Raw genomic sequence first — 56,798 nt, 5'->3', positions numbered from 1 at the left:
ACAGTTCTGAGACAAAGCTGCTTTTAGAAATATAAATGAATCTGACTGACGTTTTGAAGTTAACTGTTCACACATAGCCGGACCTAACGACCCCCCCACAGCTGACAGGAAATGATGACATGTTATTATTAATATTACGAATACAAATTAATCTTTAGGTAGCCGACTACAATAATATAATCAGGTCATTTTTCAGTTACTAGATTCATTTTACTGCTGCAATAAAATGAAGTCAGACGAACAGACTGAAACTTTATCTTATCAGATAAAACAGATGTTGACAGTTTTTCTTTGGAGACAAAATCTACAGTTGATAGAAAGGTAATAAATCACAATATATTTTTTTTCACAATACTCAGCATATGACCACATATTTAACTATCACAGTAATATTGTGTCATGATAATATCGTATCGTAGATCCCCTGGTGATTCTCACTCCTACAGTGCTGATTAGTGTCGCCTCTTCAGCATCCAGCATTCACACCACAGTTTCCCCAGAACATTAAAATGTCTCCTCCTCTAAACTGAAAGCGCTGTGATAGTGGTGTTAAAGCTCACTGAGTCAAAGCAGCGTCGGACTGAAGGGAAAGCTCTTCTTTTATTTTACCTCATTTTGTGTATTTCTTCTTAAACATTAACCAGTTAGCTGTTAGCAGATGTCAGGCTATAGAGAGCCAATCAACTGAAAGTTACATTCCTGACTGACTCAATAAAGGTTATTGAAAAAACAAAACAAAAAGACTGAGCTCCTGTGGGAAGCACAGAGGAAGACCACAGGAAGCTGTGCGCTATAAACAGGAAATGCAGAGCCACATTTAACTGGAACAACTTCCTGCTACTACACAGGAAGGAGAGACGGCCTCTCTCAGTACAGAGCTCCACTAGAGTACTACAAGAGGAGTACCAGAGTACTGCTGGTGTACTGCCAAAGTACTGCCAGAGTACGGCCAGAGTACGGCCAGAGTACGGCCAGAATACTGCCAGAATACTGCCAGAGTACGGCCAGAGAATTGCCAGAGTACTGCCAGAGTACAGCCAGAGTACAGCCAGAGTACGGCCAGAGTACGGCCAGAGTACGGCCAGAATACTGCCAGAGTACGGCCAGAGAATTGCCAGAGTACTGCCAGAGTACAGCCAGAGTACAGCCAGAGAATTGCCAGAGTACTGCCAGAGTACTGCCAGAGTACTGCCAGAGAATTGCCAGAGTACTGCCAGAGCACTGCCAGAGTACTGCCAGAATACTGCCAGAGAATTGCCAGAGTACTGCCAGAGTACTGCCAGAGAATTGCCAGAGTACTGCCAGAGTACAGCCAGAGTACTGCCAGAGTACAGCCAGAGAATTGCCAGAGTACTGCCAGAGTACTGCCAGAGTACTGCCAGAGCACTGCCAGAGTACTGCCAGAGTACAGCCAGAGTACTGCCAGAGTACAGCCAGAGTACAGCCAGAGAATTGCCAGAGTACTGCCAGAGTACAGCCAGAGTACAGCCAGAGAATTGCCAGAGTACTGCCAGAGTACTGCCAGAGTACTGCCAGAGTACTGCCAGAATACTGCCAGAGAATTGCCAGAGTACTGCCAGAGTACAGCCAGAATACTGCCAGAATACTGCCAGAATACTGCAAGAGAATTGCCAGAGTACTGCCAGAGTACAGCCAGAGTACAGCCAGAGAATTGCCAGAGTACTGCCAGAGTACTGCCAGAGAATTGCCAGAGTACTGCCAGAGCACTGCCAGAGTACTGCCAGAGAATTGCCAGAGTACTGCCAGAGTACAGCCAGAGCACTGCCAGAGTACAGCCAGAGTACTGCCAGAGTACTGCCAGAGTACAGCCAGAGAATTGCCAGAGTACTGCCAGAGTACTGTCAGAGAATTGCCAGAGTACTGCCAGAGCACTGCCAGAGAATTGCCAGAGTACTGCCAGAGTACAGCCAGAGTACAGCCAGAGAATTGCCAGAGTACTGCCAGAGTACAGCCAGAGTACAGCCAGAGAATTGCCAGAGTACTGCCAGAGCACTGCCAGAGAATTGCCAGAGTACTGCCAGAGCACTGCCAGAGAATTGCCAGAGTACTGCCAGAGCACTGCCAGAGAATTGCCAGAGTACTGCCAGAGTACAGCCAGAGTACAGCCAGAGTACTGTCAGAGAATTGCCAGAGTACTGCCAGAGCACTGCCAGAGAATTGCCAGAGTACTGCCAGAGTACAGCCAGAGTACAGCCAGAGAATTGCCAGAGTACAGCCAGAGTACAGCCAGAGTACTGCCAGAGAATTGCCAGAGTACTGCCAGAGTACTGCCAGAGTACCAGACGTTGACACTTGTGTCAATGTCAGTAATGTTTGTTTTATAATAACAATAATGACATTGTTGAACATTTATTTGCTAATTTTGATCTTCATTAATTAATTATAATTTAAAATGTCACAAGTAGAAGGAGTAGGAGGAGGAGGAGGAGCAAAAGGAGGAGCAGGAGGAGGAGGAGGAGGAGGAGGAGCAGGAGGATGAGGTGGTAAAGAAGACTTTCTGTGTGTTCTAGTGCCCACACCATACAGTACGCCAGGAAGAGATTTCCTGTGTCCCAACACAGAGTCTGTCAAAGTCAGTGTGCCATAAACACCAGGATGTTCTACGACATCAGGTCGTATTTTACAGTCTGTAACGCAGCATGATTTCCTGTCTGTTCTGACCCACAATCCTCTGCACAGAGAACGATACATCACATCGACTGAGCTGCAAACAGATGACAGTTTGACATCTGTCTGGAGTCATAATGATGGACGACAGCACATTAAAGTAACCAATGACCAGTCGAACAGTAATAACAGGACTTTTAATTGTTTAGGTCAACAAAATAATCATAAAGATCAACAACAACATCAGGACAGAAGAGCTGCAGACGTGATCTCACTATCACTGATATCATCTGTTTGAATCTACAACTATAAAGTTAAACTACACACGTCACAGAGTAACATCATCAGAGATCTGCAGGTCGACCTCTGTCTGACGAAATCAGTAAATGGCGTTTGATTTATCTCCACGGTAACGGATATAGAAGCAGGAGGGTCAAAGTTCAGGGTGTGATGTTATGAGACAGTATCTGTCCTGATCACGTGCAGACTGCAGGTAACAGTACGTTTGTTTGAGGAGCAGCTGCAGGACGCACTGACAGTAATAAGACACAAGCTGTGTGATTCAGAACACATTAGCCCCTCCCCCGGGTGATGGGCAGGGTCAGAGGTCAACAGGAAGTCTTACCTCTCCAAAAGCTCCTCGTCCAATCACCTTCAGCATCTCAAAGTCATCTCTGTGCAGCCGCATGTCCTTTATTGTGGTGGTGAACGGCTTCACTGTGGACACAGAGGACAGGAGGACACAAGGACAGGAGGACACAGAGGACAGGAGGACACAAGGACAGGAGGACACAGAGGACAGGAGGACACATTATTATCATTAAAATATAACAGAAGTATAATTCTCTTTCTTTGGGAGTAAACAGGTTGGAGTATTGATGAAGCTGCAGACTGACCAACAGGATCAATAATTTTAAATATGATCAACAGTCTCATCAATAACTGATAATGATCACTGATCGCCCATCAGTTATTTGACTATGTGACTCCTTTCATCAAACTGTTCATGACCTCAGTGCTCTGATTATTTCATGTCTCCTGGTCGTCACTGTCAGTCAGAATATTCTGATGAATATTGATCGTGTCCGTCCGTCCCAGTCTGACCAGTTACAGGATCGTCCCAGTCTGACCAGTTACAGGATCTAGACTGGAGTCTGGTTTGATGGTTTCAGATTGTTTATTTATAGCAAACTGCTTTCTGGGTAAATGTAGGTCAGTGAGAGACGGAGCTGAAACGTTCATCAGAAACCAGATTAATCAGACTCACTGCTTTCCCTTCATTCGTCTCTATCTGAGGACGAGACGTTTAAATATTTAAATCAAACAGAGACGTCTGTGGACTTCCTGTTGGACTCTGAGACACTGAGACAGACGTCTGTCACGTTCTATAAACGTTTGATGGATCAATAAACACAGACACAATCATTAGTTAAAGGTCAAAAACAAAAGTCACTAACTCAGTAAATTAACGGTGATCAATACAGCAATCGACCGATTGACTGCATCAGTCAGAGAAACAGGAACATCTACACAGCTCCTGAAACCAGGCCAGACCAAACCAGGCCAGACCACGTTTAACAGGGACAGACTGAACCAGGACACAGTGGACCGAAGTGGGACAACGTCCACTGAGCTCAGACTCACCACAGCCCCCCATCAACTCAGACAGGACCACCCCCCCCCCCATCCTCCTGGAGCCCCTCTCATGTCTCAAGGATCCCTGAATCTCCTCCAGAACTCTTTCTGAAGGTGCCTGGAACTACTCAAGGACCCCTGGACACACCCACCCCCCTGAGTCCCCCACAGGACATGTTAAACCCACTCAGTCTGGACTCTTTTCAAACATCAGCTCTAAACTCCTGAGGTGACACGACAGCTCCCTCGAGGACCCTGAAGTGTCACTGAAGACCCCTTTAGAACCCCTGGAGCCCCCCTGACCCTCCCTGGAGCCCCCCTGACCCTCCCTGGAGCCCACCTGACCCTCCCTGGAGCCCACCTGATGTCCTGGCCTCCAGGGAGCACCTGGCGCTGCCTCTGAAGGGCCCCTTCTTGAAGTTTATTTTTAAAAGCTTTCTAGAATAAAACAAGGAGGACTCGGGTCCCGGGTCCGGGACCGGGACCAGGACCGGGACCAGGACCGGGTCTGGGCTCTTACCCCACTCCAGAAAGTCTGTGACGTGCTTCTCCCTCTTGAGCGGGGAGTGGGACACCTCCGTGTAGAAGCAGAGCAGCAGGTCGAGCAGCGCCTCCACACTCAGACATCCCGCCACCTTCCGCTCCAGCAGCAGCTCCTCCAGCCGCTTCAGACGCTCCTGAGCCGACATCCTGTCCCGGGACACCGACCCGCCGCTCCCGCCCTGTGCCCGTCACCAGCCCCGCCGCTCAGTCCGAGTGTTACCCGCCGCCCAGGCTCCGTTTCCTGCCGAGTCCTGCCGAGCTCAGCCTGCTAGCTGCAGCTAGCTCGTTAGCTCCGGGAAAACATTCCCGACATTTTGAGCCGTCTGCGTGTCGGTGAGTCGGTGTGTCTCCGCCGGTTACCGTCGCTCCGTCGTGTGGAGAACCGTTCAGCCTGCAGGCCCGCGTCTGTCCGTGCTGCACATCGGCTTTAATCCCGGTAAATCTGGACTTTCCTCTCAGAACTCGGGATGTCGGTCAGACCGTCGACTCTCTCAGGTTGGCCGCCGCTGCTCCATGTCCGCGGGTCGGTGTATCAGCTCGGTAACATCCGGGAGCTCCGGTACCGGCTCGGCTTTACCTACGGTCCCCGTTAGCACCGTGCAGGAGCGTGCGGGGGGATTAGGGAGGGTTTTTCGGTAGTTTGGGTCAGGCTGCCGGTGTGGCTGGTCAGTGGGAATATGGCTGAACTCAGATCGGATCCTTCAACAAGTGCGAGACATTCACGCGCACTTCCTGTCTCCCGGAGTTTCACAATAAAACAGCACAGTGCAAAGGAGCAGTCTGACGTCATGATTTATTTATTGTTTAGGGACTGTTGTTTACTAATCAGAGTTTAATCAAAATTTTGGACAAAGTCAGAATCAGAAAACTTTTTCAGTCCCTGTGATTCGTTACAGTTGCTCTGAGGTAACGAATGAGAATAATATGAAATAGGAGTATGTAAATATAAAGCAATAAAATAAAACAGAAAGAAAAATGTGCGCTATGCTAGTGTCTAACACTAGTGCTTAAGATATTACAAATAATATGCATCGTCACTGTGAGACGTGGAACAAAATGATCTTGATGAAATATCACTATTTTAAGTTCTGTTTTTGTTCTGACAGAACTCATGAAGGAACCGCTGACAATTTAAAACTCCAACTATACTTTCTGTTTTTTCAGTTTGTGGCTGATAAACGGTGTTAATTTTAAGAAAACATGACATCCCTCTGACCTCTGACCCTCACATGACATACATCGATTCAACAGAGAAATATATTCATATTTAGGATTAAGCTTCATATCATAAGATGCCTGTAAAATGAAAAAATCAATAAATAAAATAAAAACAGATCAAATCAAAGTGTCTCCAGAACTTTAATGAAAAAAGATTAATTATGAATTCTAAATAATTTGTCTTTATTTGAAATATATTTATAGGCTATATGTATAATATTTGAATGTGTGAGTCATGACTGTTTAATAAAGTTGTGATGTGTTCAAATCCCTCATCATAACATTTAATCATGTTCATAGTTTAACTGATTAAAATAAAATCATGAAGAACATTTTATATTCACCGTTCAAAACTCTCCGTGCTTTTACTTTGAAGGATGATGTCCCGCTCCCGGAAGTGGGTACCTGCGGCTCTGTGCTGACCTGACTCACCTGTCTGTCTCTCCCTAAGGAACACGGTGGCCCCGCCTTCCTGCACCGGAAACGCTCTGGATACAAGACGTCATGCCATGATTGACAGGAGCCGGGAGAGACTGGTACGCCCCCACCCCAAGAGTGGAACACCAGGGTGTGACATCATCTGTGTGACATCATCACAAGATATGTTTATTTTAAAGTTATGTATTTATTAAATCACTTGTTGTTTATTTACTCAGTCACTTGCTGCTGTTGCTGCTGCTGCTGCTGTTGTTGTTGTTGTTGTTTATGCTCCACAGTTCAAATGTTTACATGTTGCATATTTTACACTCAGTGAATAAATGAATTAATACATTAAACATATTAGTGATTTATCTGGATAATTATTATTAATGATCAATAATGTGAAGCAGTGCTGTGATGTTCTGCCACACGGTGGCACTCCAGTGTTCAGAACATGAACACGTCGTCCTTCAGGTCACTCCGAGTGTTTCTGTTCAATTCAACAGTTTTATGAACACGACATTTAACATGTTGCTGAAACACAATTAAAAGGCAGTGAATCAAATTTACAAACAAACAACAGAGAAAAAAAGACAAGCGACCGAGCGTCAGAGGCGACCCTGTGTCCATACTGATGCTGCAGGTGATCAAAGTAACACCAGTGATGTCACAGCGTCACCACTGTCTCCAGCTTGTTCCTGTTTTCAAGTCTCAGGTTTACAAACTGACAGACGGACGGACTCAATAAAAGCAGAACAGAACATTTCCATCGTCCTGTCGACATCCAGACTCCTCCGCTTCCTGAAACAGCTCAGGTGTTGGTTTGTCCTTCAGATGTCATCAGACACAGCTGCCACGACTGTCTGCTGATCACACAGGAGCAGGACGGCAGGACCTCCTCTGAAACCAGTAAACATGTCACTGGTGTTGGACACATTAATGTGGAGGACAGACTGGTCACACTGGTTCACACGCCCATCCAGTCCTGGGCCGTGATCGTGTTCTGATCCATGAAGGTGAACAGTAACAGAGTCATCACGTACCTGAGAACAGATCTACAGGTGTGATCACTGCCACATTCAACAGAACACGACCCTGAGGAGGTCCAGGAGAAGAGAAACAGGTCCTGGACAGAGTCCTGTGAACCTGGACCCTCTGGACCTGTTTGTTAAAAAGCCAACGAGCCAACACACAAAATCCAAAATCCAATTCTGCTCCAAATATCCATCGACTGTCAGGACATCAGGTGAACATACCAGACTCTGAGATATACAGGTACTAACTAGAACCATATAGGGTTCTTCAACTTGTCCCCAGAGGAGAACCCCATGTGATCTCATGTGGAACCTTTCATAAAGGTTTCACATGGACATCTGTCAGAGGGTTTGACCAAGAACCATTTATGAAAGGTTGGACCAGAATCCCTAAAAAAAGAAATATGTTAGGGTGAGGATCTTTCAACAGTCCTTTCTCCTAAAATGGGTTCTTAATGGAACCCTTCATCACAAAAAACCATGAAGATAAACCACGAAGAAGGGTTCTTTGGATGAAATGGGTTTCATTAGTTTTATAAAGATTCTCTGAAGATCACTTTCTTCAAAAACAGGTTCTTCAGAGGTGAATCGTTCTGGGTAGAACCTCAGTCCTTCAGGAGGAACTCTCATTTTTAAGAGTGTGTGGACTGACAGTTTGAACCTCTTCAGTCTGAGTTAACTCTCTGTCACTGTGGTTTAATAATGATGGAGCGTCCCTGAAGACACCCCGATGGACCCAGTGTTGTCCCCTGACAGGAGACACTGTGGGGACGTCCCCTCATCTCATTCTTCTTCTTCTTTACAGATGTCAACAGTCCGTCTGCTGTCTGAATCTGACCTCATCAGAAATCATCAGATGAACCGTGACTGCGGTGGACATCCGTCCTGCTGATGGTCCAGCTGGAGAATGGGGGGTGGGGGGGTGGAGAGTATTACGAGGCTGATTAGCTGTAAGGAGATTAGCGGCGCAGGCTAACAGGAGCCTGAAAACTCTTTTTCTCAGCAGCAATATTTCCTCAGTGCGGTGAAACTGTGTAGAGGTCGGCTGCAGAGGATGATGGGAGGTCAGGGGGACGACAGGCGGCGGCTGGATGTCTCACAGCTCTCTGTCCACAGCAGGTAAACTTGTGTTTTTTTATCTTCCTGTCAGCTGATTGGCTGAGTGGACCTAAGACGGCAGCGAACTCGTTCGTTCCATCTCATTGATGAGTTAAAGTTTTGTGAGTGAATTAATGAGCTGTTATTGACGAACTCATGTTTCCTGATCTGAACTCTGTAACTGCAGTTTAACATGTTTAACATGTTTATCATGAGTCACAGTTTGATCTGTATCAATCTGACCTCACTGATCAGTTTGTGTATCTGCATTTAAGTGTTTAACATCAGCTGATCAATGTAAATCTATCAATATATCTGATTTCACTGAATGAAGCCGCTCCTGTATGAACAGTGTCAGAGGACTCTTGGAGGGTGGTCGGTCTTCTGAGCATGTTCACTGTGTTCAGATTCTGATCAACAGGTGGAACATGTGACTCTGATGGAGGTGTTTACATGATTGTTATTGATTATCTGATCGATAAAATGCTCCATCGATCAGCTTCAGTCTATCAGCAGCAGTTTTGTTAAACTTTGACCTTCTTCCTGCAGCGATCACATCCTGGTCCTGGAGTCGTGGACTGCAGTCAAGAGAACCTAAAATACCTCGCTAAGCTCCTTATGACGCTCCAAGAGCAGCTCTCTCCTCCAGCTCTGCTCTGAAGAGAGGCCCGGCCTGACCCTGAACCCCAAACCCTGAACCATGTAACCTGAAGCCTGAACCCTAAAAACCTGAACCCAGAACCCTAAATACCTGAATTCTAAAAACCTGAGCCAAGAACCGCGAAATCTAGACCGTGACTTCTGAACCCTAAAAACCTGAACCCAGAACCTTGAACTGTGACCTCTAAACTTTGAATCTAGCACCTTGAGTTGTGACCTTTTAATTCAATACCTGAACTCTAAATTGTGATGTCTAAACCCAGAACCCTGAACTTTGACTTCTAAACCCAGAACCAGGAACTCAAAACTCTGAAATGTAACCTCTTCACCCAGAGCCCTGAACCTGGACCTGTGACCTTTAAACCCAGAGCCCTGAACTGTGACTTCTAAACCCTGAACTCTGACCCCAGAACCCTGACCTGTGAGCTCTGAACCCTCAACCCTGACCCCGAGCCTCCCAGACCCCGATGGACTGGATGTGAGGGCTATGATTTGAGAACCTGCTGGTTTATGTGATCTGACCTGGATTTGAAGTTGAGTTTATGCCCAGCACCATATTGTGAGTCAGAGCCTGAACTTCTGAACATGGGCAGCAGAACGGCGGAGAAGAGAGGCAAGTGAAACCGGACCGGACTAAACCACCTATGGAGGACCGACACACTGCCAAACCATCCATCCGTTGACTGTGGAACTTTTTATTGACGTTTAATTTCAGAAGCAAATATGTCAAACAGAGTTTTGGGGAAAAGTGTCTAAAATGACCCACAAGACATTGAGGATGTAAAAAGCATGGAGTGTTGGATTTCAACATGTCACTCAGTGTAAATATTATACTTTCAGTTAGGGGTACTCCAGTTTTCAGCCATGTTTCCGGCTGCTTGGACGTGATAAATAAAAACAGGAACTGACATGGCGGTCGGTAAGGTGACCTTCACAAAGGTGGAGAGAGAGAAGCTAGCTGAGGTCCTCTGGCTTCTCAACTGGATCTCTGTGCTGACGGGAGCGATCCTCTTCGGCCTGGGCTTATTCCTCAAAGTAGAGATTCAGAAATGGCAGGAAGTAATGTCAGACCAGGGGATCCTCTACGTGCCACATATGCTGATCACCACGGGTCTGGCGGCCTGCTGCATCAACTTCCTGGGTGGGAAGATCTGCCTGGACTGTGCCGACACCAACAAGTTCCTGCGCTGGAAGCTGGTGATGATGCCATATGTCATCTGCACTTTCTTCTTCACCTCCTGCGTCCTGGCGGGGGCGCTCATGTGCTACAGCATCCGCGGCCAGCTGGAGGAGTCACTGTTCCTGGGCCTGAGGAATGCCATGCGGTATTACAAGGACACAGATACGCCAGGCCGCTGTTACCTGAAGAAGACTCTGGACTTACTGCAGATCCAGTTCCAGTGCTGTGGAAACACTGGGTACCGGGACTGGTTCCACGTCCAGTGGATCAGCAACCGCTACCTGGACATGACCAGCAGCAGCGTGGTGGAGTAAGTGGAACCAGACTTGCTGGAACTCACTGGAGTGTTTAGAGATCCCAGTTGGATTTGAGGGGATCTTTGATGATCCCAGTAAATCCTGCTGGATTCTGGCAGATTCTCTCTGTGTTTAGACCAGCTGTTCTCACGCACTGTTTGTACATTTTCCTACGAAAAGTAATGCACCAAAATTTGTACATATCCCACATAATTATTAGCCGGTAATTCACGCATAACTCATGTATTTTGGGAGGCTGCGATGATGTGACTGATGTGCTGATGGGAGTAAGGAAGGAAGCGGTCCTGAATGGTCCAGTTAGAGGGCAGGCTGGGGCGGTGGATGGGTCACAACATGAAACATGTGAACTTTGAGTCATTTTAAAGTACGTTCCCACCATGTTCCTCTCCTAAACCCAAACATAGTAACTTTACCTGCCCAGAGCTAACCTCGTAATATCAATCATGGGACGCTAATTTGTAGGATATCACTGTTGTGAGGTGGATTCCAACAGTTTCTAGTTGATCCTGGTGAATACTGGAGGATTGACACTGAACACTTAACTCCAGCAGAACCCAGCTGTTCTTTTGGGTTTTAATAGTTCCCCTTCAAGTACTTTGATTGAAGATAGATTCTGATGGATCTTCAGGACTCTAGATAATAGATCCTGCTGAGTCCAGTTAGATTCTGTGGTGCTACAGTGGTTTCTATCAGAATCTAGTGGATCTGGCTGGACTCCACTTCACTGATGGAGATGTGAGGACATAAGAAATGTTTGTGCCAACCTGTCAGTGGACAGTAAACAGAGTATTTTCAGATTGAGGCCACCAGTCCGCTGCGGATTAAAGCTTGAAGCTACTCATGTCAAATGTCCTGGGATTAATTAGGTTTAACTGACAGGGTTCAACTCAGGTTCAAGGGACTCCGAATGACCCGAGTCTCAACAACTGAGTCTTAAAACACACTGTAGAAGGTTTACAGCACCGTCAACCCCACCCTTTATTTTTATATCAGCATTTTTTATCTGAGAACCAACGAGCAAATCAAAGTCACTGACAGTTCAACACTGACTCAGGATCTACAGCTGCCTAAGGACTAGTAGCAGTACTTGTTGTTGTGTCGCAGCAGTAGTAGGAACAGCAGGAGTAGCTGTTGTAGTAGCTGTTGTTGTAGTAGTTCCTAACTGCCTGCTCCTCCTTGCAGCCGCCTGAGGAGTAATGTGGAGGGGAAGTACCTGATGGACAGCGTTCCCTTCAGCTGCTGCAGCACCTCATCCCCTCGGCCCTGCATCCAGCAGCAGATCAGCAACAGATCGGCACATTTTAACTTCGACCAGCTGAGCCAGCAGCTAAACCTGTGGAGGAGAGGCTGCCGACAGGCTCTGATGGAGCACTACACCGGCATCATGCAGTCTATCGGTCTCACCGTGCTCCTCATCTGGCTCTTTGAGGTGCGCCCACTACAGATACATCACTCTCATTCTGGGTCCAGTTTACTTTGGTATTTGGTACTATCATGTTTTTCTTCTCCCACCAGCTGCTGGTTCTGACAGGGGTCCGTTACCTGCAGACGGCCATGGAGAACGTTCTCCGGCTGGGTGATCCTGACTTAGAGTCTGATGGTTGGATTCTGGAGAACAGCCTGGCAGAAACAGCCCGGTCCAACTTTAACATCATCAAGAACCTGGGGAAGTGCTACCAGGTCGATGACGACCCCAATATCAACATCCCTTCTGCCGCCGCCGAGCAGGAGGTGCCTTCCCGGCAGGTCCAGATCCCTGTGAGCAGCTAGCATCCAGCCTGAGGATCGACGGACGAGCTCCAGTGACGCTCTGTTGATCCAGAATTCAGACTCACTTCCAGCTCCAGGAGGTTCTGAGGAGGAACTGTCCTCTGGGAGAAGTTCAATGAGTTTCTGTCCTGAGGAGCTGAAGAAAAGCCTCATCGATGCCTTCTAGTTATGAAGTATGGAAAAAAGTACAGCTATTGAAGGTCTGGTGCAGTATTACTACTGCTAGTACTACTACTAACCCAGAATTCCTACTGCTACTACCCACTAAGCAAAGACGTTCAAAAGACATACACTGAGGAGCTGAATGAAAGTTTTTGTGACGTCTTTTAGGCGTCTTTTGAACTTGTCTCAGTGACATCTCACAGGGTACTGCCACCTGTTCTATTACTGCTACTACATTCAGCATGTTTCCATCCTGAGGAGCTGAAGAAAAGTTTCATCGATGCCTTCCACATATGAAGTTTGGAAAGATGTCCAGCTGCTGCAGAGCTCTGCAGGTCTGACGCAACGTCTCTGCCTTCACATGGAAGTAAGAAGAACTGTTTGTAAGTGTGACCAGGTTCCACAAGGGTGTTAGGACAAGCTGTTGTTAGCATGTTAGCCATGTTAGCTCCCGCAGTTTATGTTTACGACCACCCCACCGTCTCCTATTTCCTCTCTCGGCTGCAACATGAGAACATTTCAGCAGCCGACATCTGGGCCACACTGCCTGCATGAGCAGCTCATGTGTCTTGTGTTTTTCTTCAGTGCCTGTGATAACAGGTTAGAGGAACAACACTGCCCATGTTGTCAGGCATCGTCTACAGAACAGGAGTCTAGCCTATTTTTTCAGCATGATACATTTTTCAGCTAATATAGAGTGAAAATGGTCTTTTAATGATCATACTGACTTTTTATCAGCCTTTACTACAGTCTCAATGTCTCTATCTGTCACAGACATGAAAAAATATTAATATTTATTTTTAAATCAATCTTTCCTGTTTCAGTTTCAAAATAAAAGCCCTCTGACTAGGGTTGGGACTCGTTAGGATTTTAACGATTCTGATTCCTTACCGATTCCTACATTATATTCATTATACTTGCTATACTTAAACAAGTATATAATAAACACAAATGCAATCATACAAATACAAAAACTTTATTCTAACTGTTGCACAGTACAATTAGATGAAAATACACATTTGTGTGTGGTGTGTATTTCAGATTTAGAGCTTGTATCATCTCCCTGACAATATATAACAACAAAAAGTGATTCTCTGATTTCTACAGTAACACTATTACCTCAAATTAACCACAGCAATGTAATAAAAAATACTTATATGCACTCATGCTTGGGCACTGTTATTTACATGACAACACCTGAACATAACACACACACACATTGACTTAACATCAGTGTGCTAACATGCTCACAATGACAATGCTAATGTCATGCTAGCAGCTCTGTGAGCCTGAATGTTAATGTCAGTGTGCTAACATGCTAACATGAGCTGACTCAGAGCTGCGGCTGATGCAGTTATTGATGATGGTGCTACATGAGCAGTTCCCACAGTTCATCCTCAGAGACGAGTTGAACTGTTGCTTTGTGTTTGTTTCTTTAGTTTAAACTGATGATGACGTCAGAACAGTTTGAGTCATAATAATGTGAGTGAGTCAGAAAACACCCAGCCAATCAGGTTCCACCTCTGTTTTTTTAAAGGGACAGTCCAACATTTGATTCATCAAGTTCATCTGTGTGTGTGTGTGTGTGTGTGTGTGTGTGTGTGGTTAGCTTAACTCAGCATAAAGACTGGAAGTAGAGGGAAAGTGTTAGCCTGACGTCTGCGTGTTTCCATGGAAACTGACTGTATGATGATGATTTTAATAAAGATCAGTCTGATGTGTTTATGTTTACTAACAAAACATGTTTATTTGTTTATATTTGACTCTTTATGATGTTTATGAATAAATGATGTCATAATTATATAAAAAGATTTGGCTGCTGCTTCACTGTGTGTCTGTCTGTGTGTGTCTGTCTGTCTGTGTGTGTCTGTCTGTCTGTCCCTCAGTGTCTCTCATTAATCCTGTTCCTGTGTTTGTCCACTGGAGGGAGACAGAGACACTCTGCTTCTAACACATCATAACATCCATTGTGTGTATAAACACGGGGCTGCTGTTTAAAGACAGACAGTGTCCAGTCGTCTCACAGTCGCCGCCCGTCTCATGTTCAGTAGGTCCAGATAATCCTGCAGCCAAGAGTCTCGATGAAGCGTGCTGCTGTCCGCTCCTTCCTGTTCAGAGGAGTTAGTAGATGATCTGCAGTGCAGTGTCCTCAGGCGCTCAACAGTGACGGCAACATCACTGTCCAGAAACATCTGCAGCTGTGGACATCATGTTATACATGTGTGAGACCCCGCCTCCTGCCAGCGACGCCTGATCCCACTCTGGACACCAGGCAGCCCCCCCACCCCACCCCCCCCCCAACATGGTTTATGTAAAACAGGAGATAACTGAGCGTGTGTTCAGAGGTCAGAGGTCAAACTGATGTTTCACTACTACAGTATCAGCTGTGATTGGTCAGCAGTGGTGTTTGTCTCCCCCTGCTGCTCATCTGTAGTACTACAGCTCCACCGTTAGCCAATCGCAGAGGCAGATGGTTGTCATGGTGATGACCACATGGTCATCAGTGCCCCCCCCCTTAATCCTTTGTTCCCCTTCTTCACCTCCTTCCCTCTGTCTCTCCATCCTTTACTCTCTCCTCATCCTTTTTGCCTTGTTTCTGATGTCCTTTCTCTTTCCTTAAGTCCCTTGTTACAGTCCCAGTTACATAGGTTTATATATGTGTGTGTGTGTGTGTGTGTGTTATCAATCTTCTCTCTCTTCCTCCCTCCTCTGTCCTTAATCCCCCTCTTCTTGTGTCCTTACCCCCCCCCCCCCCCCCCCCCCCCCACTGTTATTAACATGGTTCATCTTCCTGTATCTCTGCTGACGTCACGTGTCTGTCCAACAGGGGGCGCCACAGATGTCTGTCTGCTCTGTGCCCTCCTTCTCTCCACCTCCACCCCCCTCTCCCCCATCACTCCTCCACCCCCCTCTCCCCCATCACTCCTCCACCCCCCTCTCCCCCATCACTCCTCCACCCCCCTCTCCCCCATCACTCCTCCACCCCCCTCTCCCCCAGCTGAGTGTCAGTTGAGCCGTAGATTAATAAGATTCACTGAGTGAACTCAAATAAATAACTCTTTAAAACAACAACAATAAACATGTGTTTTTGTTTGTTTTTGTTTGTGTGTGTGTGTGTGTGTGTGTTAAACACAAGTCTCTATCAGAGGCCTCCTCTTATGTAACACCTCCTACTCTTCATTACTGTCTTTATCTGAACAGCCTATCAGATTTGACCCCTACAAGTGACATCACACAGCAGGGGCGGGGCCTGATCTGATTCAATAAACTCTGTGTGTGTGAGCTCGATGGTCGCCGTGGTGACACGGATTAAACAAGCTCAGATTTACATTTGTTTCTAAACGCTGTCATCAAAGCCCACAATGCAGTCTGCAAATAAACAAATACATAAATAAATATAAATGCTCCTGTTGCCAGTGGGACAACTTTGGTCCTCACCTTCACACCTGGTCCTACAGGACATCTCAGTATAAGAACAGACCATGGACAAAGATGGAGGACCTATTCAAACAAAGATGGAGGACCTATTCAAACAAAGATGGAGGACATATTTAAACAAAGATGGAGGACATATTCAAACAAAGATGGAGGACGTATTCAAACAAAGATGGAGGACCTATTCAAACAAAGATGGAGGACATCTTTAAACAAAGATGGAGGATCTATTCAAACAAAGATGGAGGACGTATTTAAACAAAGATGGAGGACATCTTTAAACAAAGATGGAGGACATATTCAAACAAAGATGGAGGACATCTTTAAACAAAGATGGAGGACATATTCAAACAAAGATGGAGGACGTATTCAAACAAAGATGGAGGACCTATTCAAACAAAGATGGAGGATCTATTCAAACAAAGATGGAGGACGTATTTAAACAAAGATGGAGGACATATTCAAACAAAGATGGAGGACGTATTTAAACAAAGATGGAGGACATATTCAAACAAAGATGGAGGATCTATTCAAACAAAGATGGAGGACGTATTCAAACAAAGATGGAGGACATATTCAAACAAAGATGGAGGACATATTCAAACAAAGATGGAGGACGTATTCAAACAAAGATGGAGGACGTATTCAAACAAAGATGGAGGACATATTCAAACAAAGATGGAGGACATATTCAAACAAAGATGGAGGACGTATTCAAACAAAGATGGAGGACATATTTAAACAAAGATGGAGGACCTATTCAAACAAAGATGGAGGACGTATTCAAACAAAGATGGAGGACGTATTCAAACAAAGATGGAGGACCTATTCAAACAAAGATGGAGGACGTATTCAAACAAAGATGGAGGACATATTCAAACAAAGATGGAGGACGTATTCAAACAAAGATGGAGGACCTATTCAAACAAAGATGGAGGACGTATTCAAACAAAGATGGAGGACCTATTCAAACAAAGATGGAGGACGTATTCAAACAAAGATGGAGGACGTATTCAAACAAAGATGGAGGACATCTTTAAACAAAGATGGAGGACATATTTAAACAAAGATGGAGGACATATTCAAACAAAGATGGAGGACGTATTCAAACAAAGATGGAGGACATATTTAAACAAAGATGGAGGACCTATTCAAACAAAGATGGAGGACGTATTCAAACAAAGATGGAGGACCTATTCAAACAAAGATGGAGGACGTATTCAAACAAAGATGGAGGACATCTTTAAACAAAGATGGAGGACATATTCAAACAAAGATGGAGGACGTATTCAAACAAAGATGGAGGACCTATTCAAACAAAGATGGAGGACATCTTTAAACAAAGATGGAGGACATCTTTAAACAAAGATGGAGGACGTATTCAAACAAAGATGGAGGACCTATTCAAACAAAGATGGAGGACCTATTCAAACAAAGATGGAGGACATCTTTAAACAAAGATGGAGGACATATTCAAACAAAGATGGAGGACGTATTCAAACAAAGATGGAGGATCTATTCAAACAAAGATGGAGGACATATTCAAACAAAGATGGAGGACATATTCAAACAAAGATGGAGGATCTATTCAAACAAAGATGGAGGACCTATTCAAACAAAGATGGAGGACATATTCAAACAAAGATGGAGGACGTATTCAAACAAAGATGGAGGACGTATTCAAACAAAGATGGAGGACATATTCAAACAAAGATGGAGGACGTATTCAAACAAAGATGGAGGACATATTCAAACAAAGATGGAGGACGTATTCAAACAAAGATGGAGGACGTATTCAAACAAAGATGGAGGACATATTTAAACAAAGATGGAGGACATATTCAAACAAAGATGGAGGACATATTCAAACAAAGATGGAGGACGTATTCAAACAAAGATGGAGGACATATTCAAACAAAGATGGAGGACGTATTCAAACAAAGATGGAGGACATATTCAAACAAAGATGGAGGACGTATTCAAACAAAGATGGAGGACGTATTCAAACAAAGATGGAGGACATATTTAAACAAAGATGGAGGACCTATTCAAACAAAGATGGAGGACCTATTCAAACAAAGATGGAGGACATCTTTAAACAAAGATGGAGGACCTATTCAAACAAAGATGGAGGACCTATTCAAACAAAGATGGAGGACATATTCAAACAAAGATGGAGGACGTATTCAAACAAAGATGGAGGACGTATTCAAACAAAGATGGAGGACGTATTCAAACAAAGATGGAGGACGTATTCAAACAAAGATGGAGGACGTATTCAAACAAAGATGGAGGACGTATTCAAACAAAGATGGAGGACGTATTCAAACAAAGATGGAGGACCTATTCAAACAAAGATGGAGGACATATTCAAACAAAGATGGAGGACGTATTCAAACAAAGATGGAGGACATATTCAAACAAAGATGGAGGACCTATTCAAACAAAGATGGAGGACATATTCAAACAAAGATGGAGGACCTATTCAAACAAAGATGGAGGACCTATTCAAACAAAGATGGAGGACCTATTCAAACAAAGATGGAGGACGTATTCAAACAAAGATGGAGGACATATTCAAACAAAGATGGAGGACATATTCAAACAAAGATGGAGGACCTATTCAAACAAAGATGGAGGACGTATTCAAACAAAGATGGAGGACCTATTCAAACAAAGATGGAGGACGTATTCAAACAAAGATGGAGGACATATTCAAACAAAGATGGAGGACGTATTCAAACAAAGACGGAAGACATATTCAAACAAAGATGGAGGACGTATTCAAACAAAGATGGAGGACATATTCAAACAAAGATGGAGGACGTATTCAAACAAAGACGGAAGACATATTCAAACAAAGATGGAGGACATCTTTAAACAAAGATGGAGGACGTATTTAAACAAAGATGGAGGACATATTCAAACAAAGATGGAGGACCTATTCAAACAAAGATGGAGGACGTATTCAAACAAAGATGGAGGACCTATTCAAACAAAGATGGAGGACCTATTCAAACAAAGATGGAGGACGTATTCAAACAAAGATGGAGGACCTATTCAAACAAAGATGGAGGACATATTTAAACAAAGATGGAGGACATATTCAAACAAAGATGGAGGACATATTTAAACAAAGATGGAGGACGTATTCAAACAAAGATGGAGGACATATTCAAACAAAGATGGAGGACATATTTAAACAAAGATGGAGGACCTATTCAAACAAAGATGGAGGACGTATTCAAACAAAGATGGAGGACCTATTCAAACAAAGATGGAGGACATATTTAAACAAAGATGGAGGACATATTCAAACAAAGATGGAGGACATATTTAAACAAAGATGGAGGACCTATTCAAACAAAGATGGAGGACATATTTAAACAAAGATGGAGGACCTATTCAAACAAAGATGGAGGACGTATTCAAACAAAGATGGAGGACCTATTCAAACAAAGATGGAGGACGTATTCAAACAAAGATGGAGGACCTATTCAAACAAAGATGGAGGACCTATTCAAACAAAGATGGAGGACCTATTCAAACAAAGATGGAGGACGTATTTAAACAAAGATGGAGGACATATTCAAACAAAGATGGAGGACATATTCAAACAAAGATGGAGGACGTATTTAAACAAAGATGGAGGACGTATTCAAACAAAGATGGAGGACATATTTGAACCCATGACCCAGGACAGGCAGTGTTTCAGTGTGTCATGTTTGGGGACAATAAAGTTTTCAGCTCCTCTTTTTGTGTCTCTGTTGAACAGAAAACAGGAAACACAGTTTTCCATTCATCCCTGTTTCAGTCTCCTCAGGAACAAAGCAGTCATGGCCGCCGGCTGCTGGTTGCCTGGTAACGAGTCCTGGGAGAGCGGCGGTGCTGCCAGGAGGCCGACAGGCCCGACAGCCAAATGAACGAGGAGACGGTGAACGCTGCTTTGTTCAAATACACAAAACTTTATTTAAGATTCAGAACGACGACTCAACAAGTCTGAGGAGGCTCAATGAAGCCAGTGATGTCATCACCTCTGAGGAGCCAGCGTTAGGATCATTGATCCCAAATCACTCTCCTGATATTAATCAGTATTTACTCTAATATCATTGTTCTGAAGTATAATTATTCTCATACTAATCAATAAGTATTTCAATATTACGTTATTAATAACCAATATAAATTATGATTGGTTTGATAATGATCAATATTTACTACAATATAAGATCCAATTAAAGTGAAGCTCCGCCCACCACCAAGCTTAAAGCCACAGGATTGGACGCAGCTGCTGTCACTCTCAGGATGACTGACAGGTGACCCTTATAATCAAGTATTATTACTTATTGAAAAGTAATCACATTACAACAATCACATTAATGTAAATATTGTTCCTATTGATCCAGGCTGATGTTTTGATGACGTGACGGACTGGCCCTTTAAATCACTCGTGCTGTGTTCAGGTTCTCTTCATGAGGCGTTCGCTGACCTGCTGCTGCTGCACGTGAAACACACCGCTCTGTTGACATTCCCGGCCAATAGCAGGAAGACGAGGCTGAGAAGGGCTGTGATTGGCTGCAGGCAGGAGTAGGGTGAGCTCACGTCACTGCTGCTGTCAGCTGAAAACCCCATAAGTGTGGAGATGTTGGATTTTCCTGCAGTCAGTGAAGGTTTCTGCTGAGTGAAGGAGATGGGAGGTACAAGGTTTTTATACTGGGACATACTGGGTTTTTACACTGGGACATACTGGGTTCACGTACTGAGAGTTGGCCGATATCAGGAGATACCAGTTTTTCTGAGCAGCAGAGACAGAATTCCTCGTCCTTGTCGTCTCTCTGTGTTCAGTCATGAATAAATGACAGCGAGGAGGAGGAGGAGGAGGAGGGGAGTGCTGAGTTGGGCTGCAGCCTCTCTACATGCTGATGGAGGATGGGGGAGGGGAGCGAGGGCGGAGGGTCTGGTGGGGCAGGTGGGGGAGGGGTGGTGGATCTGGCTTGTATTCAGCTCTCATCACCTGACCGTCTCCATCTGCATCACCTCCTCCTGCTGCTGTTCACTCACCAACACATTACAGCACATCACACACACACACACACACACACACGGATAAATGTGACAGGGCGTCACTTGATCAACCAGAGAAGAAGAAACACCTTGTTTTTATCTCCTCAGAGAATATTGATCTGAAATGAAATCATGTGATCAGCTGATGGGTACAGCAAGCGGCCGTCACCATGGAGACAGGTGTCATGGCGGTGTCATGGCCCTGAGCCTGCAGCATCACATGACGACACTCTGGGGGATAAACAACTAAAGACATTAGAACTAAACTAGCGCGTGACGGACAGATGGACGTTCAGCTCAGACGGACAGAGAGACACGCTTTAACCAGCAGGTGGAGGTGTGTCAGGAGGGGGGTGGGGGGGGGCGGGGCCTGTGCTGATCTGTGTGACCTGAGAGCTTTAATCCAGCAAGAGGCAGATAATGTAATCTGCAGCTTTAAGGAGGAAACACGAAGAGTCGCCTCACTGTGGCATGGCAGCTCAGGAGGGACAATACTCCTCACAAGCACCATGTGACCTTCACTGAGGATCACCTTCAACAGCAGCGCGCCTGCTCTGTGGCATTGTAACGTGTTCAGGATGCTTCAAGATGCTTCATGATGCTTCATGATGCTTCACAATGCTTCATGATGCTTCAAGATGCTTCATGATGCTTCATGATGGTTCACAATGCCTCATGATGCTTCATGATGCTTCACGATGCTTCATGATGCTTCATGATGCTTCATGATGGTTCAAGATGCTTCATGATGGTTCAAGATGGTTCATGATGCTTCATGATGCTTCATGATGCTTCAAGATGCTTCATGATGCTTCATGATGCTTCACAATGCCTCATGATGCTTCAAGATGCTTCATGATGCTTCATGATGGTTCACAATGCCTCATGATGCTTCATGATGCTTCATGATGCTTCATGATGCTTCACGATGCTTCATGATGCTTCATGATGCTTCATGATGCTTCACAATGCTTCATGATGCTTCATGATGCTTCATGATGCTTCATGATGGTTCACAATGCCTCATGATGCTTCATGATGCTTCATGATGCTTCATGATGCTTCATGATGCTTCATGATGGTTCACAATGCCTCATGATGCTTGCTTCATGATGCTTCATGATGCTTCACAATGCTTCATGATGCTTCATGATGCTTCATGATGGTTCACAATGCCTCATGATGCTTGCTTCATGATGCTTCATGATGCTTCACAATGCTTCATGATGCTTCATGATGCTTCAAGATGCTTCATGATGCTTCACAATGCTTCATGATGCTTCACAATGCCTCATGATGCTTGCTTCATGATGCTTCATGATGCTTCACAATGCTTCATGATGCTTCACAATGCCTCATGATGCTTGCTTCATGATGCTTCATGATGCTTCACAATGCTTCACGATGCTTCACGATGCTTCATGATCCTTGCTTCATGATGCTTCATGATGCTTCACGATGCTTCATGATGCTTCACAATGCTTCACGATGCTTTACGATGATTCATGATGCTTCATGATGCTTCACAATGCCTCAGGATGCTTGCTTCATGATGCTTCACGATGCTTCACAATGCTTCACGATGCTTCATGATGCTTCATGATCCTTGCTTCATGATGCTTCATGATGCTTCACGATGCTTCATGATGCTTCACGATGCTTCACAATGCTTCACGATGCTTTACGATGCTTCATGATTGCTTCACAATGCTTCACAATGCTTCACAATGCTTCACGATGCTTCATGATGCTTCACAATGCTTCATGATGCTGTAAAGGTCCAGACACAACGAACCAACTTCAGAGAACTCGCAACCAAGAAGGCCAACTGTTGTATTGCCTCAACGTGTCTCGGCCAAAAATTTGCACCTGAACACACCACAGAGATTCCAGCTGCCGGCCAATCAGCAAGTCCGTTCTGCTCCTGCTGAGAGGTAATAACTCACCACAGCAGCAGATGGCGGTCGTCTGTATTCATCAACAGAAAGAGCGTCTTGATGCTAGTTAGCCAGTTAGCACATTAACAACACAATCAGAGCATATTTACCGTGCGCCAGTGAACAATAACACAAACCATCAGGAAATGTTTCTGCTGAAGAGAAAAATAATCTGACCTCATGGAACAAGTTGGTTTCGTCTCACTCCCTCTGGACTTTAGCTCCTCCTTTACTCAACTCACTTCCTGTTTGTCCTCTCCTCACCTGAGCTCAGCTGACAGTCAGAGGGAGGTCACTTACCGACAATGGGCTCTAAAAAAAAAAAAGTCAATGAGTGCCAACAAATCCCCCGTGAGTCTGTGCTATAGCTAGCTAACCACTGTCCCCGTCAGAAAAAGGGCTACTTGCAGGCTAATGTTAGCTACTGGATTGTTAGCTATTAGCTCAGAGCTAACCATTCATTTCATATGAAGACTGTTAGCTTCAACTATGATATCTTATATAATTACATACAGTACATGTGAGTGAGACCCAACGAGTTCCGGCTCAGCTCATAGACTTTATGTTGTGATGACATCATGGATCTTTAAATAACTTTTCTCAGCTCTATCTACAAATATAAAACTGCCATGAATCAAGAAATCACAATACAAAGAGTCATAACTGATCTTTACAGTTGGAGGTGTCACAGTCTGACAAACGTCTCATTATAATGGAGGTCTACGGGGAAAATTATTTTTCACTGAGTGGCCACTGGGATAAACTGGCTGCAAGGCTGAGCGGTGTTTGTGGGGGCGAACTTACGTTTCCTAATATAGCAAAAGAATGACACGCCCTACTCTCCTCTGATTGGGTGGTAGTTGTTGTCTTCCTTGGATGGGTTGGTTAGGTGTAGGCAAGAGGGTGGGGTTTGCTTAAGTGAGGGTGAGACTGTCAGGGTGAGCCAATCAGAGGACAGAGTGGGGCAGAGTAGGGTGGGACATACCTTCACCATCCTAGGATCTGCAGATTCCTGATGGGGACAACGGTTAGCTAGCTAGCTGTAGCATGTAGCATTGTCACTGGAGATTTGTAGAGCTGCAACAGTTTCTGACCTCTGTTTTCATTTTTACAGTGATCCTGAGACATGTGCTGCACTTCACTGAACACACACTGATAACTGATGACACTGCATGAACTGTTATAACAGGCTGAGTCTTTACTACAGCTGATTGTTGAGCTGAGTTCAGGTAGCCTATTTATAATGCATCATGAGCTCCATCAGTCAGCCTCGAGTTTATAACTCCTCAATAAGACACTTATAATTCATGATAGGTCACATTTATGATGTTTAACGACTGTTGATAAAGTGCATCAGGAAGTATTATGTGTGTTTATGAGTGCAGTCATAGAGCATTATAAACACATTATAACTTATGATGACACTATGAAGGGCTTCATGATGCATTATAGATGTGGTCTTCAAGTTAAATGATCTGAAGATGTAAAACAGTCTCATGAATCATATTTATAGCTTTGAATTTGTCCTGTCGAACAGAAATAAGAGACGCTGCCCAACCACAGAAACACACAAACACACAGCCTCCTGTAAGTGATGAATAATTTAAAGGTGCAGGGGAAAGTGCTTTGTCACCACAGAAACCCCTCTCCCCCTGCTGATGTGAGGACCGATTGTTGGACAGAGGACTGATGTGAGAACAGATTGTTGGACAGAGTACTGATGTGAGGACAGATTGTTGAACAGAGTACTGATGTGAGGACTGATTGTTGAACAGAGTACTGATGTGAGGACTGATTGTTGGACAGAGTACTGATGTGAGGACTGATTGTTGGACAGAGTACTGATGTGAGGACTGATTGTTGGACAGAGTACTGATGTGAGGACAGATTGTTGGACAGAGGACTGATGTGGGGACTGATTGTTGGACAGAGGACTGATGTGAGGACAGATTGTTGGACAGAGTACTGATGTGAGGATGGATTTGTGATGTGAGGACAGATTGTTGGACAGAGTACTGATGTGAGGACAGATTGTTGGACAGAGGACTGATGTGGGGACTGATTGTTGGACAGAGTACTGATGTGAGGACAGATTGTTGAACAGAGTACTGATGTGAGGACTGATTGTTGGACAGAGTACTGATGTGAGGACAGATTGTTGAACAGAGTACTGATGTGAGGACTGATTGTTGAACAGAGTACTGATGTGAGGACTGATTGTTGGACAGAGTACTGATGTGAGGACTGATTGTTGGACAGAGTACTGATGTGAGGACAGATTGTTGAACAGAGTACTGATGTGAGGACTGATTGTTGGACAGAGTACTGATGTGAGGACAGATTGTTGAACAGAGTACTGATGTGAGGACTGATTGTTGGACAGAGTACTGATGTGAGGACTGATTGTTGGACAGAGTACTGATGTGAGGATGGATTTGTGATGTGAGGACAGATTGTTGGACAGAGTACTGATGTGAGGACAGATTGTTGGACAGAGGACTGATGTGGGGACTGATTGTTGGACAGAGTACTGATGTGAGGACAGATTGTTGGACAGAGTACTGATGTGAGGACAGATTGTTGAACAGAGTACTGATGTGAGGACAGATTGTTGAACAGAGTACTGATGTGAGGACTGATTGTTGGACAGAGTACTGATGTGAGAACAGATTGTTGGACAGAGTACTGATGTGAGGACAGATTGTTGAACAGAGTACTGATGTGAGGACTGATTGTTGGACAGAGGACTGATGTGAGAACAGATTGTTGGACAGAGTACTGATGTGAGGACAGATTGTTGAACAGAGTACTGATGTGAGGACTGATTGTTGGACAGAGTACTGATGTGAGGACTGATTGTTGGACAGAGTACTGATGTGAGGACTGATTGTTGGACAGAGTACTGATGTGAGGACTGATTGTTGGACAGAGTACTGATGTGAGGATGGATTTGTGATGTGAGGACAGATTGTTGGACAGAGTACTGATGTGAGGACAGATTGTTGGACAGAGGACTGATGTGGGGACTGATTGTTGGACAGAGAACTGATGTGAGGACTGATTTGTGATGTGAGGACACATTGTTGGACAGAGGACTGATGTGAGGACTGATTGTTGGACAGAGGACTGATGTGAGGACTGATTTGTGATGTGAGGACAGATTGTTGGACAGAGGACTGATGTGAGGACAGATTGTTGAACAGAGGACTGATGTGAGGACTGATTGTTGAACAGAGGACTGATGTGAGGACTGATTGTTGAACAGAGGACTGATGTGAGGACTGATTTGTGATATGAGGACAGATTGTTGGACAGAGGACTGATGTGAGGACTGATTTGTGATGTGAGGACAGATTGTTGGACAGAGGACTGATGTGAGGACTGATTTGTGATGTGAGGACAGATTGTTGAACAGAGGACTGATGTGAGGACTGATTGTTGAACAGAGGACTGATGTGAGGACTGATTGTTGAACAGAGGACTGATGTGAGGACTGATTGTTGAACAGAGGACTGATGTGAGGACTGATTGTTGAACAGAGGACTGATGTGAGGACTGATTTGTGATATGAGGACAGATTGTTGGACAGAGGACTGATGTGAGAACACATTGTTGGACAGAGGACTGATGTGAGGACTGGTTGTTGGACAGAGAACTGATGTGAGGACTGATTTGTGATGTGAGGACAGAATGGTGAACAGAGTACTGATGTGAGGACTGATTGTTGGACAGAGTACTGATGTGAGGATGGATTTGTGATGTGAGGACAGATTGTTGGACAGAGGACTGATGTGGGGACTGATTGTTGGACAGAGAACTGATGTGAGGACTGATTTGTGATGTGAGGACACATTGTTGGACAGAGGACTGATGTGAGGACTGATTGTTGGACAGAGGACTGATGTGAGGACTGATTTGTGATGTGAGGACAGATTGTTGGACAGAGGACTGATGTGAGGACAGATTGTTGAACAGAGGACTTATGTGAGGACTGATTGTTGAACAGAGGACTGATGTGAGGACTGATTGTTGAACAGAGGACTGATGTGAGGACTGATTTGTGATATGAGGACAGATTGTTGGACAGAGGACTGATGTGAGAACACATTGTTGGACAGAGGACTGATGTGAGGACTGGTTGTTGGACAGAGAACTGATGTGAGGACTGATTTGTGATGTGAGGACAGAATGGTGAACAGAGTACTAATGTGAGGACTGGTTGTTGGACAGAGAACTGATGTGAGGACTGATTTGTGATGTGAGGACAGATTGTTGGACAGAGGACTGATGTGAGGACTGATTGTTGGACAGAGTACTGATGTGAGGACTGATTGTTGGACAGAGTACTGATGTGAGGATGGATTTGTGATGTGAGGACAGATTGTTGGACAGAGGACTGATGTGGGGACTGATTGTTGGACAGAGAACTGATGTGAGGACTGATTTGTGATGTGAGGACACATTGTTGGACAGAGGACTGATGTGAGGACTGATTGTTGGACAGAGGACTGATGTGAGGACTGATTTGTGATGTGAGGACAGATTGTTGGACAGAGGACTGATGTGAGGACAGATTGTTGAACAGAGGACTGATGTGAGGACTGATTGTTGAACAGAGGACTGATGTGAGGACTGATTGTTGAACAGAGGACTGATGTGAGGACTGATTTGTGATATGAGGACAGATTGTTGGACAGAGGACTGATGTGAGAACACATTGTTGGACAGAGGACTGATGTGAGGACTGGTTGTTGGACAGAGTACTGATGTGAGGACAGAATGGTGAACAGAGTACTGATGTGAGGACTGGTTGTTGGACAGAGGACTGATGTGAGGACAGATTGTTGGACAGAGCACTGATGTGAGGACAGATTGTTGAACAGAGGACTGATATGAGGACTGATTGTTGGACAGAGTACTGATTTGAGGACACATTGTTGGACAGAGTACTGATGTGAGGACTGATTGTTGGACAGAGTACTGATGTGAGGACACATTGTTGGGCAGAGGACTGATGCGAGGACTGATTGTTGGACAGAGAACTGATGTGAGGACACATTGTTGGACAGAGAACTGATGTGAGGACACATTGTTGGACAGAGAACTGATGTGAGGACTGATTTGTGATGTAATGACAGATTGTTGGACAGAGTACTGATGTGAGAACTGATTGTTGGACAGAGCACTGATGTGAGGACTGATTTGTGATGTGAAGACACATTGTTGGACAGGGGACTGATGTGAGGACAGACTGTTGGACAAAGGACTGATGTGAGGACTGATTTGTGATGTGAGGACTGATTGTTGGACAGAGGACTGATGTGAGGACTGATTTGTGATGTGAGGACAGATTGTTGGACAGAGTACTGATGTGAGGACTGATTTGTGATGTGAGGACAGATTGTTGGACAGAGGACTGATGTGAGGACACATTGTTGGACAGAGGACTGATGTGAGGACAGATTGTTGGACAGAGGACTGATGTGAGGACTGATTTGTGATGTGAGGACACATTGTTGGACAGAGGACTGATGTGAGGACTGATTTGTGATGTGAGGACAGATTGTTGGACAGAGGACTGATGTGAGGACTGATTTGTGATGTGAGGACAGATTGATGGACAGAGGACTGATGTGAGGACAGATTGTTGGACAGAGTACTGATGTGAGGACTGATTTGTGATGTGAGGACACATTGTTGGACAGAGGACTGATGTGAGAACAGATTGTTGGACAGAGGACTGATGTGAGGACAGATTGTTGGACAGAGGACTGATGTGAGGACTGATTTGTGATGTTAGAACAGATTGTTGGACAGAGGACTGATGTGAGGACAGATTGTTGGACAGAGGACTGATGTGAGGACTGATTTCTGATGTGAGGACACTTTGTTGGACAGAGGACTGATGTGAGGACTGATTGTTGGACAGAGTACTGATGTGAGGACTGATTTGTGATGTGAAGACAGATTGTTGGACAGGGGACTGATGTGAGGACAGATTGTTGGACAGAGGACTGATGTGAGGACTGATTTGTGATGTGAGGACACATTGTTGGACAGAGAACTGATGTGAGAACAGATTGTTGGACAGAGGACTGATGTGAGGACAGATTGTTGGACAGAGGACTGATGTGAGGACTGATTTGTGATGTGAGGACACATTGTTGGACAGAGGACTGATGTGAGGACAGATTGTTGGACAGAGGACTGATGTGAGGACTGATTTGTGATGTGAGGACAGATTGTTGGACAGAGGACTGATGTGAGGACAGACTGTTGGACAGAGGACTGATGTGAGGACTGATTTGTGATGTGAGGACACATTGTTGGACAGAGGACTGATTTGTGATGTGAGGACAGATTGTTGGACAGAGGACTGATGTGAGGACTGATTTGTGATGTGAGGACAGATTGTTGGACAGAGGACTGATGTGAGGACTGATTTGTGATGTGAGGACAGATTGTTGGACAGAGGACTGATGTGAGGACAGATTGTTGGACAGAGAACTGATGTGAGGACTGACTTGTGATGTGAGGACTGATTGTTGGACAGAGAACTGATGTGAGGACTGACTTGTGATGTGAAGACACATTGTTGGACAGGGGACTGATGTGAGGACTGATTGTTGGACAGAGAACTGATGTGAGGACAGATTGTTGGACAGAGGACTGATGTGAGGACTGATTGTTGGACAGAGAACTGATGTGAGGACTGATTGTTGGACAGAGAACTGATGTGAGGACTGATTTGTGATGTGAAGACAGATTGTTGGACAGGGGACTGATGTGAGGACAGATTGTTGGACAGAGGACTGATGTGAGGACTGATTGTTGGACAGGGGACTGATGTGAGGACAGATTGTTGGACAGAGGACTGATGTGAGGACTGATTTGTGATGTGAGGACACTTTGTTGGACAGAGGACTGATGTGAGGACTGATTTGTGATGTGAAGACAGATTGTTGGACAGAGTACTGATGTGAGGACAGATTGTTGGACAGAGGACTGATGTGAGGACTGATTTGTGATGTGAGGACAGATTGTTGGACAGAGGACTGATGTGAGGACTGATTTGTGATGTGAGGACAGATTGTTGGACAGAGGACTGATGTGAGGACTGATTTGTGATGTGAGGACAGATTGTTGGACAGAGGACTGATGTGAGGACAGACTGTTGGACAGAGGACTGATGTGAGGACACATTGTTGGACAGAGGACTGATGTGAGGACTAATTTGTGATGTGAGGACACATTGTTGGACAGAGGACTGATGTGAGGACAGATTGTTGGACAGAGGACTGATGTGAGGACTGATTTGTGATGTGAGGACACATTGTTGGACAGAGGACTGATGTGAGGACAGACTGTTGGACAGAGGACTGATGTGAGGACACATTGTTGGACAGAGGACTGATTTGTGATGTGAGGACAGATTGTTGGACAGAGGACTGATATGAGGACTGATTTGTGATGTGAGGACAGATTGTTGGACAGAGGACTGATGTGAGGACTGATTTGTGATGTGAGGACACATTGTTGGACAGAGGACTGATGTGAGAACAGATTGTTGGACAGAGGACTGATGTGAGAACAGATTGTTGGACAGAGGACTGATGTGAGGACACATTGTTGGACAGAGGACTGATGTGAGAACAGATTGTTGGACAGAGGACTGATGTGAGAACAGATTGTTGGACAGAGGACTGATGTGAGGACACATTGTTGGACAGAGGACTGATGTGAGGACACATTGTTGGACAGAGGACTGATGTGAGGACAGATTGTTGGACAGAGGACTGATGTGAGGACTGATTTGTGATGTGAGGACACATTGTTGGACAGAGGACTGATGTGAGAACAGATTGTTGGACAGAGGACTGATGTGAGGACAGATTGTTTGACAGAGGGCTGATGTGAGGACTGATTTGTGATGTGAGGACACATTGTTGGACAGGGGACTGATGTGAGGACAGACTGTTGGACAGAGGACTGATGTGAGGACTGATTTGTGATGTGAGGACAGATTGTTGGACAGAGGACTGATGTGAGAACTGATTTGTGATGTGAGGACACATTGTTGGACAGAGGACTGATGTGAGGGCTGATTTGTGATGTGAGGACAGATTGTTGGACAGAGGACTGATGTGAGGGCTGATTTGTGATGTGAGGACACATTGTTGGACAGAGGACTGATGTGAGGACTGATTTGTGATGTGAGGACAGATTGTTGGACAGAGGACTGATGTGAGGACTGATTTGTGATGTGAGGACACATTGTTGGACAGAGGACTGATGTGAGGGCTGATTTGTGATGTGAAGACAGATTGTTGGACAGAGGACTGATGTAAGGACTGATTGTTGGACAGAGAACTGTTGTGAGGAAGTTTTTGATATAATGTATAAAGATTATGGGATGTATGATGATGTATGATGTATGAAGATTATGGGATGTATAATGTATGATGTATGAAGATTATGGGATGTATGATGTATGAAGATTATGGGGTGTATGATGTATGAAGATTATGGGATGTATGATGTATGATGTATGAAGATTATGGGATGTATGATGTATGATGTATGAAGATTATGGGATGTATGATGTATGATGTATGATGTATGAAGATTATGGGATGTATGATGTATAAAGATTATGGGATGTATGATGTATGATGTATGAAGATTATGGGATGTATGATGTATGATGTATGAAGATTATGGGATGTATGATGTATAAAGATTATGGGATGTATGATGTATGATGTATGATGTATGAAGATTATGGGATGTATGATGTATGATGTATGAAGATTATGGGATGTATGATGTATGATGTATGATGTATGAAGATTATGGGATGTATGATGTATAAAGATTATGGGATGTATGATGTATGATGTATGATGTATGAAGATTATGGGATGTATGATGTATGATGTATGAAGATTATGGGATGTATGATGTATGATGTATGATGTATGAAGATTATGGGATGTATGATGTATAAAGATTATGGGATGTATGATGTATGATGTATGATGTATGAAGATTATGGGATGTATGATGTATAAAGATTATGGGATGTATGATGTATGATGTATGAAGATTATGGGATGTATGATGTATGATGTATGAAGATTATGGGATGTATGATGTATAAAGATTATGGGATGTATGATGTATGATGTATGAAGATTATGGGATGTATGATGTATGATGTATGAAGATTATGGGATGTATGATGTATGATGTATGAAGATTATGGGATGTATGATGTATAAAGATTATGGGATGTATGATGTATGATGTATGAAGATTATGGGATGTATGATGTATGATGTATGAAGATTATGGGATGTATGATGTATAAAGATTATGGGATGTATGATGTATGATGTATGATGTATGAAGATTATGGGGTGTATGATGTATGAAGATTATGGGATGTATGATGTATGATGTATAAAGATTATGGGATGTATGATGTATGAAGATTATGGGATGTATGATGTATGATGTATGAAGATTATGGGATGTATGATGTATGATGTATAAAGATTATGGGATGTATGATGTATAAAGATTATGGGATGTATGATGTATGAAGATTATGGGATGTATGATGTATGAAGATTGTGGGATGTATGATGTATGAAGATTATGGGATGTATGATGTATAAAGATTATGGGATGTATGATGTATAACGATTATGGGATGTATGATGTATGAAGATTATGGGATGTATGATGTATAAAGATTATGGGATGTATGATGTATAACGATTATGGGATGTATGATGTATGAAGATTATGGGATGTATGATGTATAAAGATTATGGGATGTATGATGTATGAAGATTGTGGGATGTATGATGTATAAAGATTATGGGATGTATGATGTATGAAGATTATGGGATGTATGATGTATGAAGATTGTGGGATGTATGATGTATGAAGATTGTGGGATGTATGATGTATGAAGATTATGGGATGTATGATGTATAAAGATTATGGGATGTATGATGTATGAAGATTATGGGATGTATGATGTATGATGTATGAAGATTATGGGATGTATGATGTATGAAGATTATGGGATGTATGATGTATGATGTATAAAGATTATGGGATGTATGATGTATGAAGATTATGGGATGTATGATGTATGAAGATTGTGGGATGTATGATGTATGAAGATTATGGGATGTATGATGTATAAAGATTATGGGATGTATGATGTATGAAGATTGTGGGATGTATGATGTATAAAGATTATGGGATGTATGATGTATAACGATTGTGGGATGTATGATGTATGAAGATTGTGGGATGTATGATGTATGAAGATTATGGGATGTATGATGTATGAAGATTGTGGGATGTATGATGTATGAAGATTATGGGATGTATGATGTATGAAGATTGTGGGATGTATGATGTATGAAGATTGTGGGATGTATGATGTATGAAGATTATGGGATGTATGATGTATAAAGATTATGGGATGTATGATGTATGAAGATTATGGGATGTATGATGTATGATGTATGAAGATTATGGGATGTATGATGTATGAAGATTATGGGATGTATGATGTATGATGTATAAAGATTATGGGATGTATGATGTATGAAGATTATGGGATGTATGATGTATGAAGATTGTGGGATGTATGATGTATGAAGATTATGGGATGTATGATGTATAAAGATTATGGGATGTATGATGTATGAAGATTATGGGATGTATGATGTATGATGTATAAAGATTATGGGATGTATGATGTATGAAGATTATGGGATGTATGATGTATGAAGATTGTGGGATGTATGATGTATGAAGATTATGGGATGTATGATGTATGAAGATTGTGGGATGTATGATGTATGAAGATTATGGGATGTATGATGTATGAAGATTATGGGATGTATGATGTATGAAGATTATGGGATGTATGATGTATGAAGATTGTGGGATGTATGATGTATGAAGATTATGGGATGTATGATGTATGAAGATTATGGGATGTATGATGTATGAAGATTATGGGATGTATGATGTATGAAGATTATGGGATGTATGATGTATGAAGATTATGGGATGTATGATGTATGAAGATTGTGGGATGTATGATGTATGAAGATTATGGGATGTATGATGTATGAAGATTATGGGATGTATGATGTATGAAGATTGTGGGATGTATGATGTATGAAGATTATGGGATGTATGATGTATGAAGATTGTGGGATGTATGATGTATGAAGATTATGGGATGTATGATGTATGAAGATTATGGGATGTATGATGTATGAAGATTGTGGGATGTATGATGTATGAAGATTATGGGATGTATGATGTATGAAGATTATGGGATGTATGATGTATGAAGATTGTGGGATGTATGATGTATGAAGATTATGGGATGTATGATGTATGAAGATTATGGGATGTATGATGTATGAAGATTATGGGATGTATGATGTATGAAGATTGTGGGATGTATGATGTATGAAGATTATGGGATGTATGATGTATGAAGATTGTGGGATGTATGATGTATGAAGATTGTGGGATGTATGATGTATAAAGATTATGGGATGTATGATGTATGAAGATTATGGGATGTATGATGTATAAAGATTGTGGGATGTATGATGTATGAAGATTATGGGATGTATGATGTATGAAGATTGTGGGATGTATGATGTATAAAGATTATGGGATGTATGATGTATGAAGATTATGGGATGTATGATGTATAAAGATTATGGGATGTATGATGTATGAAGATTATGGGATGTATAATGTATGATGTATAAAGATTATGGGATGTATGATGTATGAAGATTGTGGGATGTATGATGTATGAAGATTATGGGATGTATGATGTATGAAGATTGTGGGATGTATGATGTATAAAGATTATGGGATGTATGATGTATAAAGATTATGGGATGTATGATGTATGAAGATTATGGGATGTATGATGTATGATGTATAAAGATTATGGGATGTATGATGTATGAAGATTATGGGATGTATGATGTATGATGTATAAAGATTATGGGATGTATGATGTATGAAGATTATGGGATGTATGATGTATGAAGATTGGGGGATGTATGATGTATAAAGATTATGGGATGTATGATGTATGAAGATTATGGGATGTATGATGTATGAAGATTATGGGATGTATGATGTATAAAGATTATGGGATGTATGATGTATGAAGATTATGGGATGTATGATGTATGAAGATTGTGGGATGTATGATGTATAAAGATTATGGGATGTATGATGTATAAAGATTATGGGATGTATGATGTATGAAGATTATGGGATGTATGATGTATGATGTATAAAGATTATGGGATGTATGATGTATGAAGATTATGGGATGTATGATGTATGATGTATAAAGATTATGGGATGTATGATGTATGAAGATTATGGGATGTATGATGTATGAAGATTGGGGGATGTATGATGTATAAAGATTATGGGATGTATGATGTATGAAGATTATGGGATGTATGATGTATGAAGATTATGGGATGTATGATGTATAAAGATTATGGGATGTATGATGTATGAAGATTATGGGATGTATGATGTATGAAGATTGTGGGATGTATGATGTATAAAGATTATGGGATGTATGATGTATGAAGATTATGGGATGTATGATGTATAAAGATTATGGGATGTATGATGTATGAAGATTATGGGATGTATAATGTATGATGTATAAAGATTATGGGATGTATGATGTATGAAGATTGTGGGATGTATGATGTATGAAGATTATGGGATGTATGATGTATGAAGATTATGGGATGTATGATGTATAAAGATTATGGGATGTATGATGTATGAAGATTATGGGATGTATGATGTATAAAGATTATGGGATGTATGATGTATGAAGATTATGGGATGTATGATGTATGATGTATAAAGATTATGGGATGTATGATGTATGAAGATTGTGGGATGTATGATGTATAAAGATTATGGGATGTATGATGTATGAAGATTGTGGGATGTATGATGTATAAAGATTATGGGATGTATGAAGTTTGGGGCAGGAGAAAGCAATATGAAGTGAGAACAAGAACTTTGATCCACTTTCAGTACACTGCACGTAGCTCTGTTTCATGTACTTACATTTCATACTTTATAGGCTACATATACACTGTCTTTTGTATGTGTGTGCATACATGTGTGAAAGAATATGGTTTTCCTAAAGGAGAGACAATACATTTGTTATATGCTACATACAACTTCTAATTCTGTTCACTGTGATTGGACAAACATGACACACTATAGCCAGTCACAGCACAGCAGGGTGGGGCTTGTCCCTCCCTATATTTGTATGATGAAACAGAAATGCATAAATAAGTAAAGATGATAATACAGAAATAATTAAGTTTGGGGAAAATAGGAGGGAAAATAATAAATGAATAAACGAAATAAAAAATCAGTAAAAGCAAAAGTAAATACATTTAAACATTAAAAACTTAATTTAAAATAAGAAATAAATGCAAAAATAAATTATGCAAAAAGTACAAATGCACTTAAAAATTGCAAAAGTAAATTTAAATATAAATTACATATTAATGCAGAAAGTCATATTTTATTATTGCCTATTTTTTTTTAATATTACCTGAATTTGTTCACTGGTAAGTCTTATCTTTTCCAATATGGTGGCGATGTTGACGAATTGCTGCGACAGGCTGACACAGTCAACATGGCGTCTATGTACACGATCACAGACATGTGAACACACTTGAACACTGGACTGTCTCGTTGTTATCAGAGACACCTGAAGACACCTTCAGTGTTGCTCAAAGGCACTGCGGCAGGACCTGAACCTGCAGAGAGGGCGAGAGTCAGTCACGTGACCCCGGAGGTTCTCCGTCCAATGGAATGAATGGACTGTAAATAGGAGCCAATGAGGAGCGGGGGGCGGGTATATAAAGCTGAGAGCCGCTTTAATCCGCAGCAGCAGCAGCAGCAGCAGGAGCGGATCCTGAACGCATCACAGCAGACTGAACTCACAGGTAAGAACATCTTGAATGCTGACCAATCACAACACGGCTGATCACCTCATCAATGCATCAGTTATCACTTCATCGGGTTATCAGCGGGACAGAGGGGGGGCTCGCGCTCCGCGGGGATCAGACGCATCAGCGGGGCTCCGTCAGACGGTTCAAGGAACAAAGGAGCAGGCTGCAGACGCACGGGCTGCACCGGCTGTTTACAGGGGCTGTGCATGTTGTAGAGCTGCAGAGAGCCTGTCTGTCTGTCCCTCTGTCTGTGCCTCTGTCTGTCCCTCTGTCTGTGCCTCTGTCTGTCCCTCTGTCTGTCCCTCTGCATCCAAACGACCTTGCAGTCCGTCCTGTCTGCAGGTGTTGCGCAGTCACCGGCGGACAGACACAGATGAGCGTCTCCTCTCCTCAGTCAGCTCTCAGCTCGTGCACACACATTTCTAATAATCGATAAATCGATGAAGATGATTTGATGCTTTAAATGTGCATCTGTTAACAAAAGGGCCGTAAATAATTCCACTTTAAATAATTCCACCTTAAATCCACTCAGGCGTCATGAAATCCCTAATCTGCCTAATCTGCATTCAGATTAAACACGTTTGATCTTTTTATTTCTCCATCAGACACTCTGTTCATCTTTAATGGGACACTCACTGCGCATGCTCCCCTCGACTGATTTGAATATATATTTTTACCGGGATAATAACGGCTTATGTTCCGTTATTCCGCCGCTGCAGCATCATCCCTCCTCATTTAACGATCACCGTGTAACCTGCCGGTAGAAAGCCGGTTCGTGTGTCGGTCTGAAGGAGCAGAGCCCGGTTCTGTTCGGTAGGATGTGCTGAAGGTGACCGGGGCGTCGCGGTGCAGCAGCCGTGCTGTGAAGGGTTAATCCCGGTCTGCTGCTGCGTCACTCCCGCAGCTCATAATGAGCCTCCGAGTCCCGGTTTAGACTCACTGATCCCCTCCAGGCTCCCTGATCCGAGCCGATCCGAGCCGAGCCGAGCCGAGTCCACCCGACTCCAGCCGAGTCTGAGCTCTGAACCCGGATCAGTTCTAACAGTAATGAAGATGGAGGATGATGAAGGTGAAGCATGAAGCAGTCCAGTCTGATGGACCGGTCTCACCTCACAGGGACACGAGCACTTTTACTGCAGACAGTTAGTTACTGATTACTAGTTACTGATTACGGAGTCAAACTTTTAACATGATTATCTTCATTAATGTGATCATTTCAAATTAAAACACATCATCTCATACATTATTACATTTATATAAATATTTAATATCCATAGAATATTTAATAATGTATGAGAGCGGTCGGTGTGATCAGACCGACCTCTGATGTTTTCAGTTTCCTCTCCTGATGATAGTTTTGCTCTTTAATAGAAGTAAAATATGAAATACAGGATTTATAGTTATTATGGAATATTTTTAAATGGTTGTATAAAAAACTTTTACTCTGCGCAAAAATTCATATGCATCAATTTTGTGGGATGAAGACTGTTTTTGTATTTGTAAAATGCAAATGAATAATCATAATTTTTTTTATTATTATTATTATTATTTACTTTATTAATCCCCCTGAGGGGAAATTCAATTTTTTTCACTCTGTTGTCAATTACACACAGGTCCGAACACACACATGCACAAACAGGACCTATACATGCACACAGTGGAGAGATGTCAGAGTGAGGGGGGCTGCCCTTGGTGAGGCGCCCTGGGCAGTTGGGGGGCTTCAGTGCCTTGCTCAAGGGCACCTCGGCAGTGCCCAGGAGGTGAACTGGCACCTCTCCAGCCACCAGTCCACGCTCCATATTTTGGTCCGGACAGGGACTCGAACAGGCGACCCTCTGGTTCCCAACCCAAGTCCCTATGGACTGAGCTGTGGCCCATATAGCCATTCATATCAGTGAAAATAATAAGAATGACTGAATGTTAAAAATATTCAGCAGAACTGGTGATAACATTTTTTTTGCTTTCAGAAATACAGTGATTTTGTTTCGATAATTATACTTTATATAAAAACTGAACAAATATTTATCAGTTAATATTTCCACCGTTTCCTCGTTTGTTTTCACTCTGTGAGATAAATATTATCAGGGGGATTATTTAAATCTGAATGTTAGGAACAACAAATAACACCACAGTCACAGCCTTTATTTATAAATATTTTAGGTTTTATTAACCTTAATATGGTGATCATATTTATTTTATCAGTCAAAAATTTATTTTATAAAATAAATGTGTTAATTCTCTGAGGAAATTCAAAATCTGATTATGGATTTGAACAAACATTTTAACTGTTTGTAAAATGTTTAAAAACACAACAGTTAAACTGTTAATTAAATGTTCATAAACTGTTAATAAAGCATTAATAAACCTTTAGTTAAATTGATAAAAAATTGTTAATCAACTATTAATGAGCCATCAGTTTAACTGTTCACGAATGGTTATGAATGGACAGTTAAGATGTTAATGAACTGGTAATAAACCAAATAAATCCGTTAAATTTTTCAGCTGCAGTTTGATAATAATTCCAGATATTGGTTTGACGAACTGTGAATCAGAAGTTTATTAGCTGACATGTTTAAACTGTTCCCAGGTCAGCAGCCGGACGTCATCATGCCTTTCGGAAACACCCACAACAAGCTGAAGATGAACTACTCATCGGAGCAGGAGTACCCCGACCTCAGCCAGCACAACAACCACATGGCCAAGGTGCTAACGCCCGAAATGTACGCCAGCCTGAGGGACAAAGAGACGCCCAGTGGGTTCACCCTGGACGACGTCATCCAGACTGGCGTTGACAACCCAGGTACTGACCCCCAAACCAGGTACCAACCTCTAAACCAGATAACACCTCTCAATCCAGGTACCAACCTCTAAACCAGATAACACCCCACAATCCAGGTACCAACCTCTAAACCAGATAACACCCCCAATCCAGGTACCAACCTCTAAACCAGATAACACCCCACAATCCAGGTACCAACCTCTAAACCAGATAACACCCCACAATCCAGGTACCAACCTCTAAACCAGATAACACCCCACAATCCAGGTACCAACCTCTAAACCAGATAACACCCCCAATCCAGGTACCAACCTCTAAACCAGATAACACCCCCAATCCAGGTACCAACCTCTAAACCAGATAACACCCCACAATCCAGGTACCAACCTCTAAACCAGATAACACCCCCAATCCAGGTACCAACCTCTAAACCAGATAACACCCCCCAATCCAGGTACCAACCTCTAAACCAGATAACACCCCGCAATCCAGGTACCAACCTTCTAAACCAGATAACATCTCTCAATCCAGGTACCAACCTCTAAACCAGATAACACCCCCCAATCCAGGTACCAACATTCTAAACCAGATAACATCTCTCAATCCAGGTACCAACCTCTAAACCAGATAACACCCCCAATCCAGCTACCAACCTCTAAACCAGATGAGACCTCTCAACCCAGGTACCAACCTCTAAACCAGATAACACCCCCAATCCAGGTACCAACCTCTAAACCAGATAACACCTCTCAACACAGGTACCAACCTCTAAACCAGATAACACCTCTCAACACAGGTACCAACCTCTAAACCAGATAACACCTCTCAACCCAGGTACCAACCTCTAAACCAGATAACACCCCCAATCCAGGTACCAACCTCTAAACCAGATAACACCTCTCAACACAGGTACCAACCTCTAAACCAGATAACACCTCTCAACACAGGTACCAACCTCTAAACCAGATAACACCCCCAATCCAGGTACCAACCTCTAAACCAGATAGCACTCCCCAATCGAGGTACCAACCTTCTAAACCAGATAACACTCCCCAACCCAGGTACCAACCTCTAAACCAGATAACACCTCTCAATCCAGGTACCTACCTCTAAACCAGATAACACCTCTCAATCCAGGTACCTACCTCTAAACCAGATAACACTCCCCAATCCAGGTACCAACCTCTAAACCAGATAACACCTCTCAATCCAGGTACCTACCTCTAAACCAGATAACACCTCTCAATCCAGGTACCTACCTCTAAACCAGATAACACCCCCCAACCCAGGTACCAACCTTCTAAACCAGATAACACCTCCCAATTCAGGTACCAATCTCTAAACCAGATAACACCTCCCAATTCAGGTACCAACCTTCTAAACCAGATAACACCTCCCAATTCAGGTACCAAACTTCTAAACCAGATAACACCTCCCAATTCAGGTACCAACCTCTAAACCAGACAAAACCCCCAATCCAGGTACCAATCTCTAAACCAGATAACACTCCCCAACCCAGGTACCAACCTCTAAACCAGATAACACCTCTCAATCCAGGTACCTACCTCTAAACCAGATAACACCCCCCAACCCAGGTACCAACCTTCTAAACCAGATAACACCTCCCAATTCAGGTACCAACCTCTAAACCAGATAACACCCCCAATTCAGGTACCAACCTTCTAAACCAGATAACACCCCCAATTCAGGTACCAACCTTCTAAACCAGATAACACCTCCCAATTCAGGTACCAACCTCTAAACCAGACAAAACCCCCAATCCAGGTACCAACCTCTCAACCAGATAACACTCCCCAATCCAGGTACCAACCACTAAACCACATAACACCCCCCAACCCAGGTACCAACCTTCTAAATCAGATAACACCTCTCAATCCAGGTACCAACCTCTAAACCAGATAACACCTCCCAATTCAGGTACCAACCTTCTAAACCAGATAACACCTCCCAATTCAGGTACCAACCTCTAAACCAGACAAAACCCCCAATCCAGGTACCAACCTCTCAACCAGATAACACTCCCCAATCCAGGTACCAACCACTAAACCACATAACACCCCCCAACCCAGGTACCAACCTTCTAAATCAGATAACACCTCTCAATCCAGGTACCAACCACTAAACCACATAACACCCCCCAACCTTCTAAATCAGATAACACCTCTCAATCCAGGTACCAACCACTAAACCACATAACACCCCCCAACCCAGGTACCAACCTTCTAAACCAGATAACACCCCCCAATCCAGGTACCAACCTTCTAAACCAGATAACACCTCTCAATCCAGGTACCAACCTCTAAACCAGATAACACCCCCCAATCCAGGTACCAACCTCTAAACCAGATAACACCCCCAATCCAGGTACCAACCTCTAAACCAGATAACACCCCCCAATCCAGGTACCAACCTCTAAACCAGATAACACCCCGCAATCCAGGTACCAACCTTCTAAACCAGATAACACCCCCCCAATCCAGGTACCAACCTCTAAACCAGATAACATCTCTCAATCCAGGTACCAACCTCTAAACCAGATAACACCCCCCAATCCAGCTACCAACCTCTAAACCAGATAACACTCCCCAATCCAGGTACCAACCTATCAACCAGATAACACCCCCAATCCAGGTACCTACCTCTAAACCAGATAACACCCCCCAATCCAGGTACCAACCTCTAAACCAGATAACACCTCTCAACCCAGGTACCAACCTCTAAACCAGATAACACCCCCAATCCAGGTGCCAACCTCTAAACCAGATAACACTCCCCATTCCAGGTACCAACCTCTAAACCAGATAACACCTCTCAACCCAGGTACCAACCTCTAAACCAGATAACACTCCTCAATCCTGGTACCAACCTCTAAACCAGATAACATCTCTCAATCCAGGTACCAACCTCTAAACCAGATAACACTCCTCAACCCAGGTACCAGCCTCTTAACCAGATAACACTCCCCAATCCAGGTACCAACCTCTAATCCAGATAACACCCCCAATCCAGGTACCAACCTTCTAACCCAGATAACACCTCTCAATCCAGGTACCAACCTCTAAACCAGATAACACCCCCCAACCCAGGTACCAACCTCTAAACCAGATAACACTCCCCAATCCAGGTACCAACCTCTAAACCAGATAACACCTCTCAACCCAGGTACCAACCTCTAAACCAGATAACACCCCCCAATCCAGGTACCAACCTCTAAACCAGATAACACCTCTCAACCCAGGTACCAACCTCTAAACCAGATAATACTCCCCAATCCAGGTACCAACCTCTAAACCAGATAACACTCCTCAATCCAGGTACCAACCTCTAAACCAGATAACACTCCCCAATCCAGGTACCAACCTCTAAACCAGATAACACCCCCAATCCAGGTACCAACCTCTAAACCAGATAACACCTCTCAACCCAGGTACCAACCTCTAAACCAGATAATACCTCTCAATCCAGGTACCAACCTCTTAACCAGATAACACCTCTCAACCCAGGTACCAACCTCTAAACCAGATAATACCTCTCAATCCAGGTACCAACCTCTTAACCAGATAACACCCCCAATCCAGGTACCAACCTCTAAACCAGATAACACCTCTCAACCCAGGTACCAACCTCTAAACCAGATAACACTCCCCAATCCAGGTACCAACCTCTAAACCAGATAACACCTCTCAACCCAGGTACCAACCTCTAAACCAGATAACACCCCCAATCCAGGTACCAACCTCTAAACCAGATAACACCTCTCAACCCAGGTACCAACCTCTAAACCAGATAACACCCCCATTCCAGGTGCCAACCTCTAAACCAGATAACACTCCCCATTCCAGGTACCAACCTCTAAACCAGATAACACCTCTCAACCCAGGTACCAATCTCTAAACCAGATAACACTCCTCAATCCTGGTACCAACCTCTAAACCAGATAACATCTCTCAATCCAGGTACCAACCTCTAAACCAGATAACACTCCTCAACCCAGGTACCAGCCTCTTAACCAGATAACACTCCCCAATCCAGGTACCAACCTTCTAACCCAGATAACACCTCTCAACCCAGGTACCAACCTCTAAACCAGATTACACCCCCCAATCCAGGTACCAACCTCTAAACCAGATTACACCCCCCAATCCAGGTACCAACCTCTAAACCAGATAACACCCCCCAATCCAGCTACCAACCTCTAAACCAGATAACACTCCCCAATCCAGGTACCAACCTATCAACCAGATAACACCCCCAATCCAGGTACCAACCTCTAAACCAGATAACACCCCCCAATCCAGGTACCAACCTCTAAACCAGATAACACCCCCAATCCAGGTGCCAACCTCTAAACCAGATAACACTCCCCATTCCAGGTACCAACCTCTAAACCAGATAACATCTCTCAATCCAGGTACCAACCTCTAAACCAGATAACACTCCTCAACCCAGGTACCAGCCTCTTGACCAGATAACACTCCCCAATCCAGGTACCAACCTCTAATCCAGATAACACCCCCAATCCAGGTACCAACCTTCTAACCCAGATAACACCTCTCAATCCAGGTACCAACCTCTAAACCAGATAACACCCCCCAACCCAGGTACCAACCTCTAAACCAGATAACACTCCCCAATCCAGGTACCAACCTCTAAACCAGATAACACCTCTCAACCCAGGTACCAACCTCTAAACCAGATAACACCCCCCAATCCAGGTACCAACCTCTAAACCAGATAACACCTCTCAACCCAGGTACCAACCTCTAAACCAGATAATACTCCCCAATCCAGGTACCAACCTATCAACCAGATAATACTCCCCAACCCAGGTACCAACCTCTAAACCAGATAACACTCCCCAATCCAGGTACCAACCTCTAAACCAGATAACACTCCTCAATCCAGGTACCAACCTCTAAACCAGATCACACTCCCCAATCCAGGTACCAACCTCTAAACCAGATAACACCTCTCAATCCAGGTACCAACCTCTAAACCAGATAACACCTCCAATCCAGGTACCAACCTCTAAACCAGATAACACCTCTCAACCCAGGTACCAACCTCTAAACCAGATAATACCTCTCAATCCAGGTACCAACCTCTTAACCAGATAACACCCCCAATCCAGCTACCAACCTCTAAACCAGATAACACCTCTCAATCCAGGTACCAACCTCTAAACCAGATAACACCCCCAATCCAGGTACCAACCTCTAAACCAGATAACACCCCCAATCCAGGTACCAACTTCTAAACCAGATAACACCTCTCAACCCAGGTACCAACCTCTAAACCAGATAACACCTCTCAATCCAGGTACCAACCTCTAAACCAGATAACACCTCTCAATCCAGGTACCAACCTCTAAACCAGATAACACCCCCAATCCAGGTACCAACCTCTAAACCAGATAACACCTCTCAACCCAGGTACCAACCTCTTAACCAGATAACACCTCTCAATCCAGGTACCAACCTCTAAACCAGATAACACCTCTCAATCCAGGTACCAACCTCTAAACCAGATAACACCTCTCAATCCAGGTACCAACCTCTAAACCAGATAACACCCCCAATCCAGCTACCAACCTCTAAACCAGATAACACTCCCAATCCAGGTACCAACCTCTAAACCAGATAACACCCCCAATCCAGGTACCAACCTCTAAACCAGATAACACCTCTCAATCCAGGTACCAACCTCTAAACCAGATAACACTACCAATCCAGGTACCAACCTCTAAACCAGATAACACCCCCAATCCAGCTACCAACCTCTAAACCAGATAACACCCCCAATCCAGGTACCAACCTATCAACCAGATAACACCCCCAATCCAGCTACCAACCTCTAAACCAGATAACACCCCCAATCCAGGTACCAACTTCTAAACCAGATAACACCTCTCAATCCAGGTACCAACCTCTAAACCAGATAACAACTCTCAACCCAGGTACCAACCTCTAAACCAGATAACACTCCTCAATCCTGGTACCAACCTCTAAACCAGATAACACCCCCAATCCAGGTACCAACCTCTAAACCAGATAACACTCCTCAACCCAGGTACCAGCCTCTTAACTAGATAACACTCCCCAATCCAGGTACCAACCTCTAATCCAGATAACACCCCCAATCCAGGTACCAACCTTCTAACCCAGATAACACCTCTCAATCCAGGTACCAACCTCTAAACCAGATAACACCCCCCAATCCAGGTACCAACCTCGAAACCAGATAACACCTCTCAACCCAGGTACCAACCTCTAAACCAGATAACACTCCCCAATCCAGCTACCAACCTCTAAACCAGATAATACCTCTCAATCCAGGTACCAACCTCTTAACCAGATAACACCCCCAATCCAGGTACCAACCTCTAATCCAGATAACACCTCTCAATCCAGGTACCAACCTCTAAACCAGATAACACCCCCAATCCAGGTACCAACCTCTAAACCAGATAACACCCCCAATCCAGGTACCAACTTCTAAACCAGATAACACCCCCCAATTCAGGTACCAACCTCTAAACCAGATAATACCTCTCAATCCAGGTACCAACCTCTAAACCAGATAACACCTCTCAATCCAGGTACCAACCTCTAAACCAGATAACACCCCCAATCCAGGTACCAACCTCTAAACCAGATAACACCTCTCAACCCAGGTACCAACCTGTAAACCAGATAACACCCCCAATCCAGGTACCAACCTCTAAACCAGATAACACCTCTCAATCCAGGTACCAACCTCTAAACCAGATAACACCTCTCAATCCAGGTACCAACCTCTAAACCAGATAACACCCCCAATCCAGGTACCAACCTCTAAACCAGATAACACCTCTCAATCCAGGTACCAACCTCTAAACCAGATAACACTCCCCAATCCAGGTACCAACCTCTTAACCAGATAACACCCCCAATCCAGGTACCAACCTCTAAACCAGGTAACACCCCCAATCCAGGTACCAACCTCTAAAACAGGTAACACCCCCAATCCAGCAACCAACTTCTAAACCAGATAACACTCCCCAATCCAGGTACCAGCCTCTTAACCAGATAACACCTCTCAACCCAGGTACCAACCTCTAAACCAGATAACACCCCCAATCCAGGTACCAACCTCTAAACCAGATAACACCCCTAATCCAGGTACCAACCTCTAAATCAGATAACACCCCCAATCCAGGTACCAACCTCTAAAACAGGTAACACCCCCAATCCAGGTACCAACCTCTAAACCAGATAACACTCCCCAATCCAGGTACCAACCTCTAAACCAGATAACACCCCAAATCCAGGTACCAACCTCTAAACCAGATAACACCCCCCAATCCAGGTACCAACCTCTAAACCAGATAACACCTCTCAACCCAGGTACCAACCTCTAAACCAGATAACACCCCCATTCCAGGTGCCAACCTCTAAACCAGATAACACTCCCCATTCCAGGTACCAACCTCTAAACCAGATAACACCTCTCAACCCAGGTACCAATCTCTAAACCAGATAACACTCCTCAATCCTGGTACCAACCTCTAAACCAGATAACATCTCTCAATCCAGGTACCAACCTCTAAACCAGATAACACTCCTCAACCCAGGTACCAGCCTCTTAACCAGATAACACTCCCCAATCCATGTACCAACCTTCTAACCCAGATAACACCTCTCAATCCAGATACCAACCTCTAAACCAGATAACACCCCCCAATCCAGGTACCAACCTCTAAACCAGATAACACCCCCCAATCCAGCTACCAACCTCTAAACCAGATAACACTCCCCAATCCAGGTACCAACCTATCAACCAGATAACACCCCCAATCCAGGTACCTACCTCTAAACCAGATAACACCCCCCAATCCAGGTACCAACCTCTAAACCAGATAACACCTCTCAACCCAGGTACCAACCTCTAAACCAGATAACACCCCCAATCCAGGTGCCAACCTCTAAACCAGATAACACTCCCCATTCCAGGTACCAACCTCTAAACCAGATAACACCTCTCAACCCAGGTACCAACCTCTAAACCAGATAACACTCCTCAATCCTGGTACCAACCTCTAAACCAGATAACATCTCTCAATCCAGGTACCAACCTCTAAACCAGATAACACTCCTCAACCCAGGTACCAGCCTCTTAACCAGATAACACTCCCCAATCCAGGTACCAACCTCTAATCCAGATAACACCCCCAATCCAGGTACCAACCTTCTAACCCAGATAACACCTCTCAATCCAGGTACCAACCTCTAAACCAGATAACACCCCCCAACCCAGGTACCAACCTCTAAACCAGATAACACTCCCCAATCCAGGTACCAACCTCTAAACCAGATAACACCTCTCAACCCAGGTACCAACCTCTAAACCAGATAACACCCCCCAATCCAGGTACCAACCTCTAAACCAGATAACACCTCTCAACCCAGGTACCAACCTCTAAACCAGATAATACTCCCCAATCCAGGTACCAACCTCTAAACCAGATAACACTCCTCAATCCAGGTACCAACCTCTAAACCAGATAACACTCCCCAATCCAGGTACCAACCTCTAAACCAGATAACACCCCCAATCCAGGTACCAACCTCTAAACCAGATAACACCTCTCAACCCAGGTACCAACCTCTAAACCAGATAATACCTCTCAATCCAGGTACCAACCTCTTAACCAGATAACACCTCTCAACCCAGGTACCAACCTCTAAACCAGATAATACCTCTCAATCCAGGTACCAACCTCTTAACCAGATAACACCCCCAATCCAGGTACCAACCTCTAAACCAGATAACACCTCTCAACCCAGGTACCAACCTCTAAACCAGATAACACTCCCCAATCCAGGTACCAACCTCTAAACCAGATAACACCTCTCAACCCAGGTACCAACCTCTAAACCAGATAACACCCCCAATCCAGGTACCAACCTCTAAACCAGATAACACCTCTCAACCCAGGTACCAACCTCTAAACCAGATAACACCCCCATTCCAGGTGCCAACCTCTAAACCAGATAACACTCCCCATTCCAGGTACCAACCTCTAAACCAGATAACACCTCTCAACCCAGGTACCAATCTCTAAACCAGATAACACTCCTCAATCCTGGTACCAACCTCTAAACCAGATAACATCTCTCAATCCAGGTACCAACCTCTAAACCAGATAACACTCCTCAACCCAGGTACCAGCCTCTTAACCAGATAACACTCCCCAATCCAGGTACCAACCTTCTAACCCAGATAACACCTCTCAACCCAGGTACCAACCTCTAAACCAGATTACACCCCCCAATCCAGGTACCAACCTCTAAACCAGATTACACCCCCCAATCCAGGTACCAACCTCTAAACCAGATAACACCCCCCAATCCAGCTACCAACCTCTAAACCAGATAACACTCCCCAATCCAGGTACCAACCTATCAACCAGATAACACCCCCAATCCAGGTACCAACCTCTAAACCAGATAACACCCCCCAATCCAGGTACCAACCTCTAAACCAGATAACACCCCCAATCCAGGTGCCAACCTCTAAACCAGATAACACTCCCCATTCCAGGTACCAACCTCTAAACCAGATAACATCTCTCAATCCAGGTACCAACCTCTAAACCAGATAACACTCCTCAACCCAGGTACCAGCCTCTTGACCAGATAACACTCCCCAATCCAGGTACCAACCTCTAATCCAGATAACACCCCCAATCCAGGTACCAACCTTCTAACCCAGATAACACCTCTCAATCCAGGTACCAACCTCTAAACCAGATAACACCCCCCAACCCAGGTACCAACCTCTAAACCAGATAACACTCCCCAATCCAGGTACCAACCTCTAAACCAGATAACACCTCTCAACCCAGGTACCAACCTCTAAACCAGATAACACTCCCCAATCCAGGTACCAACCTCTAAACCAGATAACACCTCTCAACCCAGGTACCAACCTCTAAACCAGATAATACTCCCCAATCCAGGTACCAACCTATCAACCAGATAATACTCCCCAACCCAGGTACCAACCTCTAAACCAGATAACACTCCCCAATCCAGGTACCAACCTCTAAACCAGATAACACTCCTCAATCCAGGTACCAACCTCTAAACCAGATCACACTCCCCAATCCAGGTACCAACCTCTAAACCAGATAACACCTCTCAATCCAGGTACCAACCTCTAAACCAGATAACACCTCCAATCCAGGTACCAACCTCTAAACCAGATAACACCTCTCAACCCAGGTACCAACCTCTAAACCAGATAATACCTCTCAATCCAGGTACCAACCTCTTAACCAGATAACACCCCCAATCCAGCTACCAACCTCTAAACCAGATAACACCTCTCAATCCAGGTACCAACCTCTAAACCAGATAACACCCCCAATCCAGGTACCAACCTCTAAACCAGATAACACCCCCAATCCAGGTACCAACTTCTAAACCAGATAACACCTCTCAACCCAGGTACCAACCTCTAAACCAGATAACACCTCTCAATCCAGGTACCAACCTCTAAACCAGATAACACCTCTCAATCCAGGTACCAACCTCTAAACCAGATAACACCCCCAATCCAGGTACCAACCTCTAAACCAGATAACACCTCTCAACCCAGGTACCAACCTCTAAACCAGATAACACCTCTCAATCCAGGTACCAACCTCTAAACCAGATAACACCTCTCAATCCAGGTACCAACCTCTAAACCAGATAACACCTCTCAATCCAGGTACCAACCTCTAAACCAGATAACACCCCCAATCCAGCTACCAACCTCTAAACCAGATAACACTCCCCAATCCAGGTACCAACCTCTAAACCAGATAACACCCCCAATCCAGGTACCAACCTCTAAACCAGATAACACCTCTCAATCCAGGTACCAACCTCTAAACCAGATAACACTCCCCAATCCAGGTACCAACCTCTAAACCAGATAACACCCCCAATCCAGCTACCAACCTCTGAATCAGATAACACCCCCCAATCCAGGTACCAACCTCTAAGCCAGATAACACCCCCAATCCAGGTACCAGCCTCTAAACCAGATAACACCCCCAATCCAGGTACCAACTTCTAAACCAGATAACACCTCTCAACCCAGGTACCAACCTCTAAACCAGATAACACCTCTCAACCCAGGTACCAACCTCTAAACCAGATAACACCTCTCAATCCAGGTACCAACCTCTAAACCAGATAACACCCCCAATCCAGGTACCAACCTCTAAACCAGATAACACTCCCCAATCCAGGTACCAACCTCTAAACCAGATAACACCCCCCAATCCAGGTACCAACCTCTAAACCAGATAACACCCCCCAATCCAGGTACCAACCTCTAAACCAGATAACACCCTCCAACCAAGTCAGACTCGATATGTACTTCCCCTTCACCAGACCAGGTGACCCCAACCCAGGACCAGGTGAGTCTTCTAATGACCATGAACCCCCTTTCCTCAGAGCGGTAACTCTTGGTGTTGTTTGTCACCTTCAGATAGGGACGTTGTGTCCTGGGCTTCAGCTGCAGGCTGATAATTGGATTGAGTCATCAGATCAGGTTAATTTTTGCTTGTTAAATCCCTCACAGGGACGTTGTGTACTTCCTGTCTGATCTCCTGATCCTCCTCATTAAATCCAACCTAATTTATTTAGCAGCGTGCTACACAGGAAACTAATTACTACATGAACAAATGCAACAACAACAACTCCAAATTAAAGTCCCTCAAAAATACAACTAAGAAGTGCATCACTACTGGAGGATGTCATCAGTCCAAAATGGCCACCAGTCAGGAAGTTGGTAATGAGCAGGATATGATCGGCCATTTTGTGTCCCTGCAGGTCACCCGTTCATCATGACAGTGGGCTGCGTCGCTGGAGATGAGGAGACGTATGAGGTGTTCAAAGACCTGCTGGACCCAGTGATTGAAGACCGCCACGGAGGATACAAACCAACAGACAAACACAAGACGGACCTGAACTCCGAAAACTTGCAGGTAAACAACAACAAACTGACCCAAACCCCCAGTGTAATCAATCTAGTGTTTATTTATTGTTTCTGTATCCTGCAGTAATCAGTGTGTAGCTGCTGCCATGTTGAGGCAGAGGGTGCTGTCTGTAGCTCTGGTTGAGGGTGAGAGGCTGTCAGCAGATAAACAGAGATCTGTGTGGGTACATGAGACCCTAAAAAAGAGGCTGGATCATGGGGAGTACCACCAGTTGGTCCAGGAGCTTCTCCTCCATCATGGACGTTTACAGTACTGCACTTATCTGCTGTTTTCTATTGACATGGTGCTAACTGTGCTTTGTAAAGTCGTATAGCTCTGGGTATCCAGCAACCACTACCACCAGTTTCTCCTCCATTGTTTACCAACTGTAAACTTGTTGTCATGACCACCACAGAAGCCCCGCCTCTCAAATCATCCCATTGGACAATGGGGAAAAGGGGGAGATGAGGTGGGGCACTTTTGACTAAACTGATCCTGACCAGGTGACGTGTGCAGCATCAGTTACCATGGAGATGGAGCCACCTTCGTAGGACAGAAACAAACCTCACTAACACACTGATCTGACGCTGTGGTTCAGCCCTCTGGACCGACCCACAGCACAGTCAGTCAAAAGTTTTTGTCCCTTGAACAGACCGATAGTTTTGGTTCTGTGAGCTGATTGGATGAACACGGCGTTGGGTTCTGCTGATCTCTGCTTATCATCTGCGTTTCAGGGTGGGGACGACCTGGATCCAAACTACGTACTGAGCTCTCGGGTCCGGACAGGACGGAGCATCCGCGGCTTCTGTCTGCCGCCGCACTGCAGCCGCGGAGAACGCCGCGCCATCGAAAACCTCTCCATTGAAAGTATGACATCACTTCCTGTGTGCTGCAGTGTCAGTGTGCCCCCTGGCTGCAGACAGATGTGTTACACTTTAATGTCTGACAAGTTTCAGCTCAGTGATCAGAGGCAGTGCATATGAAATATTTCCCACAGTTCAACATGTTTTCTAAATGTGATTATGACGAAGACGTTTATTTCAGTTCTCTCATTTAAAACTAACTTTCTCATAACTTCCTGTGAAGCCTCCAGGATGTGACCTGGTGATAATCAGCTGACTGATGATCTTTTAACACCAGATACCATCTTTCTTTCTGATGACATGAGTCAAGTGAAGTTCAGCAGTTAAACTTTAAACTAACTGTCGTGTCATCAACAGTCTCACCTCAAACACTGATGTTATTGTAATATATAATGATGAAGAGGAGGAGCGGTCAGGACGCAGAGACACAGTTTAAAACTCTGTCCATCTGCTCTTTATTTAGATGTTTTCCCATCATGCCTCAGTGAGCAGATCAGACTGTTATATAACTGTGAGCTCTGTGTCGCCCTGCTGAGACTCTTAATGAGCGTCAGAGACCTCCCGCACATTCTGAGGACACACACACACACAGACACACACACACACACACACACACACACAGATTCTGTTATAAAGAGATATTTTACAAGATATTTTATATTTTCCATATTTCATATATCGTTATATATTTTATATTTATTTAATTTGTTACAACAGGAAACTCTTTTCTTGTAAAAAGACTTTTCTTTTTACAGTGTAACAGATAATTAGTTAATTACTTTGTGTTGTGACATCATGTGTTTGTGTGATGTCAGAACGTGAACATAACATGTAAAACCATAAAAAAACGTCTTGTTATAACGTCGTCATCGGATATCCATCAGGTTGTTTGTGACACACTGAGTTAACATGATGATAATAAAAATAACGACACACTTTGGAAACTGAAACTCAGTCATGTGCTCTGAATAACAGACTCCCTAGTTACCATAGCAACAGAGCGGAGTCAGGTCATTTGATTCGTAATAATTAAACATTTCCTCTGTGATCAGGAAACTTCAGAACTTTTAATCTGAAAATCATTTTTGTCTCACCTGTGACTTCCTGCAGGTCTGGACCTCCTGGACGGAGACTTGAAGGGGAAGTACTACGCTCTGAAGAACATGACGGAGGAAGAGCAGCAGCAGCTGATCGATGACCACTTCCTGTTCGACAAGCCCGTGTCCCCCCTGCTGCTGGCGTCCGGCATGGCCCGCGACTGGCCCGACGGCCGCGGCATCTGGTCAGTACGACCTTTGACCTGCTGCGACCCCGAGTCTGAACATTCAAAGCAAATGTGTTACATCACCGTCTGCAGAGACTGAATCTGTGACGTGTTATTATAACCTTACATTATGACGGCCTGACTGACTTCCTGTTGCGTCTCAGCTTCCTGTCCCTGCGTCGTTAACCCTCTGCTCTCGCCTGCAGGCACAACGACAACAAGACCTTCCTGGTGTGGGTGAACGAGGAAGACCACCTGCGTGTCATCAGCATGCAGAAAGGAGGCAACATGAGGGAGGTGTTCACCCGCTTCTGCACCGGACTCACCAAGGTACGCACCTGAACGCTCACGTCCTGTTGAGACACAGCAGTGAGACATCATCATGGTGTTCACCGCCTGCTCCTCTTCTTCCTCTGTCTGCCAGATCGAGGGCTTGTTTAAGGAGCGAGGACACGAGTTCATGTGGAACGAACACCTGGGCTACGTCCTCACCTGTCCGTCCAACCTGGGGACGGGACTGAGAGCCGGCGTCCACGTCAAACTGCCGAACCTCAGCAAGAACGACAAGTTCGGAGAAATCCTGAAGAGGCTGAGGCTGCAGAAGAGAGGCACAGGTAAACACACAGACAGACAGACACACAGACAGACAGACAGACAAGTGGGGGGACAGACAGACAGACAGACAGGTGGAGGGACAGACAGACAGACAGACAGACAGACAAGTGGGGGGACAGACAGACAGACAGACAGGTGGAGGGACAGACAGACAGACAGACAGACAGACAAGTGGGGGGACAGACAGACAGACAGACAGGTGGAGGGACAGACAGACAGACAGACAGACAGACAAGTGGGGGGACAGACAGACAGACAGACAGGTGGAGGGACAGACAGACAGACAGGCAGACAGTTACTGATTACTTTGTGTTTTTAAATCAAATCTATTTCGTCTTTAATGTTTAATAATTAATAATTTTGAAAACAGAATTCAGTCTGTGAGCAGCAGAGTCAGGTGTGATGTCATCGTCTGATATCATAGCGCTCATGACACAGAGCAACAACCCGCCTGATGATGTCATCATTTCCCAAATGCTCCATTTTACATCAACACAGATAAACAGGAAGTGGAGTTCAGAACGATGTGCACCATATCTGTTTTCATAACCGTCTGTTTGTGTGGACACAAAACCTGAATCTGACGTCTCGTCCACGTGGACGCAGCCGTTTTTGAAAGCAAAATTTTTACTACCTCATTGTCCAAAAAACCCGTATCTACACACAGAAGACGAACACGTCGGCTGCATTTTCAAATATACTCGTGTTCATGTGGACGAAGCCTGACAGTCATGTTAAAGGTGTAACTGTGACATCACTTCCTCTCTGTGTGTCTCAGGTGGCGTGGACACAGCGGCGGTAGGCGGAGTCTTTGACATCTCCAACGCGGACCGTCTGGGCTTCTCAGAGGTGGAGCTGGTGCAGATGGTGGTGGATGGAGTCAACCTGCTGGTGGACATGGAGAAGCGTCTGGAGGGCGGAGAGAGCATTGATGACCTCATGCCTGAGCAGAAGTGAACTGTGTCACTGTAACCTCCGACAGCCCCCCCCCACCCCACCCCCCACACCCCCTCACCCCCCCTCCTCCCCCCTCACTGTAACCAATCAGAAACCGTCCTGAAGCTGCGGGACGTTTAGAGCCGCTCAGTTAGACCTCAGTCTTCCAACATGTGAAGGATTTTCTATTTCCTGTCTGCACCTGTTGGACCCATCTAACACCTGAAATATATCTAATAAAGTCTGTGTGGCCCCGACTAAACACTGCTGTCTTCATTCACAACACACACACACACACACACACACACACACACACACACACACACACACACACACACGCACACGCACGCACACACACACACACACACAGAGTGAATCAGAGGTGGAACAAGTCCTCAGATCTGGACCTTTAATCTGGATCAGTTTTGCTGTAACTGTTGTTTGAGTTAACATGTTGTGACGTCATGCCTTATAAAGCCACGTTCATGAAACGTCAGGCTGAACTCACATGTTCAGTGCGCAGCTCGGTGTCGGTGTTTCTGGGATCAGAGCGGGTCCAGGTCGGTCTGCCGGTCTCTGCCAGTCGGTCCTGGTTCCGTTCAGCTCCTCTTCATCCTTCATCATCTTCATGCTCTCTGCTAGTGATGTGACGTTCGTGAACGAGCCGAGTCTTTGAACCGGCTCTTTAGAGCGAACGAGCCAGTTCCTAATTTCTTTGTTTTTTGCTTTAATTGATTCTGTATCCATTAATTTCAGATCATTTGATCGGGAGCAGGTTGAGAGAGACTAGTTTGTGAGGGAGGACGACAGTGCACAACACCAAACTTTATCTGCGGAGTCTACTCTGGGTCCACGTTACAATATCCAGTCACGTGATGTGATAAATCAGCAATGCGATTCATTGTTGAACCCACTGCTTCAGTCCCAGAGGGAGAAGTAACTGATTACATTTACTCAAACTGAAGTACTTTTCCTTTAGTATTTATTTCTCTGCTCCTCATGTCAGAGGTACCTGATGTACTGCAGCTAGCCTACAGTACTACTCCTATACACCTGTAAGGGAATAAGACAAGGATGTCGCCTGAGTCCTTTTTTATTCCTTCTTGTAACTCAAATTATGGCTGTGCATGTTCA

The 56,798-nt window shown here is 44.3% G+C and overlaps 3 protein-coding genes and 1 long non-coding RNA gene across 11 annotated transcripts in view; 2 read left to right on the top strand and 2 right to left on the bottom strand.

Moving 5' to 3' along the window:
- The window catches only part of cdc42bpb (CDC42 binding protein kinase beta (DMPK-like)), a 63,589-nt gene extending 58,094 nt beyond the window's left edge, over positions 1-5,495 (bottom strand). For all 8 annotated transcript variants that reach the window (XM_078173610.1, XM_078173615.1, XM_078173611.1 and 5 more), the window contains exons 1-2: positions 4,784-5,495; positions 3,254-3,345 (exon numbers count right to left, since the gene is read on the bottom strand). In XM_078173610.1, the coding sequence (XP_078029736.1) occupies positions 3,254-3,345; positions 4,784-4,952 (261 nt within the window). In that variant the 5' untranslated portion in view covers positions 4,953-5,495. The remainder of the gene's footprint in view (positions 1-3,253; positions 3,346-4,783) is intronic.
- A 3,002-nt stretch (positions 5,496-8,497) lies between these two features.
- prph2lb (peripherin 2-like b) lies at positions 8,498-14,476 on the top strand. Its single transcript, XM_033649051.2, has 4 exons — positions 8,498-8,597; positions 9,126-10,726; positions 11,916-12,162; positions 12,249-14,476. The coding sequence occupies exons 2-4, from the start codon at positions 10,146-10,148 to the stop codon at positions 12,501-12,503; spliced, it is 1,083 nt and encodes a 360-aa protein (XP_033504942.1). The 5' UTR covers positions 8,498-8,597; positions 9,126-10,145; the 3' UTR covers positions 12,504-14,476.
- Positions 14,477-20,044: 5,568 nt separating this feature from the next.
- LOC144466512 (uncharacterized) lies at positions 20,045-36,906 on the bottom strand. Its single transcript, XR_013493110.1, has 3 exons — positions 36,771-36,906; positions 23,276-23,410; positions 20,045-20,771 (listed from the first exon to the last, which is right to left on the bottom strand). It is a non-coding gene; the product is annotated as an uncharacterized LOC144466512 (long non-coding RNA).
- Positions 36,907-37,012: 106 nt separating this feature from the next.
- Positions 37,013-55,926, top strand: LOC117270827 (creatine kinase B-type). The gene is made up of 8 exons (XM_033648736.2): positions 37,013-37,167; positions 39,761-39,973; positions 51,841-51,995; positions 52,721-52,853; positions 53,960-54,131; positions 54,320-54,443; positions 54,538-54,727; positions 55,507-55,926. Exons 1-8 carry the CDS (start codon positions 37,059-37,061, stop codon positions 55,683-55,685), a joined length of 1,275 nt encoding a protein of 424 aa, XP_033504627.2. The 5' UTR covers positions 37,013-37,058; the 3' UTR covers positions 55,686-55,926.
- Positions 55,927-56,798: the final 872 nt, after the last annotated feature.

This window comes from Epinephelus lanceolatus, chromosome 13, assembly GCF_041903045.1.
Source record: "Epinephelus lanceolatus isolate andai-2023 chromosome 13, ASM4190304v1, whole genome shotgun sequence".
NCBI classification, from domain to species: domain Eukaryota; kingdom Metazoa; phylum Chordata; class Actinopteri; order Perciformes; family Serranidae; genus Epinephelus; species Epinephelus lanceolatus.
This window is presented reverse-complemented; position numbering and strand designations above follow the sequence as displayed.

Bases quoted from the DNA above. Each gene is read 5' to 3' on its own strand.
- prph2lb (XM_033649051.2), top strand. From the start codon at position 10,146: ATGGCGGTCGGTAAGGTGACCTTCACAAAGGTGGAGAGAGAGAAGCTA. The intron at 10,727-11,915 runs GTAAGTGGAACC...TCCTCCTTGCAG, and splicing joins ACCAGCAGCAGCGTGGTGGA to CCGCCTGAGGAGTAATGTGG. The intron at 12,163-12,248 runs GTGCGCCCACTA...TTCTCCCACCAG, and splicing joins TCCTCATCTGGCTCTTTGAG to CTGCTGGTTCTGACAGGGGT.
- LOC117270827 (XM_033648736.2), top strand. From the start codon at position 37,059: ATGAGGAGCGGGGGGCGGGTATATAAAGCTGAGAGCCGCTTTAATCCG. The intron at 37,168-39,760 runs GTAAGAACATCT...AACTGTTCCCAG, and splicing joins ACAGCAGACTGAACTCACAG to GTCAGCAGCCGGACGTCATC. The intron at 39,974-51,840 runs GTACTGACCCCC...GTGTCCCTGCAG, and splicing joins GACTGGCGTTGACAACCCAG to GTCACCCGTTCATCATGACA.